Genomic DNA, 72,089 nt, shown 5'->3' with positions numbered 1-72,089 from the left:
GGCCTATAGTCTACTTAATCCGCCACTGCTCCCGACCATAAAATCAGTAAGTGGCCGGGAGTCAGCGAAAGCAGACAAAGCTAGAACGGGGATCCTGTGGATATGTCATAACATCCCTCGTGGGAAAACCCCTTTAATATTAATCATTTCTAATGTGCCCTTATTACTCTGAAATATGTGTTCACTTCTACTCCCATCCTTACTTAAAAAAGGCTTATGGTAAACTATTATACCATTTTAGTTTTGATGGCTGTTTTGTCTGTACCCATGGCAAGCATCTATGAGCAGGCTGAGTTTGCCATCTCTGCTGTAAGGGTATGTTCACACGTAGTGTTTTCAGCCGATTTTTGGGCCGTAAACGTCCCAAAAAACGGCTGAAAAATCGGAAGCAGGAAGCCTACAAACATCTGCCATTGATTTCAATGGGAAATACGGCGTTCTGTTCCGACGGGGTGTTTTAATGGTACATTGTGTTTGCTAACTGTGTTAGAAGGCTAATGGATGATTAGAAAACACTTGAAAACCCTTGTGCAATTATGTTAGCACCGCTGTAAACAGTTTTGCTGTTTAGAGGAGCTATAAAACTGACCTTCCTTTGAGCTAGTTGAGAATCTGGAGCATTACATTTGTGGGTTCGATTAAACTCTCAAAATGGCTAGAAAAAGAGAGCTTTCATGTGAAACTCGACAGTCTATTCTTGCTCTTAGAAATGAAGGCTATTCCATGCGAGAAATTGCCAAGAAACTGAAGATTTCCTTCAACGGTGTGTACTACTCCCTTCAGAGGACAGCACAAACAGGCTCTAACCAGAGTAGAAAGAGTAGTGGGAGGCCCCGCTGCACAACTGAGCAACAAGACAAGTACATTAGAGTCTCTAGTTTGAGAAATAGACGCCTCACAAGTCCTCAACTGGCAGCTTCATTAAGTAGTAGCCGCAAAACGCCAGTGTCAACGTCTACAGTGAAGAGGCGACTCCGGGATGCTGGCCTTCAGGGCAGAGTGGCAAAGAAAAAGCCATATCTGAGACTGGCTAATAAAAGGAAATGATTAATATGGGCAAAAGCACACAGACATTGGACAGAGGAAGATTGGCAAAAAGTGTTATGGACAGACGAATCGAAGTTTGAGGTGTTTGGATCACACAGAAGAACATTTGTGAGATGCAGAACAACTGAAAAGATGCTTGGAAGAGTGCCTGACGCCATCTGTCAAGCATAGTGGAGGTAATGTGATGGTCTGGGGTTGCTTTGGTGCTGGTAAAGTGGGAGATTTGTACAAGGTAAAAGGGATTTTGAATAAGGAAGGCTATCACTCCATTTTGCAACGCCATGCCATACCCTGTGGACAGTGCTTGTGTAAAGAATCTGCCAGACACAGCTTCTGTGTCGACACCCGTGGTTACTCACTCTGCACCTGCTCCTAAGTCTGGTCGAGTGACCCCTTCTTCCACCAATCAGCCTGGGAGGCGTAGGAGTGGGAGAGCCTATCACAGCCTGGCCAGACGGAGCTAGCTCCCGCCCTCTGTCTATTTATACCTTCACTTCCTGCTCCTCCTTTGCCTGTGATTTCTTTCAGTCTGTTTCCTGGCTCCGCTGCTGCTGCTTACTACTTGTCTTCTGCTTCATATTGACCCTGGCTTGACTGACTATTCTCCTGCTCTGCGTTTTGTACCTCGTCCACTCCTGGTTTGACTCGGCTCGTTCACTATTCTCCTGCTCTGCGTTTGGTACCTCGTCCACTCCTGGTTTGACTCGGCTCGTTCACTATTCTTGTTGCTCACGGGGTTTCCGTGGGCAACAGCCCATTTCCCTTAGCTTCTGTGTACCCTTGTCTGTTTGTCTGTCGTGCACTTAGTGAGCGTAGGGACCGTCGCCCAGTTGTACGCCGTCGCTTAGGACGGGCCATTGCAAGTAGGCAGGGACTGAGTGGCGGGTAGATTAGGGCTCACCTGTCTGTCTCCCTACCCCACCATTACATAATCACAGGCCCATATACCTTTTCTACCCTGGTCCCTGTCACAACTATGGACCCCCTTGAGGCTCTGGCTCAACAAATGCAGGGCCTCTCCCTACAGGTCCAAGCCCTGGCTCAGAGCGGTAACCAGCAAGATGCTACCCTGGTAGTGCCCCCCACCTCACCTCTTGAACCCCACCTCAAGTTGCCTGACCGGTTCTCAGGGGACCGGAAGACTTTTTTCTCCTTTCGGAGAGTTGTAGGCTCTATTTCCGTCTAAAGCCCCACTCCTCAGGTTCCGAGAGCCAGCGAGTGGGTATAATTATGTCCCGGCTCCAGGACGGGCCCCAAGAATGGGCCTTCTCCTTGGCTCCCGACGCCCCTGAACTTTCCTCTGTTGACCTTTTTTTTCTGCTCTCGGGCTCATATATGACGAGACTGACAAGACTGCCTTTGCCGAGAGTCAGCTGGTGACCTTACGTCAGGGTAAGAGACCCGTTGAGGAGTAGTGTTCGGACTTTAGGAAGTGGTGTGTAGCTTCTCGGTGGAATGACCCTGCCTTGAGGTGCCAGTTTAGATTGGGTCTGTCGAACGCCCTGAAGGACCTGTTAGTTAGCTACCCCTCTTCTGACTCTCTAGATCAGGTTATGGCTTTAGTGGTACGACTTGACCGACGTCTCAGAGAACGACAACTTGAACGTTTTTGTGCCTTCTCCTCTGGCTCCCCCATGATGGCTCCCGAAGTTCCGTTGCTTCATTCTTCCACGGAAAACTTGGATGAACCAATGCAACTCGGGGCCTCCGTGTCTCCCCAACAACGTAGAGACTTCCGCAGGAAGAATGGTCTCTGCTTCTACTGTGGGGAGGACAAGCATCAAGTGAACAACTGTGCTAGGCGTAAGAATAAGCAGCCAGAAGAACTTCCGCGCCTAAGTGATCATCGGGGAGGTCACTTGGGCGCACAGGTATTTCCCGTAAATATGAAACCTAATAAGATCTTGCTTCCCTTTCAGGTCTCTTTTGGTGGTAGGTCTGCTACCGGCAGTGCCTTTGTGGATTCAGGGTCTTCTGCTAATATTATGTCTGTGGAATTTGCTATGTCTCTAGCTATGCCATTGATTGATTTGCCTAAACCTGTCCCGGTAGTGGGTATCGACTCCACTCCTCTTGCTAATGGTTATTTTACACAGCATACCCCTGTTTTTGAACTCCTTGTTGGCTCCATGCATTTGGAGCAGTGCTCTATACTGGTTATGCAGGGATTATCGTCCGATTTGGTTTTAGGCCTTCCCTGGTTGCAGTTGCATAATCCCACGTTTAACTGGAATACTGGGGATCTTACCAAATGGGGTAATGAATGCTTGACGTCATGTTTTTCTGTTAATTTTATTTCTCTCCCTGAGGAGGTGAACACTCTACCTGAGTTTATTCAGGACTTCGCTGATGTTTTTTCTAAAAAGGCCTCTGAAGCGTTACCTCCTCATAGAGAATACAATTGCGCAATCGATTTGATACCAGGAGCGAAGCTCCCTAAGGGTAGGATATTTAATCTCTCTTGTCCCGAACGTGAAGCCATGAGAGAGTATATCCAGAAATGCCTGGCCAAGGGTTACATTCGCCCCTCTACTTCGCCGGTAGGTGCTGGCTTCTTCTTCGTAGGGAAGAAGGATGGTGGTCTTAGGCCGTGCATTGATTACCGAAACTTGAATAAGGTCACTGTAAGGAACCAGTATCCCCTTCCTTTGATTCCTGATCTCTTCAATCAGGTTCAGGGGGCCCAATGGTTCTCTAAGTTTGATCTACGGGGGGCTTATAACCTTATCCGCATCAAAGAGGGGGATGAGTGGAAGACTGCGTTTAACATGCCCGAAGGTCATTTCGAATACCTTGTCATGCCCTTTGGGTTGTGTAATGCTCCCGCGGTCTTCCAGAATTTCATAAATGAGATTTTAAGAGACTACCTGGGGGTATTTCTTGTTGTGTACCTTGATGACATCCTAGTGTTTTCCAAGGACTGGTCCTCCCACATTGAGAATGTCAGGAAGGTGCTCCAGGCCCTTCGGGAAACAAACTGTTTGCTAAAACCGAAAAATGCGTGTTTGGGGTGCAGGAGATACCATTTTTGGGTCAAATCCTCACTCCTCATGAATTCCGCATGGACCCTGCCAAGGTTCAGGCTGTGGCGGAATGGGTCCAACCTGCCTCCCTGAAGGTGTTACAGTGCTTCCTGGGGTTTGCTAATTATTACAGGAGATTTATTGCTAACTTCTCGGTCATCGCTAAGCCTCTTACGGATCTCACTCGCAAAGGTGCTAATCTCCTCCATTGGCCTCCAGAGGCGGTCCAGGCTTTTGAGATCCTTAAGAAGTGCTTTATCTCGGCCCCAGTGCTGATTCAGCCTAACCAAATGGAACCATTTATCGTGGAGGTTGACGCCTCCGAGGTGGGAGTGGGTGCTGTCTTGTCCCAGGGTACCAGGTCCCTCACCCATCTCCTTCCCTGTGCCTACTTCTCCAGGAAGTTCTCACCCACTGAGAGTAACTACGACATTGGCAACCGCAAACTCTTAGCCATTAAATGGGCATTTGAAGAGTGGCGCCACTGCCTGGAGGGGGCTAGGCACCAGGTTACGGTCCTTACCGACCACAAGAATCTGGTTTTCCTAGAATCTGCCCGGAGGCTAAACCCGAGACAAGCTCGATGGGCGTTATTTTTCACTAGATTCAACTTTTTGGTCACCTATAGGGCTGGGTCTAAAAATATTAAGGCTGATGCACTGTCACGTAGCTTCATGGCCAGTCCTCCTTCGGAGGAAGATCCTGCTTGTGTTTTGCCCCCAGGTATAATCATTTCCTCTGTTGATTCTGACTTAGTCTCCGAAATTGCGGCTGATCAAGGTTCAGCTCCCGGGAACCTTCCTGAGAACAAGCTGTTTGTTCCCCTGCAATTCCGGCTAAGGGTACTCAGGGAAAATCATGACTCTGCACTATCTGGCCATCCAGGCATTCTGGGTACCAAGCACCTCATTGCCAGAGACTATTGGTGGCCTGGGTTGCTTAAAGACGTTAAGGCCTACGTCGCCACTTGTGAAATTTGTGCTAGGTCCAAGACTCCCAGGTCCCGACCAGCATGCTTACTATGTTCTTTGCCCATTCCCCAGAGACCTTGGACCCATATCTCCATGGATTTTATCACCGATCTGCCTCCATCTCAAGGCAAGTCGGTGGTATGGGTGGTTGTGGACCGCTTCAGTAAGATGTGCCACTTTGTGCCCCTCAAGAAACTACCCAATGCTAAGACGTTAGCTACCTTGTTTATCAATCACATCCTGCGTCTCCATGGGTTCCTGTCAATATTGTTTCTGACAGAGGGGTACAATTTGTTTCATTGTTTTGGAGAGCCTTCTGTAAAAAGTTGGAGATTGAGCTGTCCTTCTCCTCGGCCTTCCATCCTGAAACTAATGGCCAAACTGAGAGAATTAATCAGTCTCTAGAACAAAATTTAAGGTGTTTTATCTCTGACTGTCAATATGATTGGGTCTCCTTCATTTCCCTCGCTGAATTTTCCCTTAATAACCGGGTCAGTAACTCATCAGGGGTCTCCCCCTTTTTCTGTGATTTTGGGTTTAATCCACGGTTCTCCTCCGTTTCACCTGGTGGTTCCAACAATCCTGAGGTAGATGTCGTTCATCGGGAACTGTGCACAGTCTGGGCACAGGTTCAGAAAAACTTAGAGGTGTTCCGGAGCATACAAAAGATCCAGGCAGATAGAAGACGTTCTGCTAATTCCTTGTTTGCGGTCGGGGATCTGGTGTGGCTGTCTTCAAGAAATTTGCGCCTTAAAGTCCCGTCCAAAAAATTTTCTCCCAGGTATATAGGGCCGTACAAGGTCATTGAAGTCCTTAACCCTATCTCCTTCCGACTGGAGTTTCCCCCGTCTTTTCGAATACACAACGTGTTTCATGCCTTCCTCCTGAAACGCTGCTCCCCGTCCTTGGCTCCCTCGAGGAAACCTCCGGTCCCTGTTCTCACCCCTGAAGGGGTAGAATTCGAGGTGGCAAAGATTGTGGACAGCAGGATGGTCCAAGGCTCTCTCCAGTACCTGGTCCATTGGAGAGGATACGGGCCTGAGGAGAGGACTTGGGTACCCGCCCGGGATGTTCACGCTGCAGTATTGCTCAGGAGGTTCCATCTTCGGTTCCCCTATAAGCCAGGTCCACCTAGAAAGGGTCCAGTGGCCCCTCATAAAAGGGGGGTACTGTAAAGAATCTGCCAGACATAGCTTCTGTGTCGACGCCCGTGGTTACTCACTCTGCACCTGCTCCTAAGTCTGGTCGAGTGACCCCTTCTTCCACCAATCAGCCTGGGAGGCGTAGGAGTGGGAGAGCCTATCACAGCCTGGCCAGACGGAGCTAGCTCCCGCCCTCTGTCTATTTATACCTTCACTTCCTGCTCCTCCATGCCTGTGATTTCTTTCAGTCTGTTTCCTGGCTCCACTGCTGCTGCTTACTACTTGTCTTCTGCTTCATATTGACCCTGGCTTGACTGACTATTCTCCTGCTCTGCGTTTTGTACCTCGTCCACTCCTGGTTTGACTCGGCTCGTTCACTATTCTTGTTGCTCACGGGGTTTCCGTGGGCAACAGCCCATTTCCCTTAGCTTCTGTGTACCCTTGTCTGTTTGTCTGTCGTGCACTTAGTGAGCGTAGGGACCGACGCCCAGTTGTACGCCGTCGCTTAGGACGGGCCGTTGCAAGTAGGCAGGGACTGAGTGGCGGGTAGATTAGGGCTCACCTGTCTGTCTCCCTACCGCGCCATTACAGCTTGATTGGAGCCAATTTCATCCTACAACAGGACAATGACCCAAAGCACACCTCCAAATTATGCAAGAACTATTTAGGGAAGAACCAGGCAGCTGGTAATCTTTCTGTAATGGAGTGGCCAGCGCAGTCACCAGATCTCAACCCCATAGAGCTTTTGTGGGAGCAGCTTGACCGTATGCAAGAAGTGCCCATCAAGACAATCCAACTTGTGGGAGGGGCTTCTGGAAGCATGGGGTGAAATTTCTCCCGATTACCTCAGCAAATTAAGAGCTAGAATGCCAAAGGTCTGCAATGCTGTAATTGCTGCAAATGGAGCATTCTTTGACGAAAGCAAAGTTTGAAGGAGAAAATTATTATTTGAAATAAAAATCATTATTTCTAACCTTGTCAATGTCTTGACTATATTTTCTAGTCATTTTGCAACTCATTTGATAAATATAAGAGTGAGTTTTCATGGAAAACACAAAATTGTCTTGGTGACCCCAAACTTTTGAACGGTAGTGTATATATATATATTGCACAGTATACATCTCTTTTTCCAATGGGAATCCATGGCAGACGTATGCTACCATATAGGCAAAAAATTGTATTTGTCTATGGCATACATTTAACAGAATGTATTACCCGGACCTCTGAACTAAATGCCTGAACAGAGTTAGATCTAGCCTAACACAATCTACTTACTTATTTCTCTATGTTAATCATTCTGGCCATTGATTTACTATGCTCTACCTTTTTACACATTATATAAATACATATTTAAAATGAGTACAGGTGGCTTTATTAATTTCCTATTATCCAGCCATTAAATACGGCGATTAAGCTATTGTTTAAAAGTATTTCTTATGCGTTAAATGAGACGGGAGAGTTCTCCCTCTGCTTCTTTAAACATCCTCCCTTAATTGTATTCCCCTATTGGAATAGACCTATACGTCATTTCTACTGTGCTCTGTCATGAGAACAATTTAATAATAGAAAACAGGAACAAATCCTGAATAAATAGTCTGGTTTCTTACATACTGAGCTGGAACTTCATTGATAGCTCATCAATTCCACTTTTAATTACCTCTTTGCACTATCTAAAAAAGAGTTATAGCTGAATGAGTATAGATCCGTTCCGCTTCTAATAAGCCGTTATACTGGAGTAAGAATGCATCCTAATTTAACAAGTTCGCCAGCATCCCTAATTAAGTTTGTGGCTCAGTAGCAATGCAGAATGCTTTAAAAACAAAAGCTAATACAACCACATACTTTCTATCTGCTAGAAGATTATTATTTCTTCACAAGTAAAAATCCTATGTATTATTATGGTTATCCTTCCCTTAAACATATTTATGAAACGACGTGTATATAATAGTTTTTTTAAATAATTTAAAAGAAAACACCACTCACTTCTGAATTAAATTTTACAGTTGAAGTCCAAATAAAAATTTGAGTGAAATTGTAAATTGTTAATTATCCTTATATTTTAATTTTTTTTTAATTACATGATGTTTTATTGGTTGATAGATTGAAAGGTAAATTCAGAATTGGGATGGTTACCTCTTTCCAGACAGCAGTGCATTTTGGGAGCTCGGATAACAGTTATGCACTGTACCGTATACGCTGTTAGGTCACATGGGGTGGAGCTGAACTGCAGCACAATGGTGAACTAGTATTGAAAGTGGCAATGTGAATCACGGGGGAAAACTATACGAAATCATTTAAATCTGAAAAAAAAACAGTAAAGCAAACTATTTACAAAGTTACTCAACCTATTATTTACATTTTAAATGGGAAGTTTTGTTAAAATATGGACATTTTGTATACCGTTTATTAGAACCTCATTGTGTGAATTATTATAAGTCTCCTTGCTGTATATCATTTACTCAATGAAACATGATATAAATCTGACGACAGAATAAAATATATTTGGACAAAAAATTTCATTCACTCTTACTGTATTTACACACTTCCACTTAAAGAGAACCTTTCACCTCGCCATACATGTGCAGCTGAGTGCAGCATATAATGGGCAGGACTGCACAAACGATCGGGCACTTTTTTTCTACCCTCCTCGGTTATTTAGATATCAGTGCCGTTATATTTGTCGCCCAACATTTAAATAACCCCCTGAACTGTCAATGGGGCGTGTAATTGCAAGGGGTTATGTTACTATGGCTGTGACACTGTCCAATCAACTACGGACTGTGTTACAGCAAGAGCTGTGTGTGCGCACGCTCTCACTCTTCAGCTCTTGGCAGACAAAGACAAGACTGATCACAGTCTTGTACTTGTCTGCCGAACTAGCAAGGCGGCGTGTCTCTGCTACGGACAGTGCAAGAGCTGAAGAGGAGAGAGCGCATGTTGTTATGTGCTATTGCTGCCTGTCTTTTGCTGTTTTACCCCTAGGTGGCATTCTACAGGAGCCTACTGCACTTGTGCGGCCAGTCTGACCACTGCCAGTATACTTATGTTGTGCTTGTGTTTGCTGAGCTGTGGCGTTGTGAACGATGGTTTTGTACAGGTGGTATGATGGTTGTCTCGCTGGCTGTACTAAATGGCTTGTTGCTGAGATATATGGCCCAGACACCATTTTGACTGCATTGCCACACCATAACAGTGCCAGGATAACGCAGCCTGGCTACACTGCATCCTGATGCTGGTGTTGGCACCTATTTTATAAAAAGCGCCACTGGTGCCTTTAACAGCCCTGAGCTGGTAGTTTTTTTTAAATGTCAATTTAACTTAACGGGACCTGTCGCTAGATTTTAAAACACCAGCATGACGTTATACTGCTGGGGTTTAGCATCATAAACATTCCCCCCTCCAAACTGTTTGTTTTATCATTTGATATAAAAAGAACTAATAATTCACTGTGCGCTATATAAAAATTACCGGAGAAGATTCCTGAGATGAGCCAAACGGCATCCTGCACGTGCTCAGTGCTCAGATAAATTTGAGCCCGTTTACGCCTGGTCTCATTTCTAGATTTTTCTCTGATAATTTACATATAGTGCATACTGTATTATAACTTCTTTTTAGACCAAATGATAAAACGAACAGATTTGAGAGGGGCATGTTTAGGACCAGTGGCATAACTAGCACTGTAGCAGCCATAGCTGCTGCTATGGTTCGTGACATGAGAGGGCCTGTGCCGCCCACCATCACTATATACAAGGGGGGGCTGTATGGCAATATACACAAGGGGGAGCTGTGTGGCACTATATGCAAGGGTGGAGCAGTGTGGCACTATACTAAGGGGGGAGCTGTGTGGCATTATATACATGGATCTGTGTGTGGCGCAATCTACAGGGGTCTGTGTGTGGTGCTATCTACAGGGGGCTGTGGGGCACTATATACAATGGGTGCTGTGTGGCACTATCTACAAGGGAGGGGGCTGTGTGGCACTACAAGGGAGGGGGGCTGTATGGCACTATTTACAAGGGGAGGAGGGCTGTGTGTGGCGTTATCTACAGGGGTCTGTGTGGCGCAATCTATAGGGGTCTGTGTGTGGCGCTATCTACAGGGGGCTGTGGGGCACTGTTTACAAGGAAGGGGGGCTGTGTGGCACTATCTACTAAGGGGGGCTGTGTGGCACTATCTACTAGGGGGCTGTGTGGCACTATATACAAGGGGGAGGACTGTGGCGCTATCTATAGGGGGCTGTGTGTGGCTCTACAGGGGGGCTGTGTGTGGCACTATGTACAGGGGGCTGTGTATGGCGCTATCTACAGGGGGCATTATTATGGTGGGGGCATATAGGGGGCTCGGATACTGAGGGGGCACTTTTATTGTGTTGAGCACTGAGGGATCATTATTACCATCTGGGGCAATGTGGATTACGATTTTGTTTAGATGATGGGGTACAGGTGGGGAAGGTGTTGGAAAAGCAAGAAACCAACATGTCTGTGTGTCAAATTCTGATGAGTCATGGCTGGAATAAGTCGTCACAGTGGTCTGGGCCAGATGGAGAAAAAAAGGGAAAGTGAATGACTCTAATCAGAGAAAACATCACCTGTGAGTCACTGGATATAAATGTGCTGTAATCACTTGCTGTAATTGTCTGCAGAGCTCCTGTGTATAACTGGCATCTACCACTATATAGTCACTATATAGGGGTAATATTATATGGTCTGCAGAGCTCCTGTGTATAACTGCCATGTACCACTATATGGTCACTATATGGGGGTATAACTGTCATCTAGCACTAGATGGTCACTACATGCTGGTAATATTGGTCTTTGTATAGTGGTTTTTATTCAGTAACAGTATGGGGGGAATTCTTCAGTCACTATACGGTTATGGTGTGGCAGTATTATTCAGTAACAGTATAGGGGTATTATTCAGTTACTAAGGGGTAATGGTGGGGCTGTATTACTCAGTAACAGTATGGGATTATTATTCAATCACTATGTGGTTATGGTGTGGCGGTATTATTAAGTAACAGTATGGGTGTATTATTCAGTCACTATGTGGTTATGGTGTGGCGGTTTTATTCAGTAACAGTATGGGGGTATTATTCAGTCACTATGTGGTTATGGTGTGGTGGTATTTAGTAATAGTGACCATAACCCCATAGTGACTGAATAATACCCCCATAATTAGAGATGAGCGAACTTATGATAAGTTCGGTTCGGCTGGTTCGCCGAATTTCTTGAAAAAGTTTGATTCGGACCGAACCTGTAATTCAAGAAAGCCCATAATAAATCATGTATGGAGCTTCCGTAATGACGGGTGGCTACATGTGTGCACCCGGCATTACGGCAGCGTTGCTAGGCGACGTCAGTAAATAGTCACTGTCCAGGGTGCTGAAAGAGTTAACTGATCGGCAGTAACTCTTTCAGCACCCTGGACAGTGAATTCCGATCACAATATAGAGCAAACTGTAAAAAAAAAAAAAGAAAAAGACGTTCGTACTTACCAAGAACTTCCTGCTTCTTCCTCCAGTCCAGCCTCCCGGCCGTTGCCTTGGTGACGCGTCCCTCTCGACATCCGGCCCGACATCCCTGGATGACGTTTCAGCCAATGTGACCGCTGCAGCCAATCACAGGCCAATCACATGCTGCAGCGGTCACATGGACTGTCGCGTCACCCAGGGTTGTCGGGCTGGATGTCAAGAGAGGGACACGTCACCGTTGCCTTGGTGACGCGTCCCTCTTTCGGCATCCAGCCAGACCTCCCTGGATGACGCGGCAGTCCATGTGACCGCTGCAGCCTGGGATTGGCCTGTGATTGGCTGCAGCCTGTGATCGGCCTGTGATTGGCTGCAGCGGTCACTTGGACTGAATCGTCATCCCGGGAGGTCGGACTGGAGGAAGAAGCACGGAGTTATCGGTAAGTAGGAACTTCTATTTTTTTTTACACGTTGATGTATCTTGTGATCGGAAGTCACTGTCCAGGGTGCTGAAACAGTTACTGTCGATCGCTTAACTCTTTCAGCACCCTGGACAGTGACTATCTCCTGATGTCGCGTACCGGAAAATCAGTCACTCATAAGCTGGGTTCGGTCAAAACGTGTTCGGCCGAACCCGGTGAAGTTCGGATTCGCTGCAAACCGAACTTTTCACGATGTTCGGACCGAAACCGGGTTCGGTTGTCCCGGTTCGCTCATCTCTACCCATAATGTTACTGAATAATACCTCCACACCATAACCACATAGTGCAGTTCTCTGCACATCAACTTCTGAATTGACTGCATTATTGATACAGTAAGGATGTGTTCACATCATTGTTTGGTTTCCATCGACTGCGCTATTGTTTCTGCAAAAAAAGACGGAAACCTTATGGAATGGTGACAAATGGAAACCATTTGCAACGGAAACATTACCATTGAAACCAATGATAATGCAAACGAAAACTATGGTTTCCGTTTGGTTTGCTTTCATGGGTTCCCCTGACAAAAAGGTCTGATGGAACCCCGACGCAGATGTGAACAGGCCTTAATTCAGCATTTGGGGCCCCACTTTTAACTTTGCCCAGGGCCACACTTTGTCTAAAACCAGCCCTGGCTACAGGCCACATTCGGCCTGCAGCCAATCAGACGCAGGGATGGGATCCCAGCACAGGCCAGCGTGATGATGTTACTGGATCATGCTGGCCCCGCGGGGCCTGGGTGAGTATGATTTTTTTTTGTTTTATTTGTTTGGGGGTCACTATATGGCACTATCTACAGGAGGGGGCTGTATAGCACTATCTACAGGGGGGCTGTATGGCGCTAAATACAGGGGGCCGTATGGCGCTATCTACAGGAGGAGCTGTATAGCGCTATCTACAGGGGTGCTTTATGGCGATATCTACAGGGGGCTGTATGGCACTATCTGCAAGGGGGAGGTGGGGGCGCTATCTACAAGTGGGGTCTGACACTGTCTACACGGGGCTGTATAGCACTGTCTACAGGAGGGCTGTATGGCACAATCTACAGGGGGACTGTATGGCACAATCTACAGGGGGCACTATCCACAAAGGGGGGCAGTGTGTGGCACCATGGGGAGGGGGGCCCAGTGAAAAGTTTGCTATGGGGCCCAGTCTTTCTTAGGTACTCCCCTGTTTAGGACACTATTTACCAGCATAACAACAAGCTGGTGGTTTAATGCCTGAAACCCTAGTTACAGGTTCTCCTTAAGCTTTTCTTGTCTGACCAATTTTCTTGATAAACTCCATATAGGCTCATGACAATGAGATATGACCCAGAATAGGATTAACCTATTGCATATAAGAGCACGGCAAGTTTTTACCTAGAGTTTCAATTTAAAGGGTGTTCTTAAGAAGCCAACTCTTTTCCATGTACCGCATTAGGGCATATGAACATTAAAATTACAAGAGATCCCCTCTTAGTAAGAGCCAAGAGGTACAAACAAAAGCTGCTCTCGCAATGGCATATCCTGTCCGTTCATGTATTACATGTACTGTTATTCATTCAAATGAATTGCCAGTCACAAGGACCCTCAGTGATATCAGTTGTTTGCTGGAGGTTTCAGAAGCTAATCTGCTGATCGGGCCAGCCTCATTTAAAAAAGAGGCTGTCTTGATACGACAATCCCCTTTAGAGGCTGACAAATGAGTATTGCTAAAAAAAAAAAAAAAAGATGGAAGAGATATGTTTGCTAAGTATTTCATCAAGTGAGCACAAGTTGCTTTTTACTGTAGTCAACTTCTGTTGTGACAGCTAAGCTTTAGATATAGGCATCTATAAGATACCTAAGGGAAGTTATAATAGTGACAGATTGCAATACACTCACTTAGTTCTCTATAAAAAGAACTCCTGGAGTCCTGTCAGCCAGTGGCTATCCTCTAATAAGTGGCACCAAACACTTCTACACCTGCTATTCCAACTGCACTTAGGCCGGGTTCCAATGGGTCGGATACACTGGTGGATCCTCATATGGGTGGTTCACACCATACATGCAGGGCTTCTGCCGGCCACATTCTCACGGTCGTCAGTCCCACCTGATGATGAAGAGATCGGGTGGGGGGGGGGTGCAGGGAGAGTCAATTGCAGGGTCGAGCTAGGCCAGGGAACAGGAGGCGCATCACTCTCCCACTGTGTAAGGGGTAACACAGCACATCAGCTGTAGAGAGCAGACTGTCAGAGATAGTGATGGGCAGTTGCTGGAGTCACTCTCCCTGACATTCTGCCCCTCTGTGCTGCTGTGCACTGTCCTGTCTGTCTAAATCTCCAGCAGCTGCTAGATAAGGGCAAGACTGCAACTAGGAGGTGAAGGTCCTGAGTGACATCACAGTCACATAATTAAGGTCCTGTAGGCTGTACCCAAGCACTGCAGAGGCAGAGAAAGAGGCTCTGGTAAGTGTGGTGTGTGTGTGTATATAGCAAACATAATGTAAGTCTATATACCAGTCCTTCTCAATGAATTAGAATATCATCAAAAAGTTTATTTATTTCTGTAATTCAATTCAAAAAGTGAAACTCATATTATATAGATTCATTACACACAGAGTGATCTATTTCCAGCATTTTTTTCTTTTAATGTTGATGATTATGGCTAACAGTTAATGAAAACCCAAAATTTAGTCTCTCAGAAAATTAGAATATTATATAAGCCCAATTTCAAAAATGATTTTTAATACCGAAATGTAGGCCTACTGAAAAGTTTGTATAGTATATGCCCTCAATATTTGTTAGGAGCTCATTTTGCATGAATTACTGCATCAATGCCGCGTGGCATGGAGGCGATCAGCCTGTGGCACTGCTGAGGTGTTATGGAAGCCCAGGTTGCTTTGATAGCGGCATTCAGCTCGTCTGCATTATTGGGTCTGGTGTTTCTCATCTTCCTTTTGACAATACCCAATAGATTCTCTAAGGGGTTTAGGTCAGGCGAGTTTGCTGGCCAATCAAGCACAGTGATACTGCGGTTATTAAACCAGGTATTGGTAATTTTGGCAGTGTGGGCAGGTGCCAAGTCCTGCTTGAAAATGAAATCAGCATCTCCATAAAGCTTGTCAGCAGAGGGAAGCATGAAGTGCTCTAAAATGGCTGCGCTGACTCTGGACTTGATTTAACACAGTGGACCAAAACCATCAGATGACATGGCTCCCCAAACCATCACTGACTGTGGAAACTTCACACTGGACCACAAGCAACTTGGATTGAGTGCCTCTCCACTTTCATCTGAAAACAGGACTTTGGACCACTGAGCAACAGTGTTGTTCCACTGTGTTATATAATTTTTTGATGATATTCTATTTCATTGGGAAGGACTAGTAGTGTGTGCTGTGTATAATGTAAATGTGTGTATATAGTGCGTGGTGTGTTTATAGTGTGTGTGTATAATGTAAGTCTATATAGTGTGTGGTGTGTTTATAGTGTGTATATAGTGTAAGTATATATAGTGCCTGCTGTGTGTATAGAGTTTATAGTGTGTATAATGTAAGTCTGAATAGTGTATATAGTGTAAGTGTGTATAATGCATATAGTATGTGTGTGTATAGTGTACTTAATGTATAGTGTGTGTATAATGTAATTGTGTGTGTATAGTGTGTGTGGTTTGAATATATAGTGTGTGGTGTGAGTGTGAATTGTATATAGTGTGTGTATGGTGTATATAATGTAAGTCTATATAGTGTTTATAGTGTGTACAATGTAATTCTATATAATGTGTGGTGTGTGTGTATAGTGCACATAGTGATAGTGTGTGTGTGTGTGTGTGTGTGTGTGTGTGTGTATAGTGTGTGGTTTGAATATATAGTGTGTGGTGTGAGTGGGAATTGTGTATAGTCTGTGAGATGTACAAAAACAAAAAAGTACATCTCAAAAAGTCTAACTGACTGCTGAGGGCTCTATAGGCGGGGACATTATTTCCCACCCATAGAGCCCTCTGCAGTCAGTCAGATGTTCAGAATCCTCCTTGCAGTATGATCCCCCAACAAGCCCTCAGTAGTTATTATACTGCAAGGGGGGTCAGAGCGTCTTACTGACTGCTGATGCCTCTATGGGGGGATAACTCCTTCCCGCCAGAGCCATAAGAGTCAGACGCTCACACCCTCCCATAGAGCACTCAGCAGTCAGTCAGACACTCTGGCCCTCAGGAGTTATTTTACTGCAAGGGGAGGGGTATCAGACTGCTTAAAGGGTAACTAAACTTAAAAAAAAAAAATTAACATGTCATAGTGACATGTCAAAAGTTCTCATTGGTGGGGATCCGAACACTGAGACCCCCCCACCAATCGCTAAAACAAAGTGGCAGAAGCACTTAGGTGAGTGCTGTGCCACTTTGTTTCTGATTATCTTTCCTCTGATAGCTGAGCAAGCGGTGTACGGGCACAATAGAAAGCCTATTAGTCCGTACACTGCTCCAAGGAAAGACGATCAGAAATTAAGTGGAACAGTGCTCTGCACTTTGGTTTAGCGATCTATGGGGGTCTTAGTGCTCGGACCCTCACCGATCAACACCAGAACTAAGCTAATTACATATATACAGCTCCAGAACAAAGCTCAGTACATATATACAACACCAGAACCAAGCTGAGTATATTATATTATATATATATATATATATATATATATATATATATACACAGCTCCAGAACCAAGCTCAGTACATATATAAAGTGCCAGAACCAAGCTCAGTACATATATACAGTGCCAGAACAAAGCTCAGTACATATATACAACACCAGAACAAAGCTCAGTACATAAATACACCACCAGCACGAATACAGCTCAATTTAGTGAAACCACTGCAGTATAGGTGTCACGGCGCGGGGTGTGGACCCACTGGGCCGTACCACGTAGCGGGATAGCAGCTGGCCAACTAGGTACAAAACAATGTCTATAGTCCAGAACGGGTATCTGAGGCAATGTAGACAGTAGCGGAGACACAACTTGACTTTCACTATAGATGGCTCAGTGGATGCAGTGGAAGACACGACTTGACTATCACTGTAGATGGCTCAGTGGATGCAGCAGAAGACACAACTTGACTTTCACTGTAGATGGCTCAGTGGATGCAGCGGCAGACACGACTTGACTCTCACTGTAGATGGCACAGTAGATGCAGCGGAAGACACGACTTGACTCTCACTGAAGAAACGATAGAATGGGATACAGGGTACAGGCAGCAGGAACGGGTAACACTGGGAATTGGAAAACACTGGGAGACCATTTGCAAGACAAACTTTAGGTATACAACAACGCTCAGGCAAGGATCAAGTGGGCAGAGCCCCTTTTATAGTCCAGCAGCATTCTGGGCTAATTATAGAATAATGACAGATGGACGCGTACTGGCCCTTTAAGGCCGTGCACGCACGGCCACGCGCGCCCTGTGGGAAACAGTCCCAGAACCCAGAAGTGAGTGCCGGCATCTCACTGGAGGGAGATGTCGCCGAGAACACAGATGTCCTTGGCCGGGGTCGTCAGAGGGTAAGTCTGAACGACGGCCATCGGCCATAGACGTTACAATAGGTTTGCACTAAATTGTATACAGCTCCCAGCATGGCCCAAACAATGATAAGGATATGCTGGGAGTTGCTGTTTCACAAAAAAAGTCATACCATCCATCATCTCACTGCAGATCATACAGTGACTACAGTACTGATTAGAGGCAGAATAAACATTTACATTAAGTGACTCACCGGTGACGATCTCAGATTCTAGTTGTTCTTTTATTTATTTTTTTCTCCATCCGGTAAAGACCTCTATGATGACTTCTCCCGGCCACAGCCCATTTCTGCAGTTTGCAACTCAGATGTCTTCAGCTTCTCCCTGTTCAAACATTTCTGCACCTATAAACACATATAAAGTTATCATGGTGCCAGACACTTAAATAAATACCCTACACTGTAACTCTAATTATAATAGCAGTATACACTGTCCCTGATTATAATAGCACCATACACTGTCCCAGATTATAATAGCACCATACACTGTCCCTGATTATAATAACACCTTACACTGTCCCTGATTATAATAGCACCATACACTCCACCTCTAATTATAATAGCACCATACACTGTGTCCCACACACACAAAGTGTCCCCTGTAGATAGTGCCCCCCATAGAGCCCCATGTAGATAGTGCCCTACATAGATCCCCCTGTAGATAGTGACCCACATATAACCCCCTGTAGATAGTGTCCCACATATAGCCAACCCTGTAGATAGTGCCCACATATAGCCACCCCTGTAGATAGTGCCCCACATGTAGCCCCCCCAAGTAGATAGTGCTCCACATATAGCCCCCCTGTCGATATTGCTCCACATATAGCCCACCCCTGTAGATAGTGCCCTACATATATCTCCCCCTATAAATAGTGCTCCACTTGTAGCCCACCCCTGTATATAGTGCCTCACATATAGCTCCCCCTATAGTGCTCCATATATAGCCTACCCCTGTATATAGCCCGCCCTGTAGATATAGCCCACCCCTGTATATAGTGTCCAACATATAGCCCATCCCTGTAGATAGTGCCCTACATATATCTCACCCTATAAATAGTGCTGCACATATAGCCCACCCCTGTATATAGGGCCTCACATATAGCTCCCCCTATAGTGCTCCACATATAGCCCACCCCTGTATATAGCCCCCCCTGTAGATAGAACCGACCTCTGTATATAGCCCCCTGTAGATAGAGCCGACCTCTGTATATAGATTCCACTGAAGATAGAGCTTGCCCTCTGTAGATAGAGCCCCCCTGTAGATAATGTCACTTACATTTTTATTAGGATAAAAAAAAAAACAACTTTACATACTCACCCTAATCCCGTTCCCGCGCCATCCGGTGTCAATGCAGACCTGCTGTCTTCTGACATCCTCACGCCGCTTGCATTGTTGAAAGACGCTGACTTACAGGGCAAGTCATTCTGCCGTCATCGCGCCGCTTGCATCTATGAAAGGAGCCAATTAGCCGGGCACTATGACTTGCCCTGTCAATCAGCGCCTTTCAACGATGCAAGCAGCGCAAAAAGGTAATCTCGCTGCTTAAGTCGTTGAAAGGCGCTGAATGGTCGGGCATGTAACGTACCCGGCCGTTCATCGCCTACAGTGCAGGAGGCGGGGGCGGCGGCTGGTTTCAGTGTCGCCGCCGCCCCTTCTGAGAGGCAGCAGGCCGCCGTCATGGACGGTGCACTCTTGGCGCCCCCCCCACTTTCCCTCTTAGTTGTGCCCGGGGTCCCGTCTGCCCCTCCTAGCTACGCCCCTGATAATGATCATAGTTGTATTTTAGGCAATGAACTAAGTCAATGAATGAATGAAATAAAACCCTTAAAATGTGTCAGGACATAAACATGGCTTATAAGTTCATGCATGTCAAGGCTAAATAATTTTCTTTCTTGCAAAGACATCAAGCTCTTTAAAGATGTTTTAAAAAAATGTTTCAGCTTAGCTAAAATATTTCAAGGATATTGTCATGACTAAACGTAGATTTGTATATTTATTCAACACAGTTATACAAGGTACAAACTTTTGTCAATTTCTACAAGTTATTTAGCGCCATCTCACTATCATCAGTTTACATTAGAGTTTTATTTTATTTTATATTATATATATATATATATATATATATATATATATATATATATATATATATATTTTTTTTTTTTTTTTTCACACTGTTGCAGATTGAAGCTTGTTATCAACCTAATTGCAATGGATTTTAATCCAGGGATACGTACATATATAGATGGTGCCGCTTAATGTGTACTTTTTAACATTTAAGATTTAGGTCTAAAGTTTTGTGCTTATATCTTTTAAGGGGTCAGAGCTCCATTTTCTAATACAGAACTCCAAATGTCACTTCCCTTCACTGCTGTGAAAAATTCTGGATGCCTGCAGCAACCACTAGGGGGAGTTTAGGACCCTACTACATATGCATATATTGTTTAGTTCAATATATCCATATGCGGTAAGTCCCCCGTAGTGGTTGCATAATTTTGTCATTTAACTCTATTGGGGCTCTATCTCTGCCAGCATCACAAACTGGCTATTGTTAAAAGGCTGCATGGTCAGCCATTAAGTATAGTGGCCTGACTATGCTACCTCTGAAAAAGCTGCCACTTTGGTCAAGCGTATCCTAACATATACCTTTAAGCACAAAAGTCATATGACGTATGCTTTTCCTTTTTCTTTCTGTTTAAAGATGCCTGCGTGCATGTATGCCTGCTCCACTTTTAAAGATTTGACACATTGAAAGATCTTCCTGCAGCATACAAATAACCAGGAAACCTTGCGTTCCTCATTTTATAACCCACTGTACACAGACAGAAGACTATTCCATCTCTTGGTCTTCTCAATGCCCATTTTATTTACAGTGTGTACTCATCCATAAACTTTTTCTATGGAAAGTGGAAAATAAAGTATTGTTTACACTGAGGTGATGACTTGAAAGTGGGCAAAACAGGACAGAAGTCTTATCTCAAGCTTTATTTACGCTGCAAGCCAATTAAAATACATACATGTGATCAGGGCCGGTCTTAGGATAGATAGCGCCCCGTGCAAAATTAACTTTCGGTGCCCCACCCCATCATAAAAAAATGGCCCATAAAAAAGTATAATGCCCTCCCACAATATAATGCCCTATATAGTGCTTCCACACAGTATGATGCCCCCTTAGTGACCCTCATACAGTATAATAATAATATTTTATAATATAATATATTCTAACCCCTTCAAGGACACAGTATTTTTCCTCTAATTGTGCCCACACAGTATATTGCCCCCTGTAGAGCCCCTACACAGTATAATATCCGCTTAGTGGCCTCCACACAGTATAATGCCCCTCTCCCCTGGCTGCCACACACAGCCCCCACTTGTAGCTAGTGCCCCCTGTAGATTGTTCCATATAGCCTCCCTGTAGAGTTGACAGTGCCATAATCCCCCACCTCCACCTTGTAGACAGTGCCATACAGCCCCCCAGCTCCTCCTTGTAGACAGTGCCATGCAGCCCCCCCCCACTACCTCCTTGTAGACAGTGTCCCCACCTCCATTCCTTCTGGAATTTTGAGGCAGATTTTTAATTGACAGGGTTAATTGATTTTTTTTTTTGCGTTTATTTTAAGCCGTTGAAGCTAATGCAAAAGACGCAGGCAAAAAAGGACTCCAAACGAGCGCCGCAGGTATTTTCTGCCTCCTATTAATTTTAATTGGAGGTCAGGGGTGGAAACCACTTGAAGACCATCAGCCCCCACTCACAGTAAAATGACCATCAGCCCACCACTCACAGTAAAATGACCATCAGCCCCCCACGCACAGTAAAATGACCATCAGCTTGCCACTCACAGATGCCCCCTGTAGATAGTGCCACACAGCCCCTTGTAGGTAGTGTCACACAGGCCCTTGTAGATAGTCCACACAGCCCCCTTGTAGGTAGTGCCACAAAGCCCCTTGCAGTTAGTGCCACACAGCTCCCTTGTAGATAGCACCCCCTTGCTGCAGATAGCACCAATTAAGCTCCCTGAAGGAGCGTAATACTCTTAGGGGCTTCTCCTGGAGCCGAATCACCGGCAACGCTGTGGTCGGGGATTCCGCTTCAGGAGGTGCCCCTGATGTCACTGTCCATATTTGGACAGAGACATCAAGCGCTCCGTCCAGGAGCAGAATCCCCGACCACACAGAGATTCTGCTCCTTCAGGGAGCTACAATGGTACTAGTAGATAGCAGAGCAGTGAGATACCTCCCTGCTCTGCTATAGTGTTTAATAGTATAGTATAGTATAGTATAGTAATAGTATAGTTAATAGTATCGCTAATAGTATAGTATACTATAGAATGTGGCATCGCTACCGCTGTAGCAGCCACAGCAGCTGCTAGCGGCGCCACCGGCCATAAGGGCCGGTCCCAATGGTCGGCACGAATACCCTTATTCCAAGGGTCGCCGATATGGCTGCTACAGTGGTACCATAGAGAAGAAGCACCCAAGCAGAAAGGCATCTGCTGAGTTGACGAGCTTGAGCGCTTTTGAAACACAAGCAGGGGAAGGGAGCCAGCGTAGCGCCCCTTTCCACCTGCTAGAGTGATGCGCCCTGTGCAATGGCACAGGTCGCACACCCCTAAGTTCGGTCCTGCATATGATAAGGCAACCCATCTTTTTTTACATAGTACTGGCCAGGATTTTGCAGAAGTGATTATGATACATTATAAATAAATGGATGTGTCTCCATCCTGCCATCTGTGGCTGCGTCTCTCCTCCTACTCGCGGCCGCATGTTCCTTATCCTGTACCCAGCTATCCACTACTAGTCTGCATCCTGCTACCTGCAGCCAGTTGGTGTCCAGCTACCTACTATCAGTCTGTATCCTGTTATCCGCTAATCACCTGGTTGATCCTGCCATTAGCATATGCTTGTCTCAAAGATTAAGCCATGCACGTGTAAGTACACACGGCCAGTAAAGTGAAACTGCGAATGGCTCATTAAATCTGTTATGGTTCCTTTGAATGCTCGGAATTTAGAGAACAAAAAAGGGAATTAAAAAAATAGATTTATTGAGAGAGGCTACCCATTAAAAACCCTTAAGGAAGCATATAAGCATGCACAAAAACAAACTAGGGCAGAACTCCTTGTTCCCAGAAAGAAAAAAAACTCACCAAACTGCCCATAAGACTAATAGGTACATTCGATAGGGCCAACCAGACGATCAAGGGTATACTCAGAAAACACTGGGATATCCTCCAAATGGACACGGACCTGAAGGAAGCTATTTCACCGTGGGCTCAGGTTACATATAGAAGAGGGAGGAGCATTGGGGATAGAGTCATACAGAGCCATTTAAAAAGACCCCAAAGACATCGTTGCTGGCTAGAAAATAAAAAAGTCAATGGTTGCTATAAATGTGGACACTGCAAGGCATGTCCAGTGGTACAGAACACAAAATAATTTGTAGGTTAAGATACAGGAGAGAATTACGAAATCAAATACTTCATAAACTGTAGCTCAAGAAATGTGATCTACAAAATTACATGTAGTTGCCCCTTAGATTATATAGGGAAAACTACTTGAGAATGGAGAAGTAGGGTCCTTGAACATATAGGGGACATTGAGAATGATAGAGACAAACCTGTGGCCAGACATGTACATTTACACCATAAGGGAGATGCAAGATGTCTAAAGTTTATAGCCATCGAATTGATTCACCCAACCGAACGGGGAGGGGATATAGACAGGATGGTTCTGCAAAAAGAATTAAGATGGATTTTTAAACTTGGCTCAATTATGCCCAATGGACTAAATGAGCAACTTAATTATACTTGTTTTCTATAATCTCTATCATATTTTTGTAAACACATATTAAGATTACTTGGGCTCACGAAAAAACTAGGCTTTGATATATACTATTTATATGTAAATATCACCTCTCCTCAAAGCCTTAAATAACACTGAAAACTTGATGCATGAGAATGAGGACCATCTCAATATATAAATATTTGGTGGGAAATGCTACAAATATCCAATCAGTAACATAGAGAATACTAGAACACTAGTGTAATACCAATCCCATCCTATTAACTAGAATATCAATTTTATAGGTGCAGTCTATCCAAACTTTAGGTGGCTTTTGATGGCCATCGGATTGGACAGAAACACCCTCATCTATTTCCGGCCTGCGTGTCACCACAGTCTACACCACACTGTGGTAATGAGCATTATTAACTTATGCTCGCTGGTCACCTACCTGCTGTAAGCTATCGCACTGCTATCGCACTGTTGTGCGCATGTGCGCGGCTGGTGGGCGGTCCTGACTGGGCGACGCATGAGCCTGGTAGGAGGAACTGGGCTCCCGGTCAGAGGAACAAGTAACCAAGTTCACAAGTCCAAGTTGTGCGATGATCTGGTCCACTGTGTCTGGTGGAGTATCAGTTCCTCCATGGATAAAAATCTCCCGATACGTCACGGGAGGTGTGTCCAGAATGGGAGGGAATATTGAGCTAAATAGGACGGGTGAAGGACAGATTGGCTATGATGTCAGACGCTGAAACAGGTGTTCATACCAGCATGGGAGAAACATGTACTGTCATAACCTTCTGCAACTGCAGAATCTCTGAATATTAATATTCCAGCACAATTTGTTAAGCCTCACTTTCTGTTAGGCTATTTGGCCATATCTTCCCTGATGAATTCTGACTGTAAGGAAACGCGTCGGGAGAAAGAAAATATCGCTTTCCAAATCGGATAAAGAGGTTTCCCAGTCCACTGACTGGAAAGTGGAATTGACTCCGCTGTACTACGGAATGGGTAGGGGGGTTAATGAGCCCAGAAAAAGATATATATACCAAACCACGGGTGACATAGGAAACACCTTTTCGATTGTATAAATCAATATTGTTTATCTTTTGGAGCATTCACATAACTTGTGCACCAACTTTAAGGGCTTGGTTCAAAATAACCTCTACTGGTTGCATACTTTACCAACACGGGAAAGATTGAATAATTTCATCTATTGTTCTCGCAACAGGGAAAAAAAGAAGACATTTTGTAAAATGTCCCTTTTTTGTAAAATCTTTTTTCATGTATTTATGTCTATACATTTTTAATGTGATACTACTAAAAGTTATATTTTATTTAAACTCCAGTCCTACCCCAGTGATTAATTTGCTAATTTAAGTGGAGTATATAATACTGCAATATACCTTTGGTGAAAGGTGTCCAAGGTCACCATTTATATTTATCCGCTGTACAGTCAGCATCCTCGGCTATCTGTGCACGTGCCTGCTTCCTCTGAAGTTCTGGCTGCTAAATCCTCCTACAGTATGGGAATTTTTTGCAGGTCTGGCAGCAAATTAAATCTGCCATAGTTCAAGCTGTTTCTCATAAGAAGAGGTATGCAAATAAGAGGAGATCTCCTACGCAGTATTCTACAGAGGATAAAGTCTGGCTTTCCACGAAGAACATCCGTCTGAAGGTGCCCTCGGACAAGTTTGCTCCCCATTTCCTGGACCCGTTTGAAGTCTTGAAGAAGATAAATTCAGGTTAACTACAAACTTTGTCTGCCTCCTTAGATAAATTCAGGTTAACTACAAACTTTGTCTGCCTCCTTCCCTAACTCCTTCCATGTGTCTTTGCCCACACCTGTGGTTCTGAATAGATATTCTAGGACTTCTTCTGTTGCTTTTGTTCCTGCTCCTGTTGGTCCTATACACGAGTTTGAAGTTGGGGATATTCTTGACTGCAATAAAATAGGAAAGACAACATTTTATTTAGTGGATTAGAGAGGCCTTGGTCCTCAAGAAAGATCATGGGAGCCTTCAGAGAACATCAGCGCTGCAGCACTCTTTAGGAAATACCATTCTGGTACTGGACCCAATGAGAAAGGCATAAGCAGTAGGTACTGTAGCGCCGGCAGCGGATGCTACTCCTGCCGGCAGTCCCCTCCGCCGGGTCACCTATCTGCCCCACCAGAGGCCTGGTCCCTCTGCTGTTCGTGACCGCCAGCGTCTCCGTCTTGCTTCCTGTCGCCACACTTCTCCTCCTGTTTTCGGCCTTATGTTCCTTAGGGCACGCACGCGCTCCCTGGCCGCCTCTTAAAAAGCCAGCACGCGCATTCAAAAAAACCTCTCTAATTAATCCCTGTTGCTCCAGACTTTTTTGGGTCAGTTCCTCTGATAACCCAGTGTCTGAGCAACTTTGGTGCAATTTATTTGTTTACTGCAAAGGTCCCTGTTTGCATCCTGATACCAGTCCGCACCTTGCTACCTGCTATCTGTCGTATGCAGCTACCTGCTACCAGTCTGTATCCAGTTTCCCACTACCAGTGTGTATGCAGCTACCCACTATCACTCTGTATCCAGCTACAAGCTACCAGTCTGTATACTGCTACCTGCTACAAGTCGTATCATGCTACCTGCTACCATTCGGTGTCCTGCTACCAGTTCGCATCCTTCCTGTTACCCGATATCAGTGTGCAACCTGCTATCTACTGCCAGTCTTTATCCTGCTACCCACTACCAGGCGGTATCATGCCATCTTCTACCAGTCTGTATCCTGCTACCTGAGACGAGCCTTAGGCTTACTACCTGTTAAAACTGTGGTTTCAGATACACACCCGTCTGCCAAGGTATCATCTGCCTGTGCCTGTACCTTTGGTGTACTCCACTGTTGTCTTCTGGTCCACAGGGCCAGCAGCTACTCACACCGGGACCACCTCAAGAGGTAGCGACCTGGTAGTCTCCTCACAGCAAAGTCCATATTCCCGTATGGGGGTTAAAGGGTGAATACCGGTGAGGCTACTTAGATAACGCCCATAGAGGTGGCCCTAAGTCAAACCAGTTGAGTAGCATAGTGGGTCCACAACACGCTAGTCCTTACAGGAACAATGGCTTAGCAAGAGAACTAGAACCATATGCATAGCTCAATGCATTTGTGCCCCAATGCAATATCTGCACCAGATTTCCTCCAAGCATCACATACCATTTACAGTACTGCAGTCCTCTTATGTGTCAGAGCCATCTTTGGGCCTAATTAAGTGTTAAGGGGTTAAGATATAATGTTTAGATAGTTATTCAGGTTAATTACGGTAAAACTATGATGTGTATACTGTGAAAATATGTAATATTGCTTAATTGTAAAAATGTGTAGGTGGCTATAATTAATTACACACATCCACATTGAGTATACACTAAAATATTGATTTTTGACAATTTGTATCAAGCACATAGATTGTTCTATTCAATATGATCTAATATTAGGAGTTGTTCAGTTTAAAAAACTAATTTTCATATACTATATTAGGGAATTTACAGTTAATGGAAGGCTCCACTGTTCAGGATCCTCATTTCTTGGCCAAAGTGGAGAGCAGTTATAAAGAGTGTCTCTCATTCTGGAGGACCAGTCATGTTGTATAATACACAGACAACCCATTGATATGTATGGACACTGTGTAATGCTAAATTTCCCTTGTGGTGGCGCTGCAGGGAAATTTAACACTTTCTGCCAGGTTTCCCCACAGATTACAGCTAAACTCTGGGGGTCCCAGCAGGGGGATACTTTGTGATCAGCTTATTGTTTAGGGGACCCTTCTAACAAATAGTGATTGTTCAAAGCAGACAACCCTTTAAAATGTTATAAATTGATAATTAAAAAATAACATTTCCTAAATCCAAATACATTAGTTCAATTTTAGGCACTCCGTACACTTTTATCTCTTACATTTTCTATTCGATTAGGGCTACTAGTTTTGCCCATCCTTTTTCCTTTCTTCTATATGCAATATGCTATACATATGTCTTCTATGATTTTCTAGATGTCTCCAACCTTTATGTACTGTCTTCTATTCCAGATTTTAGGTGATATTGGTAAAGAGAGGACAACCTTTTGTTATTTATAGTAAAACTGCTGTTTTCACTTACATATTGTACACAGCTTACACGCCATAAAAATAGAATGAAAAAGGAAATCCAAATCACCTTTGTTCAAAATCAGTTCAACCCATTCTCTGGATTTAGGGATATATACGTACCACAATGTGGCAAGTCCATCTGGAAGAAGGAGTATTAATAAAGCCTGCAGCCTGTCAGCTTACATTTCTGTATAGGAGAAAACAGCTGGGACGGCAGCAGAGAAGACACTGCATGACAGCACTCTCTCCAGAGGCTGACACTATTACAGCCTGTACCTCTCCTCATGTTAAATTAACTTGTTCTGACTATGTGACACTTCTGATGAGTAGTACAATGTGATGCAGAGAGCCCTGGTCACATGTTACTGTATGCAAGTACTGTCACTAAATATGCCACAAGAACCAGACAAATGTATGTCAGAGGAAATAAAAATTCTCTAGAGAAACGACAATGACTCAACTCTTGGCAGATCATATGAGGGCTTTCGTTAGTTCAAGGACAGTAGGACACTGACAGGAGCATATCACACAACGTAGGATATAGCAGTCTTATTCATGTATCTAACCTGTCAAGGAAAATACAGAAAATGCTACCAGAGCCTTACTACTTAATAAAACAATAATATGTATAAATATATATATAGATCATTATCCACTCAATACCCCATAATGACAAAGTGAAAACAGAATTTTAACATTTTTTGAAAATGTATTAACAATTAAAAACTACAATTTCGCATAGACATTCAGTGAAGGAAATAAGTATTTGATCCCTTGCTGATTTTGTACGTTTGCCCACTGTCAAAGACATGAACAGTCTAGAATTTTTAGGCTAGGTTAATTTTACCAGTGAGAGATAGATTATATAAAAAAAAAAAAAACAGAAAATCACATTGTCAAAATTATATATATTTATTTGCATTGTGCACAGAGAAATAAGTATTTGATCCCTTTGGCAAACAAGACTTAATACTTGGTGGCAAAACCGTTGGTGGCAAGCACAGCAGTCAGACATTTTTTATAGTTGATGATGAGGTTTGCACACATGTTAGATGGAATTTTGGCCCACTCCTCTTTGCAGATCATCTGTAAATCATTAAGATTTCGAGGCTGTCGCTTGGCAACTCGGATCTTCAGCTCCCTCCATAAGTTTTCAATGGGATTAAGGTCTGGAGACTGGCTAGGCCACTCCATGACTTTAATGTGCTTCTTTTTGAGCCACTCCTTTGTTGCCTTGGCTGTATGTTTCGGGTCATTGTCGTGCTGGAAGACCCAGCCACGAGCCATTTTTAATGTCCTGGTGGAGGGAAGGATGTTGTCACTCAGGATTTGACGGTACATGGCTCCATCCATTCTCCCATTGATGCGGTGAAGTAGTCCTGTGCCCTTAGCAGAGAAACACCCCCAAAACATAATGTTTCCACCTCCATACTTGACAGTGGGGTTGGTGTTCTTTGGGTCATAGGCAGCATTTCTCTTCCTCCAAACACGGCGAGTAGAGTTAATGCCAAAGAGCTAAATTTTAGTCTCATCGGTCAGATGAGCACCTTCTCCCAATCACTCTCAGAATCATCCAGATGTTCATTTGCAAACTTCAGACGGGCCTGTACATGTGCCTTCTTGAGCAGGGGGACCTTGCGGGCACTGCAGGATTTTAATCCATTACGGCGTAATGTGTTGCCAATGGTTTTATTGGTGACTGTGGTCCCAGCTGCCTTGAGATCATTAACAAGTTCCCCCCGTGTAGTTTTCGGCTGAGCTCTCACCTTCCTCAGGATCAAGGATACCCCACAAGGTGAGATTTTGCATGGAGCCCCAGATCGATGTCGATTGACAGTCATTTTGTATGTCTTCCATTTTCTTACTATTGCACCAACAGTTGTCTCCTTCTCACCCAGCATCTTACTTATGGTTTTGTAGCCCATTCCAGCCTTGTGTAGGTCTATTATCTTGTCCCTGACATCCTTAGAAAGCTCTTTGGTCTTGCCCATGTTGCAGAGGTTAGAGTCAGACTGATTAATTGAGTCTGTAGACAGGAGTCTTTTATACAGGTGACCATTTAAGACAGCTGTCTTTAATGCAGGCACCAAGTTGATTTGGAGCATGTAACTGGTCTGGAGGAGGCTGAACTCTTAATGGTTGGTAGGGGATCAAATACTTATTTCTCTGTGCACAATGCAAATAAATATATATATAATTTTGACAATGTGATTTTCTTTTTTTTTTAAATATAATCTATCTCTCACTGGTAAAATTAACCTAGCCTAAAAATTCTAGACTGTTCATGTCTTTGACAGTGGGCAAACTTACAAAATCAGAAAGGGATCAAATACTTATTTCCTTCACTGTAAGTATTCAGACCCTTTGCTATGACACTTGAAATTTAGTACTGGGTGCCTCCCATTTCTCTAAAACAATATTGGAAATGTTTCTACACCTTGATTGGAGTCCACCTGTGGTAAATTCACTTGCTTGAACATGATTTGGAAAGACACACCCCTGTCTATATAAGGTCTCCCAGCTGACAATGCATATCAGAGCAAAAACAAAGCCATGAGGGGTGAAAGAACTGCCTGTACAGCTCAGAGACAGGATTGTGTGGAGGCACAGATGTGGAGAAGGGTACAAAAAATGTCTGCTGCACTAAAAGTTCCCAAGAGCACAATGGCCTCCATAATTTCTAAATGAAAGAAGTTTGGAACAACCAGGACTCTTCCTAGAGCTGGCTGCCCCACCAATCTAAGTAAATGGGGGAGAAGGCCCTTGGTAAGAGAGGTGACTAAGAACCCAATGATCACTCTGGCTGAGCTCCAAGGATCCTGGGTGCAGATAGGAGAAAAATCCAGAAGGTCAACCGTCACTGCAGTACTCCACCAATCTGGGCTTTATGGAAGAGTGACCAGAACGAAGCCTCTCCTCAGTAAAAGACACATGAAAGCCTGCTTGCTTGCAAAAAAAAAAACACCTAAAGGACTCTCAGACTGTGAGAAACAAGATTCTGTGGTCTGATGAAACCAAGATTGAACTTTTTGACCTCAATTCTAAGCATCATGTCTGGAGGAAACAAGGCACTGCTCACCACCTGGCAAATACCATACCCACAGCGAAGCATGGTGGCGGCAGCATCATGCTATGGGGGTGTTTTTCAGCAGCTGGGACACGGAGACTGGTCAGAATTGCGGGAAAGGTGAATAAAGTAAAGTACAGAGATATTCTTAATAAAAACCTGATCCAGAGTGCCCTGGACCTCAGACTGGGACGAAGGTTCACCTTCCAACATACAAAGACCCTAAGCACACAGCCAAGACAACACAGGAGTGGCTTAGGTACAACTCTGTGAATGTCCTTGAGTGGCCCAACCAGAGCCCTGACTTGAACCCAATCGAACATCTCTGGGGAGACCTGAAAATGGCTATCCACCAACAGTCCCCATCCAACCTGACAGAGCTTGAGAGGATCTGCAGAGAAGAATGGCAGAAAATCCCCAAATTCAGGTGGGCAAACCTTGCTGCATCATACCCAAGAAGACTGGAGGCTATTATCGCTGCCAAAGGTGCTGAGTAAAGGGTTTGAATACTTATGTGAAAGCAGTATTTGAGTTTTTCCTTTTCAATAAATTAGCAAAGATTATTAACATTCTGTTTTCACCTTGTCATTATGGGGTATTAAGTGCGGAATGATGGAAAAATTAGATTTTTTTTTTTTTGTGTAGCACAAGGTTTCAACATAACAAAATGTGAAAAAAAGGAAAGGGTCTGAAGACTTTTCGAATGCAATATATATGTGTGTATATATATATATATATATATATATATATATAGCAACAAAAGAAAACAGCAGCACTCACTAGAGAAGATGCACAGGTGCCAAGCAAGCCATCCAGATCCAAGGACTAGGTAGTATATAAAAGTAGAGATCTTGCAGCACTCAAAGTGGTGAAAATAAAGTGGTTTATTCAGCCAACAAACAGCGACGTTGCTGTCCAACAATAGGACCTTTATCAAGCATGGTAACATACTGAGTGAGCATGGTATATAAAGAGTGAAAGAGCATTTGCATAATTAATCTCAATAGCATACATGTGACTTGCAAAGTGCAAAAAAAAAAACAAACACAATGTGTTTAAATAGTATCAAGACTGATCAAAGCATTGACACATAAGAAGCACAAGTGTGAATACATACATAGAATACAAATATCGCATGCAAAAACATATAAATATAAAATTACGGCATAAACATATATGCAACAGTTGTGTTGAAACAGATCACGTTGCTTTTCCTCACCAATCAGAGCTTCAGGACCTTCGTAATGCAAACACATACAGGTTATCCAAATAGCAATAATAAATGCACCAAATGCGGTCTTGCAACATGTGTGAGTGTGTGTGTATATATATTGCCAACTTCCGGTTGATAAAACCGGAAGTATTACCGTGGCCTAGCAACAGGACGCTGTAGGAACATAGCGGCAGATATGTAATCTCGCCGAAGGCATCCCTCTCGCAGCGCGTCCATTGTTGCCAGGTAACATCCAATCACACGACTCCATGTGATTGGAAAGGTAAATATAGTGACGCAATCACCGTTGTTGTCAAGTGTAGTCCATATAGAAAAAGGATCAAAACTTGATCACAAATATGCTCGTAGGTGTAGTCAGTAATGATGCAGCAGTATTTCTAATAGTATGTATATATCGAAAGGACAAGATACACCACAAAGTCCACACGCGGGTAAACCCGATCCCTGGCCACACTTCCGTGGTCAGGAGGGAACGGTTCCCCAGAAACTCCAGAATCACTCCAACCACAACTTAATGTATATGGGGGATCCAAAGAGATCGTGAACGTGTAACGGACTTATATTGTCGATGTAATATCAAGTCCGCAGAAACAATGTCTGTAATAAGAGAATATGAATCTGGGTAATCAGCCCAGTATTGTTTACTGACAATCCACATACGAGACAAGAAAAAAATATAGTAAAAGCTATCTTTATATGGAATAGATTGGGACTAAACAAGACAGCAAGAGTACATTATTTTGGCAAGTGCATACAATACAATAGGACTGAACACGGAAGAAGATGGTCCCGAAGTTCTGTTGGGATCTAGAGTGATACAAAACAGAGTATATTAGTAACAGAAAAAACATATCCATATAGTATAATATTTTAAAATCATGTCACCAAATTTAGTGTCTGATGAGAGACATATACAAAAAACCTAAAAAACCTAAAAAAAAAAGGGGGAAAGGGAGGCAAAGCGCTACACAGTGATTCTATCCACATTAAATTCTACATTGAGCCCATTAGGTCTCAATGTGTTAAGTGAAAAAATCCATTTCAATTCTTTCTTGTGCAGGACCATGTGTCTATCACCACCATTGGGTAATGGGGGAACATGGTCCAAGATCATAAATTTTAGATCTCTCCCGGTATGTCCCTTCTCAACTAAATGTTTTGCAACGGGTAGATCTAGTTTTTTCTTCCTAATTGAAAATCTGTGGTTATTAAAACGAGTTTTGAACGTACAAGTAGTTTCGCCCACGTATATTATTTGGCACGGACACCATAGCGCATAAACAACCCAGTCAGAATCACAGGTACGTGTATGTCTAATATTGTAGTTTCTACCAGTTTGGGGATGTACAAAGACATTACCTCTGCACATGTAAGTACAATTTACACAATGATGGCAAGGAAAATTGCCCACTTTTAGTGGTTGTAATAAAGATTGTGTAATATTTTTATCTTCCTTAACTTTTGTTTTAACGAGTCTATCTCTAAAATTTTGTGTACATCTATATGACATAAGTGGTCTGTTGTTTAATCCATGAATATGTCCAAAACTATCTCTCAAAATGGGCCAGTGTTTATTCATTATTTTGGAGATATCTCCACTAGCTTCACTATATGTGGAGATAAAAGGAATTCTTTTGGGTCTGTGTGCTTTTGAAGTTTTGAATAATTTCTCTCTTGATATATCACAAATTTTATCTCTATGCATTGAAATCAATGATCTAGGATATCCTCTCTCCAAAAAATTGGAGGTCAAAATATCCAAAGACTTAGTCAGATCATCATGATCATTTGTAATCCTCTTAATACTGACCATTTGACTGTAAGGCAGTGACTTGATCATATTTTTTGGATGGCAGCTTTCATATCTTAAGAGTGTATTCCGATCAGTGTCTTTCACGTGTAGTTTGGTCTTCAAAACATTATCAATGACCATCACTGTAACATCCAAAAATTGGATGGATTCAGTAGAATATACAATGGTGAATTGAATATCGGCATCTAAGGAGTTAAGAAAAAGATGAAATTCTTTTAGTGAGTCTTCAGTATCTGTCCAGATGAGGAAGATGTCATCTATGTATCACCACCACTTCAGGACCCGTTGGAAGTGGTGGGACACATAGATAGACATCTCCTCCATCATATCCATAAAAATATTGGCGTATGTCGGAGCCATATTAGACCCCATAGCTGTTCCTTTAAGCTGAATATAATACCTCTCATTAAACAAGAAATAATTAGATGTCAAAATAAGCTCAACAAGTGTCATAATGAATTCACAAGATGTGCTATCATAGTCAGAACCAGATAACTTGTGTCTCACTGCCTCTAGCCCTCTATTGTGATCAATTGATGTGTATAGTGCTGTTACGTCAAACGAAACCAGTATTGAGCCTGTAGGTAAAGAGATTGACCTCAGTTTTTGCAAGAAATCTGAGGTATCCCTCACATATGATTTAGCACTAATCGCAAAATCCCTCAAGACTTTATCGACAAAAATGGATATATTATTCAACAATGACCCTCTACCCGACACTATGGGACGGCCGGGTGGATTTGACAAATTTTTATGTATCTTGGGTAACAAATATAAAAAAAGGAATAGTTGGATGTTCCATGATAAGAAAGAATTTAAATGGATTTTTTCACTTAACACATTGAGACCTAATGGGCTCAATGTAGAATTTAATGTGGATAGAATCACTGTGTAGCGCTTTGCCTCCCTTTCCCCCTTTTTTTTAGGTTTTTTGTATATGTCTCTCATCAGACACTAAATTTGGTGACATGATTTTAAAATATTATACTATATGGATATGTTTTTTCTGTTACTAATATACTCTGTTTTGTATCACTCTAGATCCCAACAGAACTTCGGGACCATCTTCTTCCGTGTTCAGTCCTATTGTATTGTATGCACTTGCCAAAATAATGTACTCTTGCTGTCTTGTTTAGTCCCAATCTATTCCATATAAAGATAGCTTTTACTATATTTTTTTCTTGTCTCGTATGTGGATTGTCAGTAAACAATACTGGGCTGATTACCCAGATTCATATTCTCTTATTACAGACATTGTTTCTGCGGACTTGATATTACATCGACAATATAGGTCCGTTACACGTTCACGATCTCTTTGGATCCCCCATATACATTAAGTTGTGGTTGGAGTGATTCTGGAGTTTCTGGGGAACCGTTCCCTCCTGACCACGGAAGTGTGGCCAGGGATCGGGTTTACCCGCGTGTGGACTTTGTGGTGTATCTTGTCCTTTTCGATATATACATACTATTAGAAATACTGCTGCATCATTACTGACTACACCTACGAGCATATTTGTGATCAAGTTTTGATCCTTTTTCTATATGGACTACACTTGACAACAACGGTGATTGCGTCACTATATTTACCTTTCCAATCACATGGAGTCGTGTGATTGGATGTTACCTGGCAACAATGGACGCGCTGCGAGAGGGATGCCTTCGGCGAGATTACGTATCTGCCGCTATGTTCCTACAGCGTCCTGTTGCTAGGCCACGGTAATACTTCCGGTTATATCAACCGGAAGTTGGCAATATATATACACACACTCACACATGTTGCAAGACCGCATTTGGTGCATTTATTATTGCTATTTGGATAACCTGTATGTGTTTGCATTACGAAGGTCCTGAAGCTCTGATTGGTGAGGAAAAGCAACGTGATCTGTTTCAACACAACTGTTGCATATATGTTTATGCCGTAATTTTATATTTATATGTTTTTGCATGCGATATTTGTATTCTATGTATGTATTCACACTTGTGCTTCGATCAGTCTTGATACTATTTAAACACATTGTGTTTGTTTTGTTTTTTTTTGCACTTTGCACGTCACATGTATGCTATTGAGATTAATTATGCAAATGCTTTTTCACTCTTTATATACCATGCTCACTCAGTATGTTACCATGCTTGATAAAGGTCCTATTGTTGGACAGAAACGTCGCTGTTTGTTGGCTGAATAAACCACTTTATTTTCACCACTTTGAGTGCTGCAAGATCTCTACTTTTATATATATATATATATATATATATATATATATATATATATATATATATATATAGAGGGGAGAAGGCAGCAGCACTCACACAGCAATCATAGGTCGGGTGCCAAGCGAAAACGTCCCGATCCTTAGACGTAATGTCAGATATAGCAAAAGAAACCTCGCAGCACTCCAAGTTGAAAAAATGGTGGTTTATTCAATCCAAATATAACAGCAACGTTTCAATCCTTCAATAGGATCTTTCTCAAGCCTAGTGACACATCTAATACTCCAAACATATATAGGGTAGAGACCACTTAACATAATTAGTCTCATTATAATATGTGTTAAGTGTATAAAAACATGTTTAATAAATGGTTTAAGGTATCAAAATAAACAATACAATGATACATAAAGTGTACATGTGCATGTAAAGTAACGTGAATCACAATAAATAATACAACCCTCGTTAAAAACAACTGATTAAGACATAATCATTTATACCACAGTAGTGTTGAAATATATCGTCATACGATCACTCACCAATCAAAACTTCAGGAGTATCATTGGTATATAGAACCATAGAAATACATCGTACTGTTCAGCTGTGTAGCTCGTGGCAATCAGGATGTAGTGCATAAGTGTAATATCCAGAGACGGAAGTATGTCATTGCTAAGCAGCAGGACGCACAAGGAGCGCAATGATGATGTATTGCGTTCCAATGCGTTCCACTGGTATGGTCATGTGAGCGGCAGTATCTTAGGTTTCCACGCAACCAATACACAGATCATTGATAGCCGAGACCGGTGGCTGTATCGTATATAACCACCATTAAATGGCAAAGCTAGATCCAGTCAAAAAAGGTCCAAGATGCAAAAAAAGCATATAAATAATATGCAATTAAGTGCTCCTGCTAATAAGTAATGGAGATATCGTAAAGCAATAAAGAGTGGCGTTTAAACCATTTTTCATCTTTATGGTAACAGTTTGTTGTTGTTGATCCACACGTGGGTACAAAGATCTCTGCCCACAATTACGTGTTCAGAACGACCTTACTCCCAGGGTTTTCAGAACCCACTGGCAACGTTTTCACGTGCACAGGATATCCCGATAACCACTCACGTGTAACGGACAAATGGTACCACATTAGCGACATTATATCGTCATAATATTAAAAGAAATATAATTAATACAATAATATCTCGACATCACCTAAATCCAGAAAGGAGACTAGAAATAACTCATTTAAGATAATATATATATATATATATTTTTTTATTATTAATATATCTTAGGACCAAAGAAGACGTGATATAGCCATGAAGCAAGAAAGGGGCACGGCCATGGGTTCTAACATGGCGCCTACTTATGTCAACATCTTTGTTGACATGATGGAGGAGATGTCAATCTATGTATCCCACCACTCCTCACATGTTTTGAGGTGGTGAAGATATATAGATGACATCTTCTTCCTCTGGACAGATACAGAAGAATCTCTACTTGAATTTCATACTTTTTTGAACCATATAGATTCAGATATTCAATTTACTATCACATACTCCAAGACTAATATCCAGTTTTTGGATGTTTCAGTAAGCATCAGCGATAATGTTTTTCATACTAGTTTTTACACTAAACGTACCGATCGGAAGACATTGCTCAGATTTGAAAGCTGCCATCCGAAAAATAGGGTGCGTTCTCTCCCACACAGTCAGATGCTCAGAGCAAGACGTATAGTTGATGATGATGATGTCAAACTGGATAGGACCTTGGATCAGATGGTTATTAACTTCTCTCAAAGGGGTTATCCAAACAAATTGTTACGCACATATAGAGAGAAATTTTAATTTACCCCTAGAATGAGTGTCCCTGAGGATTCAAAAGTATCTAAACCACAAAATCGTATCCCATATGTTACAACATACAATGATTTAAGTGGGGAGGTGTTGAAAATAGTAAATAGACATGGGGGCATTATCAAAAACAGTTACAAACAGATTGAGATATTCAACAATACACCCCTTATGTTATATAGACGCCCACAAAATTTACGGGACAAACTTGTCAGCAATCAGGTCAGAAAAGCACACCGAATAGACCAACAAATACTATTAAGACCCAGAAAAATGGGACATTTCCTTTGTCTTCATTGCGTCGTTTTATGTGTAAGGGGAATGCCTTTACACATCCCGTTACTCATAAACAATACAAAATAAAACCATTCCTTACCTGTGACTCAGAGTGGGTGATCTACGTGCTCTGGTGCCCTTGCTTACTTCTATATGAAGGTGAGACTACTTGTGATTTCAAGACCATTTAAATAACCACATGCATTCTATCCGTAAGAAGAGATGTGATTTGCCTGTGGCAAAACACTTTTCGGATTTGGGACATTCCGAAAGAGATTTTAGGTTCATGTTACTTGAACATGTTCCTGTGCCTTATAGAGGTGGAGATAGGCATATGTTATTACACAAATGTGAATTACCAAAACGTCTTAATATTGAATTTAATGTGGCGAGATTGATAAATTAGTATGTACATGGTCTTTGTGTTTCTTCGGGATCCTTGCAATGTCCTTCTCGATGTACGTTTACATACACACGTGCGCTTATGTGCATGCGTGTATGTGTGATACATGTTGTATTTTATTGTGTGTCTCACAATTGAATAATTATTTGGCCATTTATATTTATATGTATTATGTTTTTTGTTACAGATAACATTTGAACACCGTGACCACTCACCATGATTGATTGTCCTGCATAACAAGAATATACGATGATGTCTGTTTGACTTGTCTGAGGTTCTACTTTTTTCATTATACTCCGTTCTTGGAGGTTTGATATGCATATAATATTCTCTATATATTACATTATGTTTACAGTGAATATCTGAACTTGACATTTATAATGGTACCACTATAAGTTAAGATTGTCATATCTCACTGCATTTCATCCTTTAAGGTTATCGAGTTACAGTTATTGATTATCCTTTCTAATGATCAGTCAAGCAGACATCAGTAAGGTGTTTAAGTACAGCATTAGTTCAGACCTTTCACATCGCTCCACACGCTACGCTTCAGATGTACCTTGGCTAAAGCTTCTGAACGTGCATGATTATGTTGTGTTTCATTGGTTGCTAAGCAACCATACACTTCCGTCTTCAGCACACGAGCATGCGCATGAACAGATCGAGGACGCCGAGCTGCTTTACACCATGTGTATATCGGATGCAGATTTACAAGTACAGATCTCTTAATTTACATACATCACTTTGGATTGGTGAGTGCTCTGGTGTTCTCCACCCTTTCACATACTGTTGCATGTTTAATTTATCAAAAATTAAGCTTATTTATGTTCATTTTAAATGATTGTTTGTATTTACTACATGGTGACTTTATCACTAGCACAATGACACTTTATTGTACTTAAAAGTTTTTTACTATTATGTATATTTGTAACATTTTTGGATTGCACTCTGTTTAAATGATTACTCATTATGTTAATGAGACACATTTATACAAAACAGCTTAGAAAAGAAAGCTGGATACTTGTTGTAATGGACATCATTTCCACTTTTCACCTACTTTATTTTCTATATATGAAGTTTATAGTGCTTTGCTAGACTTCAGTTACTTCACTATGTATCCTTCCGAAAAGTAGTCCTCCAATTGACTCATGTGACTCAAATTAGGACATGCTTGTGTTACTTGTGATGAAAATATGTAGGTCGGTCAATTTTCTTTTAAATGAACGCCTATCTCCCCCACTATCTTTTGCATATTGCACATACTCTATATGAATATATCTTATTATAGTTATGTAGGTCATAGGCTTGTAGGAACATAATGTCACCATGCAATATATCGCTAACACAAACCATTATTCATGTAATTTTCATGTGCAAGCTGAATAGCAACTTAGTCATTCATGAATAGAACAATTTTCTTCACTATTTTCTGCTTGTGGTGTATTTTGATTTAAGTCTTTTATGTAAAAAAAAATCAAAAAATGTGTGTATTTTGGATGACACAATGTTGTAGAATAACAAATATAAATACATATATAATATATAGTATACACAATATATAGTATAAGAATGGACTTAAACATTCTATAAACAGAAAAGTGATAGCTCTTCTTTGCTTTATGAATACATGGTTAATGTATAATTAAAGGAGTTGTCTCATCAAGACAACCAGGGCAGTATTAACACATTGGTGGTCCCAGTGCAAAGACGTCATGAGTGCAAGAAGTAAAATAGTGCCCCTATAGTGGCCCCAACACTGTTTAATGACCCCATAGTGCCATCTCACAGTTTTGATGCCCCCATAGTGCCTCCCTCCTACACAGTATAATGTCCCTATAATGCCACCCCACACAGTATAATGCCCCTGTAGTCAGGGCCGTATTTAGAGTTGGTGATGCCCTAGGCACTTTTAGTGCTGATGCTCCCCCCCCCCCCCCAATAACTCCCGAAGTTACAGAAACAGCATAGCTCCCTGACATTGTGGTTCCAGCGCTGGACTCAGGAAAGGTAAGTATAATAATTGTTTGGCTTTTTTACTAATGTGTTTTTTTGTGTTTGTGTTTTTTTACAGGTTCGGTTGTTGGACTACTTCAGATTCGAGGACTACTTCGATGACACCATTTTTTATTTTCAATAAAATGGTTAACGAGGGTTGTGTGTTTTTTTTATTTCATTAAAATATTTTTTCTGTGTGTCTCTGTTTCCTTTTAACTTTATTACTATTGCCTTAGTAATGGCCGTTCTCCGATTGACAGTGTCCATTACTAAGGCGGGGCTTAGTGTTAGCCGTTGAAAAGGAAAACACTAACCCCAATTATTACCCCATACCCACTGCCACCAGGGGTACCGGGAAGAGCTGGGTACGATCCAGTACCCGACCATCTGAAGTGATGGTTGGGCACTGGGGCGGATGCAGACTGGTATCAAAACTGTGGGTATTACCAACCTAGTAATGCTAGCCTGCTTCTCCTATGTTGTATCTGGCTAGTTATGAATAAGGGGGGAACCCCACGTAGTTTTTTAAATTATTATTATGGTTTAAAGAAAAAATTATGTGGGGTCTCCCCAATTTTATATAACCAGCCATTTACAACATAGCAGCAGCAGGCTAGCATTACTAGGGTGGGAAGGGCCAAGGTTTTTGGGCTTTCCCAGCTTACGACCACCCCAGTGCCCGACCATCACTTCAGATGGTCAAGTACTCGATCGTTCCTGACTCTTCTGGTACCCCTGGTAGTGGTGGGTACCGGGGTAATAATGGGGGTTACTGATAGCCTTTTCACCAGCTAATACTAAGCCCTGCCTTAGCTCTGGACATTGTCTATCAGACAACGGCCGTTAATAAGGCAGTAGTAATAATGTTAAAAAAAATACCAACTCAAAAAAAATATTTTATTGAAATAAAACCCCAAACACACCTTCGTTAACCATTTTATTGAAAATAAAAATACTGTAATCTAAGTAGTCCTCATATCCGAAGTAGTCCAACAACCGAACCTGTAAAAAAAAAACACAAAAAAAACTCATTAGTAACACTAAGGCTGTATTCACACGAGCATGTTCAGTTCGTAAAGGACGGAACGTATTTCGGCCGCAAGTCCCAGACCGAACACACTGCAGGGAGCCGGGCTCCTAGCATCATAGTTATGTACGACGCTAGGAGTCCCTGCCTCGCTGCGGGACAACTGTCCTGTACTGTAATCATGTCTTCAGTATGGGACTGTCTGCCGTTACCCTTAGCGCTGTCCAGAAATAGCTTCAGCGCTTCTTAAGCTGTGAGTCTGAGCAGGGCCAGCCATAGGTTGGATGGCACCCTATGCATGACTCTCTATTGCTGCAATCCACAAACCAAAAATTAACTACATATATACTCTACATACATAAAAATACATATTTAGGCATACAGGCAAGATTATATACATACACACACACACACACACACACACACACATAAATATACACATACTAGAACATATACAAATACATAAAAGCACATATATAACTACACAGGCACATGTATACATGCACAGAGACAAATATACACATACAGACCCATATATACCCACAGAGGCAAATATATACACAGCACAGATAATGTAATATATGTTATCTGCAGTCCTATGTAACACCACATATAACACACAGTGATAACTCTGAGTACAGATAATGTAGTAGATGCACACACAGAAACATGTACACATAAAGACACATATATAGGCACTTAGGCACACAAATACACGCACAGAGACACATATACACACATATTGTATCATATACACATACAAACACATATACACACAGACAAGTGTACACACACAGAGACACATAGACCACAGAGACACATATGCACACACATAGACATATAGTCACACCGGTACACAAGCACAAACAGCAGACAGATTCTCCATTAGGCAATTACTTCTTGCAGGGGTGGGCTGTGTGTGGTGCTTCCTTCTCTCCTCTTGTTGGTGTGTGTGCGTGTGTGTGTGTGTGTGTGTGTGTGTGTGTGTGTGTAACCAATATACCGGCCCTGAGTCTGAGACACTCCTACTGCTCTTGGATAGGCTTCAGCTGCTCAAGTGAGCAGTTCTGTTCAATCCATGAACAGAGGGCGTGTCTTACACTCAATCTTAGAAGCGCTGGTGTAGCTACACCTCCCTCTGCCCTGTGAGTGACCTGGCCGCCGGTCAATCAGTTCACAAAGTTCATTTTTTTTACAAAAAAAATATAAATAAACGGTCCTGCAGCCACCCCCTGCTGGCCGCCAAAGGCACTGAACCCCCAGTGCCTAGTGGCAAATACGGGCCTCCCCATAGTGCCTCCCCACACAGTATAATGCCCCCATAGTGCCTCCCCACACATTATAATGCCCCCATAGTGCCTCCCCACACAGTATAATGTGCCATAGTGCCCCACACACAATATCATGCCTCAATAATGCCCCCACAGAGTGTAACGCTCCCATTGTGCCTCCCATACGGTATAATGCCCTTATAATGCCTCCCACACAGTATAACACCCTCACAGTGCCTCCTAAAAGTAATAAAATACTCACCTAGCCCCGTCACAACAACAAATGGAGAAGATGTCTCTGCCGATCTCCTCCGGTCTGTGTGGTATGGCTCAGCACAGAGAGGCTCATCACATCTGTCTGCACCAAGCAGCTCACGGCATGCATCACCAGATAAATGGTGGGACAGGGATGCGGATGTGGATACAGTTTGAAATGGTGCTGCTGCCAGGGGGCCCGGCTGCAAGTACACAGTTTGCCCTGTTGTTAAAACAGCCCTGAAGACAACCCCTTTCCTTATTCCTTATTAGGGCATATGGACATTATAGAGGGGGTCTCCTGCTCGGGACCCCCTTTGTGCCAGTACGGCACATACTTTAGACATAGTCCATGCCACAATTCTACATTTATCTCAATTTATCTTTCATTTGTCTCCTGAACACAATATAACAATAACATAAACCCACAAAGAGACAATTCTGTTGCTAAACCAAAGATTACAGCAGCCAGAGAAGGTTCTATGCAATATATATAATTACTTCTGTCAAATCTGCACCCCCAGCTGTGCCTCACCAACAATTGAGGAGTGCCTCACCAGTTAAGTCCACCTTAGAGTTTAAAAAGCACTGATCTAGAGAATATTTGTTATAGTCAGTGCATATAGAGAAAGCTATCAATTATATTGTTACGTTGGATACGTGGACCCACTGGGCCGTACCGCCTTAACGTTTGGAAAACGAGGCATAAAAAAATGCCCCGTCGGAACAGAACGCCGCATTTCCCATTCAAATCAATGGGCAGATGTTTGGAGGCGTTCTGCTTCCGCTTTTTTCAGGCGTTTTTCAGGACGTTTACGGCCCAAAAAAAGGCTGAAAACACTCCGTGTGAACATACCCTTACTCTTTAAAGTTTTCCATTGACCTTTTTTTTTGTTGTAAATTACGCATTGCATTAAAAAGAAGTGTCATGTCAGTTCTTGGCGCGTTTTCCACTCGGAAAATTTGACACATCCTATTGAAGCGGCTTTAAAACGCTGCTAAAAAATGCTTGATTGTTCTTTTAAGATAAGAAAGACTTTATTGATCCCCGAACAAAAATTAATAATAGTCAAAAAGTGTTGAGTGTCTTTACATGTGGAAACGCATGTAAAATATGCGGCATATATGTTTTGGTTAGTACACTTTTAAGCATTCCCCATAGGTATTTAGGTACAATATTTAAAAAATCAGCATAAAAAAGCAGCGAGAAAACACGTCAAAATATGCGTGTACATTAAAAACAGTGTAAAAAAAATGCATGTTTTTTTACACAGATTACGCATCAGATTTTTATGCCTACACAAATTACTCCATGTGAACATATATTTCTTTATTCTAGAGCATGCTGTTTGTAGTGCTTTTAATATTTCACTAAAAAAAACTGTGTTTGTGATACCATTCTTACAAAGTTAAAACGTTGTTGTGAAATCCCATTAGAAAAACGATCACGTTGAGGATTAAAGAGATTTCCCAGAATTTAAATTGAATTGCTTATCCTCAGGACAGTTATCAGTATTTTATTGGTGGGGTTCCGAGCTGCAGTACCAGGCACCGACACCCATACAGATGTGCCGCTGTGTCTATGTACACAACAAATGGTATGTGGCACCCTCATTCTGTTTATTACGAGGGTCCTGATTCAGATCCCTGCCAAATTATATATTGATGTCTTCTCCTCAGGATCTGAGTGGACAACCTATTTTTCTCTCCTTTAACCCGTTCCCGACATTTGACGTATACCTAGGTCATAGCTGAATAGGGGAAGTATGGAGAGGGCTCACAGGCTGAGCCCGCTCCATGCAGTGCGAATATCGGCTGAATATTACAGCTGACACTTCACAGTAACAAAAGGGATCGTGCTCGAGCGCGATCCCGCTCATTTAACCCATTAAATAAAGATGGTTGCTATAGCAGCCTGGGGGCCAATGTAAGGCCCCCAGGTCTGCCACCTTTGTGCTCATATTAAGCCCTGCCACTGGCAGGGCTTAAAAGAAGCCTGTCAGAAAGACAATATACTGCAATACATTAGTATTGCAGTATATAGTGCAAGCAATCCAAAGATCGCTGGTTTAAGCCCCCTAGGGGGGTTAATAAGAAAAGTAAACATTTGTTAACGTTTTTTTATGTACAAAAAAACTATATTAAAAGTTCAAACAACTCCCCTAATCCCATTTTCCCCCTAAAGCATTGTAAAAAAAAAAGAATAAACATAATTGATATCGCCGCCTCTGTAAAAGTCTGAGCTATTACGATATATCATTATTTAACCCACGCAGTGTACGCCCTTAGAATTTTTTTTTTAAATGCCAGAATCATTGTTTTTTTAGTCACCTCATCTCCCACAAAAAATGGAATAAAAAGTTATCAAAACCTTGCATGTACCCCAAAATGGTACCATTAAAAACTACATCTTAGCCCGCAAAAAATATGCCTTCATGCCGCTTAATCAACGGAAAAATAAAAAAGGTGTATGGCTCTCAGTATTTGGCAACAGAAAATTACATTTATTTTTCACAGTTAGTTTTTTCCTTGTAAAAGTAGTAGAATATAGAAAAAAATATATATAAATTTGGTATCGCCATAAAATAAAAACAAAAAAAAGGAAAACAACCAATTTATGAAAACTATTATTTATGTAATATATGAAATGTTTCTCAGCATTGTACACTAGAAAAATAAAATAAGTGTTCTAAACAGTTGCTCTGGGCAACTCCTCAAGTTTTCACTGGCACTAGTTTGTGGTAAACGCAATGAATGTATTTCCTGTCCTAAATACATTTCACATATGGCATATATTTATAAAGGCCCAGCACATAAGAATAACCAATCTCAACTCATTTATTAACATAAATATAACAGAGGTAGAAAAGCCAGAAATTAACTGATATTAATCAAGAGATTATTCAACAGGGCTTCCATTTTTATGAACCAGGCACCTACTGGCACACCACTCATAAAGTGAGCTGGTATTAAAGGGGTTGTCCGGGTAAGGACAACTGATGACCTATCCACAGGACAGGTCATCAGTAAATGATCGTGGGGGTCTGACACCTGGACCCTGCACCCAGGGCCGCCATCAGGAATTTCAGGGCCCCCTACAGCTAAATTTTCTGGGCCCCCCTACCGTGGCACCGCCTGTTAACGGTACTCCGTCCAGCACTATATCATGGTACCCAGGGCCGCCATCAGGGGGGGTATTAGGGGTACTGATGTGAGAGGCCCGGCCAAACCTAATTGAAAGGGGGGCCCGGCAAACTGCCGCGACTTGCCTTTGGTAGAAAAAAAACAGGCCCCTGCAATGGGGCCTGTTTTTTTCACCAAAAGAATGTCATGAGCTGCGGGCCCCCCTTTTAATTAGGTTTGGCCGGGCCTCTCACATCAGTACCCCTAATACCCCCCCTGATGGCGGCCCTGGGTAGCATGGGGGTCGTCATGGGGGCCGTCAAACACCGCCGCCCGTGCGACCGATCGCGCGCACCCGCGACCGCCTGGAACCGCGCACCGAATTTTGAGGCAGATTTTGACCTGCCCACACTATCTTGCCGCGTTTTTTGCCCGTGGCGATTGAGGACAGCAGACAAAAAACGCAGCGAAAAATGCATTTTCTGCCTCCCATTGATTTAGATGGGAGGTCAGAGGCGGAACCGCGGCAAGAAAGGACGTGCTGCTTTTTCTTTTTTCCGCGACTGGCTCCCATTGATTTCAGATTAAATCAATGGGAGGCGGTTTTGGAAGTTGTTTGGTGCTGATTCTGACGCAGTGTCCGAGTCAATATCAAGGCCCAAAAACTCTGAACTGGGCCTTATTGTTAGGGCTTATTCAGACAAACGTGTAATACATCCGTGCAACGTGCGTGATTTTCACGCGCCTCGCACGGACCTATTTTACTCTATGGGGCCGTGCGGACTGTCAGTGATTTTCAGGCAGCGTGTGTCCGTGTGTCCGCTGCGTAAAACTCACGACATGTCCGATATTTGTGCATTGTTCGCGCATCACGCACCCATTGAAGTCAATGGGTGCGTGAAAATCACGCCAAGCACTTCCGCAGCCGTATAAACTATGAATGAAAACAAAAGCACCACGTGCTACAAACATACAAACAGAGTGTCATAATGATGGCGGCTGCGCGAAAATCACGCAGCCGCGCATCATACGCTGCTGACACACGAAGCTGTTATGGACCTTTTGCATGCACAAAACGCCACGTTTTTTGCGCGCGCAAAAAGCACACGTTCGTGTAAATCTGGCCTTAGGATAGGAAAACACTAGGCATGAACACTGCGGATTTTATGCAACACATTTTATTGTGGAAAATCCGCAGCGTATTACAGTCGCAGCAGAGTGGATGAGGTTTAAACAAATCTCATTCACACGCTGCAAAAAAAATGGACCTGCAGTGTGGCTTTTGGCTTTTTAATCCGCAGCACGTCAATTTATTCTGTGGAATCGCTGCTCCTCTGTTGCGGAAATGCTGCGGTTCTGCCGCAAAAATCACAAATGAGAAAAAAAAAAGGCACTTTTTTAAACTTATAAAAAAGTTTAGACTTACCCCGGCCGTAGTCCTGGTGACGCGATCCTCTATTCTTAGCGCAGCCCGGCCTCCTGTCATGACGTTTCATCCCATGGGACTGCTGCAGCGGTCACATGGTCTACAGCGTCATCCCAGGAGGCGGGGCTACGTTCAGAAGAGAGAGATGCGTCACCTAAACTACGGCCAGGGCAAGTCTAAACTTTTTTTTTGTATAAAACAAAATTAGGTTTAGAAAACCATACCCAATAGAAAACCCAACAAAAAATGCGATATCAATATCACACGGTGCCAATTCTGAAAGATATATATGTAAAACAAAAAAGAAAAACTATATCAGAAATATAACCAGGCACTCCTGGGTCATTGAAAAATTATGAAAATTTATTTATTTAATTATTTAAACTCCAAATATTTTGAAAATATAAATATATTCACACAAATTAAAACATTTTTATCTCCTGGCCAGGAAAAGGTTACATACAGATACAAATAACCTCCTATACAAAATATATTGCTAATAAGTAGAAAACATTGATGTACACCTTGTTTTCCCCACAAACGGGGTAAATAGCATAGATCCAAGAAAAATCGCTAGGTTGAATTCACACCTGCGTTTTTTTTCCCTTTGCACATACTTATGTGTATTTCCTCCAAAAATGACAGCAGTTCTTGTCAAAGGAACGTGTAGTAGATTGATAAGGAAGGCCTTCCCATATATGAAAGAAGCATTCCCCTATAGAAATAAAGCTGTCATTCAGTGAGGGGATTGTATTTTCTATTGTGTGTGGCTCTCATTCCTCCCTTTCAAGGATCAATCTTGCCTCAGAGATCAGGGGTAATTGACAGTCTATTACTTAGACCATTCCGGTCAAAATATATTCCTCCCGATCCTTATCATTATAACAGAGAGCTCCATTCTTAATGATTTTATACAGCTTTTACCTTTAAACATCCGCAAAGAGACGTGGAAGAGCAGCAGGCACAATTTGAAGCTCCAATGCCTCTCACCAGGTGGTATTCAGGTGAGATTCCGCCCATAAGCTCATACCTTCCTTCAAGCCTTTAGAATTGATTTCTTCAATATAGGCTTTATTACGTCTCCGACATGCAAGGTTGCTCCACAGGAAACATATGGAGGTATTAGATCCAAAAGAAAGAGGGGCCCACACTTTCAAGAAGGTGATTTTCCAAGCCATATAGTATCCATATAGTATCCTTTTTCGTGCGATGTTCCCAACACGGCCAGGGATTCACAAGGCAGAGTCTCGACGTCACTACCCGCCTTGCTTGATTATGTCAGCTGACGCGTTTCATCCCTTATCGGGATTTCCTCAGAGCTGTCTTAGCAAGTCCAGCCAGATTCAGTGTATTTATAGTGTCCAACGTACTTTCATTGGTTCTATAGTTGGGAATGAAATATCCCATACCGGAGATCTATGCTATTGCAAGATTACCCTCATATTCCTTCCAAGAAGTGACAACAATAATTTTCTTTCTACATCAAAAAGTATATTAAGGAAAGAACTGACAATCAATTAGTTCGATATTAATGAACATTTTAATCCCTATATAGATCGTGCATAATCAGTGGTGTCCCTTATACGCTAACATATATGTGAAAATCGGGTTTTGGAGAAAATTACTTCCTGCCTAAATGAAGTTAAATAGTATTACCCAAGTTGTACATTTCATATTTCACATATTCTTGAAACATTAAATGTAAATATTTTTCCTTAAAATAAAAGAAAAAAGAGAGAAAAAGAAAAACTTTTCTTTCCCCATTTTTACATAGAGAGACATAGATACGAAGAGCTTTTAAATATTACATTTTTGTTTATTACATTTTTGTTTAGTCAAGATATTCAAGCCCGTTTTTTTGCAAATAACCCATAAATATAGTTCCATTATATGAGTAATTTATCAATTTTATGACAGAAAAACATGGGTGGAGTTCATTGAGCCTTCCCGGGACAGCAGGGAGGGGTCTCATACCCAAGGGGCAACAAAGTCCCAAGTCCCCACTAACCCCGGAAGGAACACGAAAACCCCCACACCTCCAAAATTCTAAAGAGACATCAAGGGACAAAGTATCAACCAACGTGCACAATGTATTTTAACCCCTTCCCGCTCCTTGACGTACTATTACGTCATGGCAGCTGTATCGTTCGCGCTCCATGACGTAATAGTACGTCACGGGAGTAACGGCCGTTTCGGCCGTCCTCCCGACACATACAGGAGCTGTGACGCTGCTGTCTTGTTCAGCAGCTGTCACAGCTCCTACAGCGGGGACCGATCGCTGTGTCCCCGCTGATTAACCCCTTAAAAGCCGCGTTCTATAGAGATCGCGGCTTTTTAGGGGTTAAGCTGCCATCGCCGGCCTGCTACGCGATAGCGGCCGGCGATGGTGACTATGGCAACCGGACACCAAACAATGGCGTCCGGCGATGCCATAGACGGAAGCCTAGTGGGTCCTGACAACGTCAGGACCCACTATGCTTGCTGTCAGTGAGTAGCTGACAGTTCTAATACACTGCACTACGCATGTAGTGCAGTGTATTAGAATAGCGATCAGGGCCTCCTGCCCTCATGTCCCCTAGTGGGACAAAGTAATAAAGTAAAAAAAAAGTTAAAAAAAGTTGTGTAAAAATAAGAAAATAAAAGTTTTAAAAGTATTAAAAGTAAAAATCCCCCTTTTTCCCTTATCAGTCCTTTATTATTAATAAAAATATATAAACAAACAAATAAACTATATATAATTGGTATCGCCGCGTCCGTAACGGCCTGAACTACAAAATTATTTCATTATTTATCCCGCACGGTGAACGCCGTAAAAAAAATAAATAATAAACCGAACCACAATCACAATTCTTTGGTCACTTCACCTCCCAAAAAATGGAATAAAAAGAGATCAAAAAGTCGCATGTACCGAAAAATGGTACTGATCGAAACTACAGTTCGTTACGCAAAAAATAAGTCCTCGCACGGCTTTATTGATTGAAAAATAAAAACGTTCTGGCTCTTAGAATAAGGTAACACAAAAAGTGAATGATTTTTTACAAAACGTATTTTATTGTGCAAACGCCATAAGACATTAAAAAAAACTATAAACATCTGGTATCGCCGTAATCGTATCGCCGCGCAGAATAACGTGAATATGTCATTTATAACGCACGGTGAACGCTGTAAAAAAAAAAGAATAAAAAAACAATAGTAGAATTGCTGTTTTTTAGTCACCACGCCAACTAAAAATAGAATAAAAACTGATCAAAAAGCCGCAAGCACCCCAAGAAAACTACAATGGATTCCTCAAGGGGTCTAGTTTCCAAATTGGGGTCACTTTTGGGGGGTTCCCAATGTTTTGGCACCACAAGACCTCTTCAAACCGGACATGGTGCCTAATAAAAAAGATGCTTCAAAATCCTCTAGGTGCTCCTTTGCTTCGGAGGCCGGTGCTTCAGTCATCACCGCCCGAGGGCCACATGTGGGATATTTCTCTAAACTGCAGAATCTGGGCAATAAGTATTAAGTTGCGTTTCTCTGATAAATCCTTTTGTGTTATAAAAAAAATGGTATAAAGAGGATTTTCTGACAAAAAAAAAAATTTAAATTTCACCTCTACTTTGCTCTAAATTCCCGTGAAACACCTAAAGGGTTCATAAACTTTCTAAATGCTGTTGTGGATACTTTGAGGGGTCTAGTTTCTAAAATGGGGTGTTTGATAGGGGTTTCTAATATATGGGCCCCTCAAAGCAACTTCAGAACTGAACTGGAACCTAAAAAAATAAATAAATGAGGCAATACTTCGCTTCTTACATTATACTGATAATGAGCCGTGCCCACCCCGAGATGACCCCAGTTTTGACCGTTTGTATAAACGGAGACCCCTATTAGACCGTTCCAGTGCCCGGTTTTCCCAGCATGCACCCCTGAGAAGTGTATTTCTATTGATGAGTCCCTGGTACATTTTAAAGGGAGGGTTCAATTCCGCCAGTACCTGCCGGGTAAGAGGGCAAGGTATGGCGTGAAGATGTATAAGCTGCGAGAGTGCATCAGGGTATACCTACAGGTTTAGGATATATGAAAGAAAGGCCACCCCCAAACCAGACTGCATCCTGGACTACAATAGGTACATGGGAGGGATGGACTTGTAAGATCAAGCCCTGAAGCCCTACAGCGCCATGCGGTGTGGTATAAGAAGCTGGCCGGGCACATCATACAGATGGCTTTGTACAATGCGTACGTGCTAAAAAAAAAAAAAAAAAAAAAAAAAAATTTGTAAATTTTTTTTTTTTTTTCCCTTGCAGATTCGTTCCAGCTGAACAGCTGACGAGGGGGAAGGGGTTAACTGGACACAGGTGGTATAAATTAGTCAGCAGACCTCATTTTGAGCTTGCTCTTTCTGAGCTTGGTGGTTTAAGTGGCTTGTGAACTAAGTGGAGTTCTAAAACCGGAGTTGAAGCCCCAGTAAGTACTCTTCTTTTTCTTTGACAATTGTTCGCTGTTTTGGTGTAACTTGGATAATGGATAGCAAGATTGGAGGTTTTCTTCAGTGCACAGTTTGTCATATGTATACACGACTGGAGCCGGAGTTCCAGGGTGAATATCTCTGTGGCAGATGTGAGCATGTTGTTCACCTGGAAGCTCGTATTAGAGATCTGGAGGAGCAGAATGCAACACTGAGGAGGATAGACAATTTTGAGCGGAGCTTGCTGCTCACAGAGCATGCAGTTAGTGGGTTAGAACTGGAGGGTGAAGACATGGGTGAGCAGGATCAGGTAAGTAGCTGGGTTAATGTAGTTAGGGGCAGTAGAAAGGGGTCAAAGACAAGGAAGGCCGATCCGGTTTCTGGCATTCCAAGCAAAATTGCCAGGTTGGGTGATGATGCGAGGGTGTCAGTCTCAGAAAAGGCAGCCCTAGTGGATACTGATCTCCCTAACAGCCGGGAGAACAGCCCAGCTAGTAGTCGGCGGGATGGTAATGCAGGCAAGCCAAGACAATTGATAGTTGTAGGGGATTCTATAATCAGGAAGACGGATAGAATAATTTGTCGCCAAGACCGCCTCAACCGAATGGTTTGCTGTCTCCCTGGTGCCAGGGTTCGGCATGTGGTGGAACGGGTGGACAAATTGCTGGGAGGGGCTGGTGATGATCCAGCTGTCGTGGTCCATGTCGGTACCAACGACAGAATAAATGGTAGGTGGAGGAGCCTTAAGAATAATTTTAAAGAACTAGGCTACAAGCTGAAGGGAAGGACCTCCAAGGTTGTATTCTCAGGAATACTGCCTGTGCCATGCGCATCACAGGAAAGACAGCGGGAGCTTAGGGAGTTAAATGCATGGCTGAAGTCTTGGTGTAGAGGAGAAGGATTTGGGTTCCTAGAGCACTGGGCTGACTTTTCATTGGGGTACAAACTGTATTCTGCAGATGATTTGCACCTAAATGGAAGGGGGTCCGCTGTGCTGGGGGAGAGAATTCTAGCTGGGGTGGCGGAGTATTTAAACTAGGGCTGAGGAGGGAGGTCAATGTAGAAAAAAAAGGGGTAGCCAGGTTAGAGAGGGGTCAGACTATATTGGTGGGGGGAGAAACAGAATGTGGGGAGAGGACTAGACAACAAGATAAGGAGATCCTTTCGTTGCAAAACATCAGTGTAAATAAAAAGGACCGATTAATGTCAAATCACATTTCTGATAATAAAAGTGAAAAACTGACAGGCAAGTTAAAGTGTATGTTCACAAATGCCAGAAGTCTAGCAAGCAAAATGGGGGAGCTGGAGGCCTTGATACTGGAAGAAAATATAGATATAGTTGGTGTTGCTGAAACATGGCTGGTCTCTTCACATGACTGGGCTGTAAATCTACAGGGTTTTACACTTTTTCGTAAAGACAGGACAAATAGGAAAGGTGGTGGTGTATGTCTGTATGTGAAAAGTGATATGAAGGCGAGTGTGAAAGAGACAATAGTGGGTGAAGACTGTGAGGAGGTTGAAACCTTGTGGGTGGAACTAGAAAGGGAGGTAAACACTGAAAAAATTACTTTTGGTGTAATCTATAGACCCCCCAATATAACTGAGGAGATGGAAGGTCAGATATATAAACAGATGGAGCGGGCTGCACAGGCGGGTACTGTAGTGATAATGGGAGATTTTAATTTCCGGGATATTAATTGGTGTCATGGTTCGGCTTCAACTGCAAAGGGGAGACATTTCCTCAACCTGTTGCAGGAAAATTTTATGGGCCAGTTTGTGGAAGACCCGACTAGAGGTGAAGCTCTGTTGGATCTGGTCATTTCTAATAATGCAGATCTTGTTGGGAATGTCAATGTTCGTGAAAACCTCGGTAACAGTGATCATAATATAGTTACATTTTACCTATACTGTAAAAAACAAACGCAGGCTGGGAGGGCAAAAACATTTAATTTTAAGAAAGCCAATTTCCCCAGGATGAGGGCTGCAATTCAGGATATAGACTGGGAAGAACTAATGTCAAATAATGGAACAAATGATAAATGGGAGATTTTCAAATCTACTTTGAGTTATTATAGTGCAAAATTTATTCCTACAGGTAATAAGTATAAACGACTCAAATTAAACCCCACATGGCTTACACCTTCTGTGAAAGGGGCAATACATGACAAAAAAAGGGCATTTAAAAAATACAAATCTGAGGGTACAGCTGTAGCCTTTGTAAAATATAAAGAGCTTAATAAAATCTGTAAAAATGTAATAAAATTAGCAAAAATACAAAATGAAAGGCAGGTGGCCAGGGATAGTAAAACAAATCCTAAAAAATTCTTCAAGTATATAAATGCAAAAAAGCCCAGGTCTGAACATGTAGGACCCCTAGATAATGGTAATGGGGAGTTGATCACAGGGGATCAAGAGAAGGCAGAGTTACTAAATGGGTTCTTTAGCTCTGTATATACAACAGAAGAAAGAGCAGCTGATGTAGCCGGTGCCAGTGCTGTTAATATATCAGTTGATATACTGAATTGGATGAATGTAGAGATGGTCCAAACTAAATTAAATAAAATAAATGTGCACAAGGCTCCGGGACCAGATGGGTTACACCCTAGAATTCTTAAAGAGCTTAGTTCAGTTATTTCTGTCCCCCTTTTCATAATATTCAGAGAATCTCTAGTGACTGGTATAGTGCCAAGGGACTGGCGCAGGGCAAATGTGGTGCCTATTTTCAAAAAGGGCTCTAGGTCTTCCCCGGGTAATTATAGACCAGTAAGCTTAACATCCATCGTGGGGAAAATGTTTGAGGGGCTATTGAGGGACTATATACAGGATTATGTGACAATAAATAGCATTATAAGTGACAGCCAGCACGGTTTTACGAAGGACAGAAGTTGTCAAACTAACCTAATCTGTTTTTATGAAGAGGTGAGCAGAAGTCTAGACAGAGGGGCCGCTGTGGATTTAGTGTTTTTAGACTTTGCAAAGGCATTTGACACTGTCCCCCATAGACGCCTAATGGGTAAATTAAGGACTATAGGTTTAGAAAATATAGTTTGTAATTGGATTGAGAATTGGCTCAAGGACCGTATCCAGAGGGTTGTGGTCAATGATTCCTTCTCTGAATGGTCCCCGGTTATAAGTGGTGTACCCCAGGGTTCAGTGCTGGGACCACTATTATTCAACTTATTTATTAATGATATAGAGGAAGAGATTAATAGCACTATTTCTATTTTTGCAGATGACACCAAGCTATGTAATATAGTTCAGACTATGGAAGATGTTCATGAATTACAGGCAGATTTAAACAAACTAAGTGTTTGGGCGTCCACTTGGCAAATGAAGTTTAATGTAGATAAATGTAAAGTTATGCATCTTGGTACCAACAACCTGCATGCATCATATGTCCTAGGGGGCGCTACACTGGCGGATTCACTTGTTGAGAAGGATCTGGGTGTACTTGTAAATCATAAACTCAATAACAGCATGCAGTGTCAATCAGCTGCTTCAAAGGCCAGCAGGATATTGTCGTGTATTAAAAGAGGCATGGACTCGCGGGACAGGGATGTAATAATGCCACTTTACAAAGCATTAGTGAGGCCTCATCTAGAATATGCAGTTCAGTTCTGGGCTCCAGTTCATAGAAAGGATGCCCTGGAGTTGGAAAAAATACAAAGAAGAGCAACGAAGATAATAAGGGGCATGGAGAATTTAAGTTATGAGGAAAGATTGAAAGAATTAAACCTATTTAGCCTTGAAAAAAGAAGACTAAGGGGGGACATGATTAACTTATATAAATATATTAATGGCACATACAAAAAATATGGTGAAATCCTGTTCCTTGTAAAACCCCCTCAAAAAACAAGGGGGCACTCCCTCCGTCTGGAGAAAAAAAGGTTCAAGCTGCAGAGGCGACAAGGCTTCTTTACAGTGAGAACTGTGAATTTATGGAATAGCCTACCGCAGGAGCTGGTCACAGCAGGGACAGTAGATGGCTTTAAAAAAGGGTTAGATAATTTCCTAGAACAAAAAAATATTAGCTCCTATGTGTAGAAATTTTTCCTTCCCTTTTCCCTTCCCTTGGTTGAACTTGATGGACATGTGTCTTTTTTCAGCCGTACTAACTATGTACTATGTACTATGTATGTGATGTGCAGGCCAGACGGGAACTTTCCTGGAATTTCAAGAGGTGATTATCAAGAACCTAATCTTTAGGGACCAAGAAGGGGGACACCCAGTACTTCTGGAAGCGAGCCCACACGCATCGTACCAGGGCAACACTTTCCAGGAGAAGTTCCCCAAACTGGCAAGAAGGGAAAAAGTCAAAAGAGGTGCAAAGTCTGCTATAAGAGGGGGTAAGGGAGGACACAATATATCAATGTGACACGTGTCCCGAATAACCAGAGCTCTGTATGAAAGTGTTTTAAAATTTATCATACATCCCTTGGTTTATAATTTACCCCAATTTTACTTACCCTGATGCACTCCACACAGCTTATCCCCCCTCGTCTTTCCCCTCTGGGCCCTGCTGTGTGTCCAGGCAGCTGATAACAGCCACATGTAGGGTATTGCCATACCCGTGGGAACACACATTACAGTTTATGGGGTGTAGGTCTCCGGTCAAAATGCTCACTACACATGTAGATGAATGCCTTAAGGGTGTAGTTTTTAAAACGGGGTCACTTCTTGGGGGTTTCAACTGTTCTGGTACCTCAGGGGCTTCAGCATACATGACTTCGCACTAGAAAATCCCCAGTAGGCCAAATGGTGGTCCTTTCCTTCTGAGCCCTCCCATGGGCCCAAATGGCAGTTTATCACAACAAATGGGGTATTGCGGCCCTCAGAACAAATTGCGCAACAGAATGGGGTATTTTGTTTCTTGTGAAAATAAGAAATTTTCAGCCAAAACGACATATTATTTGAAAAAAATAATTTTGTTTTCATTCCCAGCCCAATTCAAATAAGTTCTGTGAAAAAACTATAGGGACAAAATGGTCACAACACCCATAAATGAATTCCTTGAGGGGTGTAGTTTCCAAAATGGGGTCATTTGTGGTTGGTTTCTATTGCTTTGATACCTCTGGGGCTCTGCAAATGCGACATGGCACCCGAAAACCAATCCAGCAAAATCTGGACTCCAAAGAACACACAGCGCTCCTTTCCTTCTGAGCCCTCCCATGGGCCCAAACGGCAGTTTATCACCACAAATGGGGTATTGCCGCACTCAGGACAAATTGGGCAACAGAATGGAGTATTTTATTTCTTGTGAAAATAAGAATTTTTGAGCTAAAATGACATATTATTGGAAAAAATATATATTTTTTTAATTCCCAGCCCAATTCAAATTAGTTCTGTGAAGAAACTATGGAGTCTAAATGGTTACATTACCCATAAATGAATTCCTTGAGGGGTGTAGTTTCCAAAATGGGGTCACTTCTGGTGGGTTTCCATTGCTTTGATACCTCTGGGGCTCTGCAAATGCGACATGGCACCCGAAAACCAAACCAGCAAAATCTGTACTCCAAAGAACACACAGCGCTCCTTCCCTTCTGAGGCCTCCCATGGGCCCAAACGGCAGTTTATTGCCACAAATGGGGTATTGATGCACTCAGGAGAAATTGGGCAACAAAATTGAGTATTTTGTTCCCTGTGAAAATAAGAAATTTTGGTAAAAAATTACATCTTATTGGAAAAAATGTCATTTTTTTAATGTCACAGCCCAATTGAAATAGGTGCTGTGAAAAAACTGTGTGGTCAAAATGCTAACAACAACCATAAATGAATTCCTTGAGGGGTGTAGTTTCCAAAATGGGGTCACTTTTGGTGGGTTTCCATTGCTTTGATACCTCTGAGGCTCTGCAAATGCGACATGGCACCCGAAAACCAATCCAACAAAATCTGGACTCCAACAAACATATAGCGCTCCTTTCCTTCTGAGCCCTCCCATGGGCCCAAACGGCAGTTTATCACCACAAATGGGGTATTGCCACACTAAGGACAAATTGGGCAACAAAATGGGGTATTTTGTTTCTTGTGAAAATAAGAAATTTTGATCACAAATGACATTTTATTGGAAAAAATTACATTTTTTTCATTTCAGAGCCCAATTCAAATACGTGCTGTGAAAAAACTGTGCAGTCAAAATGGTAACAACAACCCTAAATGAATTCCTTGAGGGGTGTAGTTTCCAAAATGGGGTCACTATTGGGGGATTCCTACTGTTTTGACACCTCAACACCTCTTCAAACCTGGCATGCTGCCTAAAATATATTCTAATAAAAAAGAGGACTCAAAATCCACTAGGTGCTTCTTTGCTTCTAGGGCTTGTGTTTTAGTCCACGAGCGCAGTAGGGCCACATGTGGGACATTTCTAAAAACTGCAGAATCTGGACAATACATATTTAGTAGTGTTTCTCTGGTAAAACCTTCTGTGTTACAGAAAAAAAAAAGAATAAAATTGAAATTCAGCAAGAAAAATGAAATTTGCAAATTTCACCTCCACTTTGCTTTAATTCCTGTGAAATGCCTGAAGGGTTAAAAAACTTTCTAACTGCTGTTTTGAATACTTTGAGGGGTCTAGTTTTTAAAATGGGGTGTTTTATCAGTGTTTCTAATACATAGGCCCCTCAAAGCCACTTCAGAACTCAAGAGGTACCTTAAAAAAAAGGCTTTTGAAATTTTCTTAAAAATATGAGAAATTGCTGTTTATGTTCTAAGCCTTGTAACGTCCAAGAAAAATAAAAGAATGTTCAAAAAACGATGCCAATCTAAAGTAGACATATGGGAAATGTGAACTAGTAACTATTTTGGGTGGTATAACCGTCTGTTTTACAAGCAGATGCATTTAAATTCTGAAAAATGCAATTTTTTCAAAATTTTCTCTACATTTTGCAATTTTTCACCAATAAACACTGAATATATCGACCAAATTTTACCCCAAACATGAAGCCCAATGTGTCACGAGAAAACAATCTCAGAATCGCTTGGGTAGGTTTAAGCATTCCGACGTTATTACCACATAAAGTGAAATATGTCAGATTTGAAAAATGGGCTCTGAGCCTTAAGGCCAAAACTAGGCTGCGTCCTTAAGGGGTTAATCCCTGCATAGATGGAAGACAGTCAATGGTGTGCCCTCACATTAGTGTAGGGGAGAGTTGTTTACTACCTCGATATACTTTAATGCCATTACAGAAATTGTACATTTTACATTGCATATTTTTACAAAAAGACATATATGGGTAGAGTCAATAAGTATTTCATGCTGAGTATCCAAATACTAATGCCAGTTATTCTGTATGAAGTTTCCTTGAGCCATTGCTCCATAAGCATGATTCCACTACATCTATAAATTATCAATTCGATGACCGAAGAACATGTGGATGGAATCAATCCAACGTTCCAGGGAAGGCAGGGAGGGGGCTCTTATACCTAGAAGGGCAACAGAACCCGGGTCCCCACCAATCCTGGGAGACAAGCATGTAACTCCCCACATATTCAATCATCAAGGAACAGAATAAATGAACAATCCATAAAAAATCAAAATATGTACTTAGATGGAATGAAATTCTCTATTAACCCCCACTACCCATTAATCCTCGGATATGTCACATATGCACTCCTCCTCATATGAAGAAACTCATTAGTACGAGGGGAACAAAAGGGAAGATAAATCATTTATCTGAAAAGTGGCCTGTTCTATATTTATGAGCAAAGCCCACCCATCAATTTTGTCTTTTGGCCCTCAAATTAATTATTCCAAGAAATATTCCATATTTCTTGTTAATCTATGAGAATTACCGAGTCTGGATCTAATCAATCATGCGCCCCCTAGGATCAAGGACTTATAGATCTTTTCATCACATCATGGGATATATATGAAATGGGAGGGGGCCGGAGGAGACCACTGAAGACGCTGGAAAACAGCCATCCCAGAGGAAGTCCACCTGCTACCTCCCAAATCGAAAATTAAAGAAACATATTGAATTTTATTTCATTATTTAATCCTCTAGGGTTTAAGGTACCCAGTGTATAAATCCACATGGTCTCCTTCTGTAAAAGTATACGATTGCGATCACCTCCTCTTCTATCCCCAAACAGTTGGTAGATCCCCATGAATTTTAGGCCCGCAGGTGATTGCTCATGATGTGTTTTAAAATGTGCTGCCAATGAATTTTTTATATCTCCCTTTGAAATATCCAAAATGTGTTCATTTATGCGTATGTGCAGTTCTCGTTTGGTTTTCCCAATATATTGTTTTCCACAAGGGCAGACAATCGAGTACACAACCATCGTAGAACGACAGTTAATATAATTAAGGACTTTAAATTCCCTTTTGTGTTCACTATCCGAGAAAGTGTTTGACTTCAGCACGTATTTACAACATCTACACGAACCACACATGAACATTCCCTTGGGGCGTTTTTGTAGCCATGCCTCATTTTCTGGAGTTCTTCTCTTGAACTCCGAGCTGACTAGTATGTCTCTCAATGTAGGGGCCTTCCTGGGAACCATACTCGGTGTATCTCCAACTATTTGATTCATTTTTTTGTCCAAAGTTAAATGTGGCCAGTTCTTTATCATCAAGTTACGCAAAATGTCCCAATGGGACCCATATCTCGAAATGAATCTAACTCTCTTGTCCTCGTTATTCCTTTTATTTCTTTGAAGGATTTCCTATCTATTGTGTCTTAATGCCCTATTGTATCCCTTCTTGATTAATTTCTTGGGGTACCCCCTATTTTCAAAACGAGACGATAGGTCTTCTGCTTCATTCTTAAAGTCCTTTAATTCAGAACAATTACGCCGAATTCTAAGGAATTCAATTATTGGGATCCCCCTAATCTGAGATACAGGATGGTGACTACTTGCTGCTAATAGGGTATTACCCGATGTTGGTTTCCGATATGTAGTTGTTTTCAATTTGTTTTCCTCCTTGTAGATGTTAAGATCTAGGAAACTAATAGTATCTTTACTATGAGTAAATGTCAAAAAGATATTTAGATTATTTATATTCAAATCCTTGATGAACTCATCCAGTGATTCAAGGGAACCCCTCCAACACAACAGGATATCATCCATGTATCTAAGCCAAGTTCGGGCACATTTCCTAAAGAGGGGGTGAGGGTACACAATGAATTCCTCCCACCACCCCAGATGTAAACAGGCATACGATGGTGCGCAAGAGGACCCCATGGCTGTTCCATGTGTCTGGCGATAATACTTGCCATCAAAGGAAAAACAATTATGATTTAAAATGAACTCTAACATTTCTATAATAAATTCGTTCTGATGGGCCCAATCACCCCCCCCCCCCTCCTCTCCAAGAAGTGTGCAGCTGCTCTTAAGCCTATGTCATGTGGGATCGAAGTATACAATGATTCTACATCTAATCCAACTAGAAGAAAATCCTCATCGATTCTCAGATTATGAATTTTATTAAGGAGATCTCCTGTATCCAATACAAAGGAAGGAAGTGTGCGGACAAAAGGTTTTAGTTTCTCATCTATGTACTTCCCAAGGTGATCTGTTGGGCCATCACAGCCCGAAATAATAGGTCTGCCTGGGGGAGTATTCCTGTCCTTGTTCACCTTTGGAAGTACATACATAGTGGGCATTTGTGGCTCTCTCACCTCCAGATATTGTAATTCGTGTTTGTTTATCAGACCCTCATCTAACGCAAATAACAGCTTCCTATTCAGTATCTCAGCTATATTGGTCAATGGATTATCTTTTAGAAGGATATATGCATCGGTATCTAGCTGTCTTTTAATCTCACCGACATAGTCCTCCTCCCTGAGAAGCACAACATTTCCCCCTTTATCACTGGGTTTTATCACAATGTTTTTGAAATTTTGCAATTCCTTCAGAGCCTTTCGTTCCCTTTTTGTTAGGTTGTCCTCACACAGGAGGGAGGACCAGTCGATGAGACCAATGTCCCTAAGCATTGCCTCCAGAAAAGCATGTGTGCATCTATTTGAGTAAACGCTAGGCATTGTACTGCTTTTTTTACGTAATCCTGTATATTCTGGAATAAGATCCGCTAGATCTCCTATGCATTCATTTGAATCCCCACATGGGTTACTCTCCTTCCATAATTCATTTAAGTCCACCAATGTGTTTAGATCCGATAGTTCCAAATTGGGTGCTATATCGCAACCGGTTGTCTCACGCTGTGGTGATAAATCTATGTCTTTATTTCCATTGTCCCTCTCCTTCTTTTCCCCATGCCAAAGTCTCAATATAATTTTTCTCAAAAAGAGGTGGAGATCTTTGCAAATTTCAAACTCCTTTCCAGGAGTGACAGGTGAAAAACCCAAACCCCGATTTAAAAGGGAAATATGGTCTATTGAGAGGGGGAGGTCTGTCAGATTAATTATATTATTTTGATTATCTTCTATCTTCCCCTGCGTTGTCTTGTATTGGGTCCTCCTTTATTCTCTACTATTCTTTCCTCTCCGTATTTTCCTTTGTTTCGATCTCCTAAAAAAGATACCTTTGATTGTGTCTCCTCCATTCTGGAAAATTTTCCCATTTCAGTATCACTAGATGGGTCACTAGTTGTTTCTCCATCTGTTGACATAAACGTATTCCTTCTAATCCGAGGTCTACGTCTATTTTGTCCCTCCCTCGGGGTTTGGGTTTTTCACCTGTCACTCCTGGAAAGGAGTTTGAAATTTGCAAAGATCTCCACCTCTTTTTGAGAAAAATTATATTGAGACTTTGGCATGGGGAAAAGAAGGAGAGGGACAATGGAAATAAAGACATAGATTTATCACCACAGCGTGAGACAACCGGTTGCGATATAGCACCCAATTTGGAACTATCGGATCTAAACACATTGGTGGACTTAAATGAATTATGGAGGGAGAGTAACCCATGTGGGGATTCAAATGAATGCATAGGAGATCTAGCGGATCTTATTCCAGAATATACAGGATTACGTAAAAAAAGCAGTACAATGCCTAGCGTTTACTCAAATAGATGCACACATGCTTTTCTGGAGGCAATGCTTAGGGACATTGGTCTCATCGACTGGTCCTCCCTCCTGTGTGAGGACAACCTAACCAAAAGGGAACGAAAGGCTCTGAAGGAATTGCAAAATTTCAAAAACATTGTGATAAAACCCAGTGATAAAGGGGGAAATGTTGTGCGTCTCAGGGAGGAGGACTATGTCGGTGAGATTAAAAGACAGCTAGATACCGATGCATATATCCTTCTAAAAGAAAATCCATTGACCAATATAGCTGAGATACTGAATAGGAAGCTGTTATTTGCGTTAGATGAGGGTCTGATAAACAAACACGAATTACAATATCTGGAGGTGAGAGAGCCACGAATGCCCACTATGTATGTACTTCCAAAGGTGCACAAGGACAGGAATACTCCCCCGGGCAGACCTATTATTTCGGGCTGTGATGGCCCAACAGATCACCTTGGGAAGTACATAGATGAGAAACTAAAACCTTTTGTCCGCACACTTCCTTCCTTTGTATTGGATACAGGAGATCTCCTTAATAAAATTCATAATCTGAGAATCGATGAGGATTTTCTTCTAGTTGGATTAGATGTAGAATCATTGTATACTTCGATCCCACATGACATAGGCTTAAGAGCAGCTGCACACTTCTTGGAGAGGAGGGGGGGTGATTGGGCCCATCAGAACGAATTTATTATAGAAATGTTAGAGTTCATTTTAAATCATAATTGTTTTTCCTTTGATGGCAAGTATTATCGCCAGACACATGGAACAGCCATGGGGTCCTCTTGCGCACCATCGTATGCCTGTTTACATCTGGGGTGGTGGGAGGAATTCATTGTGTACCCTCACCCCCTCTTTAGGAAATGTGCCCGAACTTGGCTTAGATACATGGATGATATCCTGTTGTGTTGGAGGGGTTCCCTTGAATCACTGGATGAGTTCATCAAGGATTTGAATATAAATAATCTAAATATCTTTTTGACATTTACTCATAGTAAAGATACTATTAGTTTCCTAGATCTTAACATCTACAAGGAGGAAAACAAATTGAAAACAACTACATATCGGAAACCAACATCGGGTAATACCCTATTAGCAGCAAGTAGTCACCATCCTGTATCTCAGATTAGGGGGATCCCAATAAGTGAATTCCTTAGAATTCGGCGTAATTGTTCTGAATTAAAGGACTTTAAGAATGAAGCAGAAGACCTATCGTCTCGTTTTGAAAATAGGGGGTACCCCAAGAAATTAATCAAGAAGGGATACAATAGGGCATTAAGACACAATAGACAGGAAATCCTTCAAATAAATAAAAGGAATAACGAGGACAAGAGAGTTAGATTCATTTCGAGATATGGGTCCCATTGGGACATTTTGCGTAACTTGATGATAAAGAACTGGCCACATTTAACTTTGGACAAAAAAATTAATCAAATAGTTGGAGATACACCGAGTATGGTTCCCAGGAAGGCCCCTACATTGAGAGACATACTAGTCAGCTCGGAGTTCAAGAGAAGAACTCCAGAAAATGAGGCATGGCTACAAAAACGCCCCAAGGGAATGTTCATGTGTGGTTCGTGTAGATGTTGTAAATACGTGCTGAAGTCAAACACTTTCTCGGATAGTGAACACAAAAGGGAATTTAAAGTCCTTAATTATATTAACTGTCGTTCTACGATGGTTGTGTACTCGATTGTCTGCCCTTGTGGAAAACAATATATTGGGAAAACCAAACGAGAACTGCACATACGCATAAATGAACACATTTTGGATATTTCAAAGGGAGATATAAAAAATCCATTGGCAGCACATTTTAAAACACATCATGAGCAATCACCTGCGGGCCTAAAATTCATGGGGATCTACCAACTGTTTGGGGATAGAAGAGGAGGTGATCGCAATCGTATACTTTTACAGAAGGAGACCATGTGGATTTAAACACTGGGTACCTTAAACCCTAGAGGATTAAATAATGAAATAAAATTCAATATGTTTCTTTAATTTTCCATTTGGGAGGTAGCAGGTGGACTTCCTCTGGGATGGCTGTTTTCCAGCGTCTTCAGTGGTCTCCTCCGGCCCCCTCCCATTTCATATATATCCCATGATGTGATGAAAAGATCTATAAGTTCTTGATCCTAGGGGGCGCATGATTGATTAGATCCAGACTCGGTAATTCTCATCGATTAACAAGAAATATGGAATATTTCTTGGAATAATTAATTTGAGGGCCAAAAGACAAAATTGATGGGTGGGCTTTGCTCATAAATATAGAACAGGCCACTTTTCAGATAAATGATTTATCTTCCCTTTTGTTCCCCTCGTACTAATGAGTTTCTTCATATGAGGAGGAGTGCATATGTGACATATCCGAGGATTAATGGGTAGTGGGGGTTAATAGAGAATTTCATTCCATCTAAGTACATATTTTGATTTTTTATGGATTGTTCATTTATTCTGTTCCTTGATGATTGAATATGTGGGGAGTTACATGCTTGTCTCCCAGGATTGGTGGGGACCCGGGTTCTGTTGCCCTTCTAGGTATAAGAGCCCCCTCCCTGCCTTCCCTGGAACGTTGGATTGATTCCATCCACATGTTCTTCGGTCATCGAATTGATAATTTATAGATGTAGTGGAATCATGCTTATGGAGCAATGGCTCAAGGAAACTTCATACAGAATAACTGGCATTAGTATTTGGATACTCAGCATGAAATACTTATTGACTCTACCCATATATGTCTTTTTGTAAAAATATGCAATGTAAAATGTACAATTTCTGTAATGGCATTAAAGTATATCGAGGTAGTAAACAACTCTCCCCTACACTAGAGATCTACATACGTATTTTCATGTGAGGGCACACCATTGACTGTCTTCCATCTATGCAGGGATTAAAATACGTTGTGCACGTTGGTTGATACTTTGTCCCTTGATGTCTCTTTAGAATTTTGGAGGTGTGAGGGTTTTCGTGTTCCTTCCGGGGTTAGTGGGGACTTGGGACTTTGTTGCCCCTTGGGTATGAGCCCCCTCCCTGCTGTCCCGGGAAGGCTCAATGAACTCCACCCATGTTTTTCTGTCATAAAATTGATAAATTACTCATATAATGGAACTATATTTATGGGTTATTTGCAAAAAAACGGGCTTGAATATCTTGACTAAACAAAAATGTAATAAACAAAAATGTAATATTTAAAAGCTCTTCGTATCTATGTCTCTCTATGTAAAAATGGGGAAAGAAAAGTTTTTCTTTTTCTCTCTTTTTTCTTTTATTTTAAGGAAAAATATTTACATTTAATGTTTCAAGAATATGTGAAATATGAAATGTACAACTTGGGTAATACTATTTAACTTCATTTAGGCAGGAAGTAATTTTCTCCAAAACCCGATTTTCACATATATGTTAGCGTATAAGGGACACCACTGATTATGCACGATCTATATAGGGATTAAAATGTTCATTAATATCGAACTAATTGATTGTCAGTTCTTTCCTTAATATACTTTTTGATGTAGAAAGAAAAATATTGCTGTCACTTCTTGGAAGGAATATGAGGGTAATCTTGCAATAGCATAGATCTCCGGTATGGGATATTTCATTCCCAACTATAGAACCAATGAAAGTACGTTGGACACTATAAATGCACTGAATCTGGCTGGACTTGCTAAGACAGCTCTGAGGAAATCTCGATAAGGGATGAAACGCGTCAGCTGACATAATCAAGCAAGGCGGGTAGTGACGTCGAGACTCTGCCTTGTGAATCCCTGGCCGTGTTGGGAACATCGCACGAAAAAGGATACTATATGGATACTATATGGCTTGGAAAATCACCTTCTTGAAAGTGTGGGCCCCTCTTTCTTTTGGATCTAATACCTCTATATGTTTCCTGTGGAGCAACCTTGCATGTCGGAGACGTAATAAAGCCTATATTGAAGAAATCAATTCTAAAGGCTTGAAGGAAGGTATGAGCTTATGGGCGGAATCTCACCTGAATACCACCTGGTGAGAGGCATTGGAGCTTCAAATTGTGCCTGCTGCTCTTCCACGTCTCTTTGCGGATGTTTAAAGGTAAAAGCTGTATAAAATCATTAAGAATGGAGCTCCCTGTTATAATGATAAGGATCGGGAGGAATATATTTTGACCGGAATGGTCTAAGTAATAGACTGTCAATTACCCCTGATCTCTGAGGCAAGATTGATCCTTGAAAGGGAGGAATGAGAGCCACACACAATAGAAAATACAATCCCCTCACTGAATGACAGCTTTATTTCTATAGGGGAATGCTTCTTTCATATATGGGAAGGCCTTCCTTATCAATCTACTACACGTTCCTTTGACAAGAACTGCTGTCATTTTTGGAGGAAATACACATAAGTATGTGCAAAGGGAAAAAAAACGCAGGTGTGAATTCAACCTAGCGATTTTTCTTGGATCTATGCTATTTACCCCGTTTGTGGGGAAAACAAGGTGTACATCAATGTTTTCTACTTATTAGCAATATATTTTGTATAGGAGGTTATTTGTATCTGTATGTAACCTTTTCCTGGCCAGGAGATAAAAATGTTTTAATTTGTGTGAATATATTTATATTTTCAAAATATTTGGAGTTTAAATAATTAAATAAATAAATTTTCATAATTTTTCAATGACCCAAGAGTGCCTGGTTATATTTCTGATATAGTTTTTCTTTTTTGTTTTACCTAAACTTTTTTTTCCCTGCAGGATTCCCGCAGCGGACAAGCCTCACGAAACCTGCGCCACTATTTGGTGCAGTTTTGCTGGCAGAATTCCCTGCGGCTACCGGGGCGGATAAGCTGTGTAGTTTTACTCAGCATATCCGCCTAGTGTGTTCCTACCATTATGATGTCGCTCCTGGAGCTGCTGCCGGTCTCTAAATAGGCAGTTGGAATTTGGAATTATTTTTTTTTGTGAACCAGCTTAAAAAAATACAAAACTTTTGTGTTAGGGCCTGTTCACATCACCGTTCGCTTCCGCTCCGGGGTTCCGTCTGAGGTTTCAGTCGGGTGAACCCCGCAACGGAAAGTGAAAGCACAGCTTCCGTTTCCGTCACCATTAGCGCAGTCGACTGCGCTATTGATTCCGTCCGAAAACCAGCCGTAATGGTGACGAACGGAAACCATTAGCGATGTTTCCGTCACCATTGAGATCAATGGTGACTGAAACGGAAGCTGTGCTGTCACTTTCACTTTCCGTTGCGGGGTTCACCCGACAGAAACCTCAGATGGAACCCCGGAGTGGAAGCGAACGGTGATGTGAACAGGCCCTAACACAAAAGTTTTGTATTTTTTTAAGCTGGTTCACAAAAAAAAATAATTCCAAATTCTACTTGACCAACTGCCTATTTAGAGACCGGCAGCAGCGCCAGGAGCGACATCATAAGGGTAGGGACACACTAGGCGGATATGCTGAATAAAACTACACAGCTTATCCGCCCCGGTAGCCGCAGGGAATTCCGACAGCAAAACCGCACCAAATAGTGGCGCAGGTTTCGTGAGGCTTGTCCGCTGCGGGAATCCTGCAGGGGAAAAAAAGTTTAGACTTGCCCCGGCCGTAGTTTAGGTGACGCATCTCTCTCTTCTGAACGTAGCCCCGCCTCCTGGGATGACGCTGTAGACCATGTGACCGCTGCAGCAGTCACATGGGATGAAACGTCATGACAGGAGGCCGGGCTGCGCTAAGAATAGAGGATCGTGTCACCGGACTACGGCCGGGGCAAGTCGAAACTTTTATCAATTTAAAAAAGTACCTTTTCTTTTCTCATTTGTGATTTTTGCGGCAGAACCGCAGCATTTCCACAACAGAGGAGCAGCGAATCCACAGCATAAATTGACGTGCTGCGGCTTAAAAAGCCAAAAGCCACACTGCAGGTCCATTTTTTTTGCAGCGTGTGAATGAGATTAGTTCAAATCTCATCCACTCAGCTGCGACTGTAATACGCTGCGAATTTTCCACAATAAAATGTGTTGCATAAAATCTGCAGTGTTCATGCCTAGTGTGTTCCTACCCTAAGGCCGGATTTACACAAGCGTGTGCTTTTTGCATGCGCAAAAAACGTGGCGTTTTGTGCATGCAAAAGGTCCATAACCGCTCCGTGGGTCAGCAGCAGCCACCATCATTATGACACTCTGTTTGTAGCACGTGGTGCTTTTCTGTTTTCATTCATAGTTTATACGGCTGCGGAAGTGCTGGGCGGGATTTTCACGCACCCATTGACTTCAATGGGTGCGTGATGTGCGAACAATGCACAAATATAGGACATGTCGTGAGTTTTACGCAGCGGACACACTCTGCATGAAAATCACTGACAGTCCGCACGGCCCCGTAGAGTAACATAGGTCCGTGCGAGGCGCGTGAAAATCACGCACGTTGCACGGATGTATTACACGTTCGTCTGAATAAGCCCTAACAATAAGGCCCAGTTCATAGAGTTTTTGGGCCTTGATATTGACTCGGACACTGCGTCAGAATCAGCACCAAAAAACTCCAAAAACTGCCTCCCATTGATTTAATCTGAAATCAATGGGAGCCAGTCGCGGAAAAAAGAAAAAGCAGCACGTCCTTTCTTGCCGCGGTTCCGCCTCTGACCTCCCATCGAAATCAATGGGAGGCAGAAAATGCATTTTTCGCTGTGTTTTTTGTCTGCTGTCCTCAATCGCAGCGGGAAAAAACGCAGCATAAAAACGCAGCAAGATAGTGTGGGCAGGTCAAAATCTGCCTCAAAATTCTTTAAGGAATTTTGAGGCAGATTTTTTCGGCCTGCAAAATACTCTGTGTGAACAGGGCCATACTTAAACAGCACTTTGAGACACTTTACTCACCGTGTCAGAAGAGCTGCTCCCACTCCAGTCCTCTTCAGGCGATGTCTTTGGTCCAGACGTCGTCCTTCACCTCCAGGCTCCAGAAAATGGCGGGGATCGTAGAACTGCCGCCGCGCAAGAACTAGACTCCTCCCCCTCTCCTTACGCAGCTACGCGCTGGAGAAGGAGGAGGAGGCGGAGGAGGAGGACGAGGAGTCGGAGGCGGAGGCGGACGAGGAGGCGGAGGAGGACAAGGAGGACGAGGAGGCGGAGGAGGCGGAGGAGGACAAGGAGGATGAGGAGGCGGAGTCGGAGGCGGGCCAGCAGGTAAGTAGACCGTGCGCCGCTGTCCCAGTGTGGCTTTCATTCCACGTCGATGTACTTGTGTTGCTCCCTCTCGGCGGCGCGCCTGTTCGTTCGCGCGTGGGCGCGCGCTTGCGGTCGTGCGCGCTTGCGGTCGTTCGCGCGCGGTCGCGGGCGCTCCTACGCGCGCAAGCGGGCGGTGTTTCACGGCGCGGCAGCGGTGATGAGAGGGGGGCCCGCAGCTCACGCCGGTGTTTGACGAGAGGGGGGCCCGCAGCTCACGACATTGTTTTGGTGAAAAGAACAGGCCCCATTGCAGGGGCTTGTTTTTTTCTACCAAAAGCAAGTCGCGGCAGTTGCCGGGCCCCCCTTTCAATTAAGTTTGGCCGGGCCCCCTACAGTAGTACCCCTAATACCCCCCTGATGGCGGCCCTGCCTGCACCGATCAGCTGCTGATGTTATGCAGTGTATGCAGAGTTTGGAGCCGGAAGCAGATGGCTCCGTACACTGCATAGCGGCCGTGCTTCAGCATTGCAGCTCTGCTCCTATTTACTTGAATAGGAACAGAGCTACAGTACTGCAGCTCGGCTGCTATTCTGGACTGGAGACATCTGCTTCCGGAACAGAAGTCTGGTGCCCGGAGGCAGCCTAGCAGCTGATCGGTGCAGGGTCCGAGTGTCAGATTGACACTGATCATATACCGATGACCTATCCTGTGGATAGGTCATCAGTTGTCTGCGCTTGAACAACCACGTTAATAAATGTTTCAACTATGAAGTTATTCACTGCAGAAAAAGCTAGTAAATAAATGGAAATAATGTTATGTTCTAGCTTCATCTGACAAAGTATGCCAGTTTCTGAGATCCCTGTGCCAGCTGAAACACTGGTGCCTGCTACACTATGACTTTATATATAAATAGTTGGACCGGTTCTTGAGGCTACTTGGCAAACATATTAGTAGCACAAACTGTCTATCAAATTAATGGTTGCTCCAGTTTTCACCCAGATCACTATCCTCTTCCAAGCCACCAAGACCAACTTAGAAACCTATGCCCTTTCCCAGCTTATCTGACCACAAAACATCACCATTTTAGGAAAGTAAGGGTCAGTTCACACAGAGTTTTTTTACACGTTTTTTGATGCGGAATCCGCGTTGGAAAACGCGCCAAAAAACAGCGAGCGGAAAAAAGGCTCACGGGAAAAAAAAGCAACATGCCCTATCTTCGGGTGTTTACATCTCTGACCTCCCATTGACATCAATGGGAGGCAGAGAAAGCCTATATCATGGCGTATTTGCCCATCGGCACTTAATGGCCGCGGGCGAAAAACACTGCGCAAAACAGAATTTTGAGGCAGATTTACTGCCTGCAAATAACTCTGTGTGAACCCAGCTCAAGGGCCAGTTCACACAGAGTTTTTTGACACAGAAACCGCATCGTAAAACACGCCAAAAAACGGCCGAAAATGTCTCCCATTAATTTCAATGGGAGGCGGAGGCGATTTTTTCCCACGAGTGGAAAAACCGGCTCGCAGGAAAAAGAAGGGAAATGCCCTATCTTCGGGCGTTAACGCTTCTGACCTCCCATTGACATCAGTGGGAGGCAGAAGAAGGGTATTTTGCTGAAGTTTTTTTTCGGCGTGCAGGCAGAGGAAAATCTGCCTCAAAATTCGAAATGGAATTTTGAGGCAGATTTTCATCCTGCAAAAGCTCTGTGTGAACCCAGCCTAAAATTGCTGAAAACCTTTTAATAAATATTTATAAGAATGTGATACTGTTTTAATTGGTTCATCAACACCATTTTTGCAAAGGGACACTTTGACATTTATAATCAAAGAGCAACCACATAAGTCAGTGCTTTATATATTTAGATATATATTACTGCCTAACCACCAAAGGGCCTTTCAACTACTGCTGACAATCCCATGAATTGCTGTAGAAACAGTGGCAGCTATGCCTTTGAATACTTCATTATACACGATAATTTTATTGTTTTTAATAATTATTTTCTATGGTGCCCCCAGTATTTTATTCTATAGCATAATTTGTCTCTTCAACTATCATCCACAATTGCA

The sequence above is a fragment of the Rhinoderma darwinii genome, chromosome 1, assembly GCF_050947455.1.
Source record: "Rhinoderma darwinii isolate aRhiDar2 chromosome 1, aRhiDar2.hap1, whole genome shotgun sequence".
Classification (NCBI taxonomy): domain Eukaryota; kingdom Metazoa; phylum Chordata; class Amphibia; order Anura; family Rhinodermatidae; genus Rhinoderma; species Rhinoderma darwinii.
The sequence above is the reverse complement of the archived record's forward strand: the minus strand, read 5'-3'. Positions refer to the sequence as shown.